This window comes from Toxorhynchites rutilus, chromosome 3 (assembly GCF_029784135.1).
Source record: "Toxorhynchites rutilus septentrionalis strain SRP chromosome 3, ASM2978413v1, whole genome shotgun sequence".
In the NCBI taxonomy this organism is placed as follows: Eukaryota; Metazoa; Arthropoda; class Insecta; order Diptera; family Culicidae; genus Toxorhynchites; species Toxorhynchites rutilus.
The window spans coordinates 323,630,098-323,702,186 of NC_073746.1; the positions used below are offsets into that span (position 1 = coordinate 323,630,098).

Below are 72,089 nucleotides of genomic sequence, written 5' to 3' on the forward strand. Positions count from 1 at the left end.
AGCGGTGCACATCGTAACTTCCAGTGTACAGCTCTGAACAACCTCACTGCAGTCCAGAAGAATAATATGATTCGAACGGCTGGATTGTGCTTCAATTGCCTGCGGAAGGGACATCGTTCCAAGGACTGTCCTTCTGATAAAACTTGTCGTAAATGTCAGCGACGACATCATACTTTGCTACATGAAGTAGAAGTATCTTATGCGCGGCCGAATGTAACACCTAATGTCTCTGTTCCCATCAAAGCAGAAATTGAGCAGCCATTGCGAATTCCTCAGATGTACAATCCAATGACTGCAAAACAAAATAGCTCAGTCTTACAAGATTTTTCGATTTCCACACCATGTTCCTGTTACGTTGGGGAACCAACCAAAACCGTACTACTACTTACTGCGGTGGTGCATGCTCTTGACCAGAACAACCGACCTCATCCATGCTGAGTACTATTGGATAGCGGCTCTCAGGTGAATTTTGTGACAGAGGAAATGGCCAATCGACTTGGAGTACCGAAGAAACGTGCGAATGTTCCAATCACCGGCATCAATGCTCTGCGATCCTTAGCTCGTGAGAAGATCAACATTAGTTTTCGATCCCGTGTATCTAGCTTTCATGCGAACCTCGATTGTTTAGTCACAACACAAGTCACTGGAACTATCCCTACATCGAAACTGGATATTGGCTCGTGGAATATCCCAACTGGTCTGATACTAGCAGATCCCCAGTTCCACACGCCTGCAAAGATCGATATGCTAATAGGAGCAGAAATATTCTTTGACATCTTCAAACCAAGTCAGCTTCTTCTAGAGGATGGCCTTCCTCATTTGCGCGATACCTACCTTGGATGGATCGTATCTGGAGTTATTCACGAACCGTACTCTCCAACAGTAAACCTCCAACACTCCAATATAGCTTCAATTGAAGAAGTTGAAACCATGATGCAACAATTCTGGAAAATTGAAGAAGTGTCAGATGTTCCCAAATTTTCTGCCGACGAATTGGCTTGCGAGGCGCATTTCCTGTCCACGTATAAGCGAGACCCAAACGGACGATTCATTGTAAAACTACCTCTAAAGAAGAATGTTGACAAGATGAATGATTGTCGAGCCCTGGCACTGAAGCGATTCCTGATGTTGGAAAAGAAGTTGGTGCGCAACCCTGAGTTACAGATGCAGTATATTCAGTTCATCCGAGAGTATGAGACTCTTGGTCACTGTCACGAAATTAACGAAGCCAATGACCTGCCTAATCAACGCAATTTTTACATGCCGCATCATGCTGTTCTGCGGCCCTCGAGTTCCAGCACAAAATGTCGTGTAGTCTTCGATGCCAGTGCGAAGCCCACTCCTGATAGTTTATCATTAATCGATGTTCTCCACGTCGGGCCTGTAGTACAAAGCGAATTATTCTCCATTGTACTAAGATTCCGGAAACACCAAATTGCAATATCGGCGGACATAGCAAAAATGTACCGCCAGGTATCAATGGCAGCTGAAGATCAGAACTACCAACGAATATTCTGGAGAGAACATCCGGCACATCCGCTGCGAATACTGGAATTGAAAACCGTAACGTATGGAACAGCTTCCGCCCCTTACCAGGCCACACGATGTTTAGTGCAGCTGGCAGAAGAAGAAGGACGTGATTTCCCCGTTGCCGCGCGCATAGTAAAGGAGGATATATATGTGGATGACATACTCACTGGAGCTGAAAGTGTGACTGATGCTATCAAAGTTTATCGTCAATTAAGGCAGCTTCTTGGTCGAGGCGGTTTTCCCATACATAAGTGGTGTTCGAATTCGAAAGAGCTACTGGAACACATACCGCCGCAAGAGTGTGAGAAACAAATACCAATGGATTATTGTGAAGCAAACCAGGTAATCAAAATTTTGGGATTGCTGTGGGATTCCCACGAAGATGCCCTTTATATCGCCAATCAACCTAAGCAACCAACGATACAACAACAAATAATTACAAAGAGGATTATCTATGCTGAAGTGGCTAAGTTTTACGATCCACTTGGTTTGTTCTCGCCGGTAATAGTTCTGGCAAAATTACTTGTGCAACAAATTTGGAGAACTAAGGCAGGATGGGACGAGTCAGTTGACACCGAACTGACCCAGAAGTGGAATCTATTACTGTGTTCGTTGTCACAACTCAACCGAATAAAGGTTCCGAGATGTGTGACTTTTAACAATGCAATTGCCTTCGAGTTACATGGATTTGCCGACGCCTCAACTGTAGCCTACGGAGCATGTATTTATCTACGAAGCATATTCAACGACGGAACAGCCAAACTTCGAATGTTATGCAGCAAGTCCAAACTTGCTCCCTTACACGACCTTTCCATACCCAGAAAAGAGCTTTGTGCAGCTCTATTACTTACGCGACTTCTCCAGAAGGTGATACCAGCCCTTGGAATAACGTTCCAGGACATAGTTTTATGGAGTGATAGCACGATTGTTTTAGCATGGATAAAGAAACCTCTAAACCTACTTCAATTGTTCGTACGGAATCGTATCGCCGTCATCCAAGAACATACGAGTGAGTACCGATGGCATTATATTCGTTCTCAGCAGAATCCTGCCGACCTTACATCACGTGGTCTGCTATCAGAACTTCTGGAAGAAAACATGCTTTGGTGGGACGGCCCCGAATTCCTCACAAAGTCACAATACAAAACAGAAAATGTTGAAGATGTTCCCAATGATATGTTACCAGAAATGAAATCCGCTATAGCTACAGCAGCCGTGAGTAGTCCTCATTTCGCATTTTTGTATAAATTCAGCAGCTTCCGTAAAATACAAAGAATAATGGGATACATCCTGCGGTTTGTTGCGAACTGCAAAAAGATTGCGTCTAAACGAGAACGATCCCACTTGACGATTCGTGAGCTGTATCAATCGTCAGAAGCTGTCATCCGCATAATACAACTAACTCACTTAGGAGACGAAATTGAACGAGTTATTGCTAATGAGCCCTGCAGAAGAGTCGGTAATCTCCGGCCGATGTACAGTAACGGTTTACTGCGAGTTGGTGGTCGCCTTAGTCATTCCAAATTGCCGTTCAACAATCGACACCAAATAATTTTACCTGACAAAGACCCCATAGTTCGACTGATGATTCAAGAAATGCACATCGAATTGCTTCATATCGGACAGACTGGCCTGATGAACGCAATGCGTCAGCGATATTGGTTGTTGAATGCCCGATCTACTATTCGACAAGTCACTCGATGTTGTGTTAAATGTTTCCGTACGAATCCATCTAAGACGACGCAGCTAATGGGAAGTTTGCCGCCAGCAAGAGTTGTACCATCGCCTCCATTCGCAGTGACTGGAGTAGACTATGCTGGTCCATGTTGGATCAAGCATGGAACTCGCCGTCCGACATTAACGAAGGCCTATATAGCAGTTTATGTGTGCATGGCTACTAAAGCCATTCATTTGGAAGCTGTCTCCGACCTAAGCACCGATGCCTTTTTGGCATCCCTTAAACGTTTTGTGAGTCGAAGAGGATTGGTTCAACAACTACATTCGGACAACGGGACCAATTTTCGCGGTGCCCAGCATGAATTACATGAGTTATATCGTCAATTCCGGAATCAACAAGCAGTTCAACGTATTCAGCAGTACTGCCAGACTAAAGAAATCGAATGGCACTTCATTCCACCAGATGCCCCAGAGTTTGGAGGGTTATGGGAAGCAGCAGTCAAATCCGCTAAAACCCACTTGCAGCGTATTGTTGGACCTGTGAAGCTAACCTACGAAGAATTTGTAACAGTCCTGACTGAGATTGAAGCAGTGTTGAACTCTCGCCCACTTTATAGTATTTCGAACGATCCTGCCGATCCGCTAGTTATTACACCTGCTCATTATTTGATTGGACGTCCTCTCATCGCTCCAGCCGAACCATCGCTTGAAGATATCAAGGCAAACCGCTTGGATCGTTGGCAACATCTTAGGCTAATGCGCGAGCACTTCTGGCGTGCTTGGAACCAGGACTATCTCAACACGCTGCACCCGCGGAAGAAAAATTTACAGGTGATGCCCAACGTTCGTGAAGGTATGATTGTTCTTCTACACAACCGGACCCAGCCCCCTCTCCACTGGAAATTGGGTCGAATCTCCGCAGTGTATCCAGGAAGTGACGGTCTGATCCGAGCAGTTGATGTATCCGTGGATGGTTCGATTTTCCGGAGACCTATCAACAAAATTTCAATTCTGCCTATCGAAGACAACCATTCTATTCGAAGTACATCTCATCCAAGCAGATCGTAAGTCGTACCGATCGGGGGGAGTATGTTCGGTATGCCACCGAAGCGCAACAGAAAAAGGAAGAAAACATGAACATGTATGTTCGCCCAATGACGGGTATAAAAAGCCGCATCGACAGCTAAGAGAGTGTCAGTTTCATTCCAACCATAGAAAATAAAGAAAAACCTATCCGAACAGTGTGTATCTATTTAGACCAAGTGTGTAGATCCACATAAGAACCCCACCCGTGGTAATTCTGTGTGGACACCTACATGCAACCTAAGGTCTATTGAAACCAAATTCCAAAGTTACAGTCCACTGGTCCAACTATCCTGCGTCCGATTCAGGATAGAACAGGTTCTCTCTATCTCACCCATAGAAGATAAACAGTGTAGAAATGAAGAAAAAAAAGTGGTGCGCAGAAGTTAATTTCGCGACAGGAGCTCAACTTTACTTCAATCGGCAGCAGCAGTACACCATCAAATCTAACACGTATGTAAAGTCCACGAATGGACACTATTCAAACCAACCTAGAATCACTACAAAAAATATTGGTCAACCTGAAAAAGGCATCAAATAGAAACTACAGAAAGTTAACGCCAAAAAACAAACTTGATCAAGCGAACACAATTAGAAATAACATTACCAGCGTGTTAAATGTTTTAGAAAATTCGATAACTGCAGAATTATTCAATCGTATCTTCCGGGAGGAAAAAATGGTTGCCGGCGAAATTATAACAACAATTAATGCTAGATTGGAACGACTGAATGACAAACCAGAGTTAACACTCAGAAATTTACCCCGATTGGCAATAATAAGTATCAGGCTAACAAAAACTTCGAAGATGGTTTCGCTGATTGACGTAATTACAACAGTAATGGCACTTCTGCCGACCTATGACGGCACGCCGAGTAAATTAAACAACTTCATTGATGCACTAAACGTCGTTAAGCAAGTAGCAACAACAGCTGAACAATTGCTGTTTCAGGGATTCCTGTTTGCATTTATGAACAATATCAACGAAGGTGAGCACACTGTACAATGAACGCAGGAAAAAGCGGAAGAACGGAAAAAGGTAGTACCAACCATATGTGGAAGCCGGATAAACAATTGTAGTAAATTATGTATGATAAATAATGTGAGACCTACTTAAACCTTGCAAATCGTTGGTTGAAAGTGAAAAAAACATACATAAAAGTTAGACTAATGTAAACGAAAAAACACTAAACACTAAAATTTGGTGGATGACTGCAAACTCTATTTCAATGTCAAAAATTAGGACAGCAATGAGAAAATGAATAGGACCAATTAATTTTTTTTCTTAAGACAACCAAATTTAAAAAAGTGAAACGAAAAAGCCTTTCCAAATCAATTCACATCAACTGTTAGAGGCAGAATCAAATTTTAAATTAATTAGGGTATTTTGAGAATAAATGATATAAAATAGAAATGAAAAAAAATTATTTAAAAAAGTGAATGAGTGAATGTTGTCATGTCATATTTCCTTCTTCGAACAAAATTATCAATAAACAAAGAGAACGATCCTAGCAATATACCACGGTGAACGTAGGGAATCTGGCTAGCGTTGAAAACAGTTTATGTTAATAAACACCAAAGCAACAAATATTACAATGCATGTTTGAATTAGTTTGCATCGCTATCATTTAGCAAGGCTAAATGATTTAGATTGTTATTCGACCCAACAGCGAAAGGCAATTCCACCAATTCTTTAAAAACTGCTTATTTTGTTTGAAAAAAATATTCTTGTCTCCCATACTTTAATAGTATGAACAGGGCAATATGGGGAAATGCACTTATCGAATTTTAAATGTGAGATTCAAATTTTTACAAACACATTTTCGAAGTGGGAGTTTTTATAAAAATGCAACATTAGCATTAAAGTTCATGAGAAACTAAAAATGTGGGTTAAAATAATATTATCAAACATATAAATGAAACTGAATAGCGCTAAAAACGCGAAGAAAATTAATGGAAGAGGCATACACACCCTTCAAATATATGATGAATGAAATAAAAGAGTAAACAAGCGGATATTAATAACGTACTATACGAAGAAATTAAAAAAAAAAGAAAAATAATTTTGATTTAGCTGTAAAAGCTCAACAATGTTGATCGATAAGGTGTTTTGGAAAAGTTTTGGAGCATACGCGACTTTCGAATTTAGAAATACCTTCAGTGAATAATCACTCCCAGAATGCGGTCAATAACTTTGATAAATTAAGGATCCCTGATCCTAGTAAAATGATCCCAAATTACGCAGGAGAGCCGAAAATGCTAGTTTCATGGCTAGAATCGGAACAAAAGATTAAACTTCATATTATGAGGAGTGCCGAGGCTTATTAGCTGATATAAAAGCAAAAATTTTGTTCAATGACGAGACTAAAGTATGCGTGAAGTTCTTATAGATGGCCTTAATGGAAACTTATTGTCATTAGCTCGTATTTACAAACCAGATAGTCTTCTGAAAGCCTATCAAAATGCTCTAGATCAACAGAGCGCTATAGAAAGACGACGCGGCAAATTCCCTCAAAGATAAACCAATTTTGTAGAAAACGATACTATGCGAACATCAAAATCGCATTTTCAAAAGCGTCTTACAAATTCAGTCAGAACAAATTATAAACCAATTTCACGTTCATTCAATGAATCCAATTCATGATGCATGAAGCAAGTCAAAAGTAACCTCGAATATATTTCATCTGGCCTCAAACATAACTCTCATTTTCAGACGGAATCAGAACTCAGTTACATAATACAGAAAGCAGCTTTCTGCCATATGTGAATATAAAAACACGAATCGGAAATCTAAAATTTCTTGTTGACACTGGCTCTGATAAAAATTACATTGCACCAGAGCTTATCCACCCCACAATGAAAATAAATTGCGCACCGCACCTAATTGAAAACGTTTCTGGATCGCATAAAATAGACAAATTCAGTGAGCTCAACATTTTCTTTAACTACAAATCACTACCAAGACAAAAATTCCTATTATTCAGATTTCACAAATTTTTTGATGGTCTAATAGGATATGAATCATTAAGATCATTAGGTGCTATAATCAATATCACATCCAATGAGCTATGGATAGGGAATTCCTATGATGAAGAAAAATCTCGGCTGTGCCGAAATAAATTTCCAAATCAATAAAATCACAATCGGAAAGACAAATGGAACTGAAAACCGTTGTATTGACCAGAATGAACAAATAATTCCAAGCATTTTCATTTCTTCAAATTTGGGTTCCTCTAAAAATTTCAAAATATTAGCTTCTTTAAGAAACGTAAGTAGTAACGCAATTATATTAGAATATGACTTCAACATGAAGTATAGTCTACATGAAACAAATATAGTAACCGATGGTTTATCGGAAATTCTAACAGATGTACAAATCCAACTAGATAGAGGAATAACAGAAAATCATGAAACTTGTTTGAAAAGGCTTCATTTTCCTAGCAAAAAAACCAACGTTCGAAAACATTCATATCTTCGTGTACCCACTCGAAACAAACACGGAATAAATAAAATTATCGAAAGGTTTCGCACAACGTGCAACCGAATTTTCCTTTCTAATAGGCACAAGTTTGGAAATTTGACATCTAAGAAAATGTTTCTAATATCATGTTCACAATTTAATAACACTTTACTCTCTTCCACAGATTTGATATGTCTAGAGGCGTCATATGACATTAAAGATGTTGGAGAAAGTCCTTCATACTTGTCGAACTCACTCAAATATCGATACAAGTTATTGTTCGGGGCTATGGTGAAAAAAAGTTCACCACAATTTATCAATCGAGACAACATGCACAAATGTAAAACAAACAGCATCAAAACATGAATTTTACTATGAAAGTATTTCTTCCCTTTCAAATATTCCACCCTATCCTATTCTTATCCTTTCACCCTTTTAATCGAATTTACACATCTCTACGATTTAAATTAAAAATCCTCAACCACAATCTAGTTGAAAGCATTTGAAGAAACAGAATTGACCAAAATAAGCACTTCGAAAATTATGAACCCACATTCTATATAATAAAAAGCAGACTAAACGGACTAAAGACCCCAAGACTTATGAAAATTTCACCGAAATTTTCTAAATACTTGAATTAAGCTGCGATATTTATTCACATTTTTTTCGGCTTAGCGCAAAAAAAAATAGACGTAGAAAGGGCTATTGTACTCTATAGTATCAAGCATTAAATAAATAATATCACAGATAAAAGTTTCTAAAGATTTCGAGATGTCTGATTGACCTCGATTAGAAAAGAGTCTGAAAAATGAAAACAATGAGCAGGTTGAAATCAATACAAAAATAGAATCGAAGAATAGAATCAATAAGTTCGAACATCACTAGAAACTGTGAAACTACCGATGGAAATTGCTGAGGACATACCTCATGATGTTCACAATTGTTTCGTCACTGTAAACGGATGTGTTTTACCAATAAAGAAGTAACGAAATTAGAACCATGATAAATCATACCATTTAATGGAGGAACCGAGTTTAAGCAACATGGTGTCTGAAACTCTCGTTAAACGACAAAAATTCACACGTATTTCACAAGTATCTCAAACATACTAGAAGTCGTGATACGGCTACTGCAAACAAAAAACCGTCAGATAAATTATAAAACCAAGCAAAACTCAAACCATAATAGAAATGCAATGAATAACACATTGAAACGGGACGTTTCATACTCGAAGAAAGAAGGAGTTAAGGTATTGTTGTTTAAATCCGAAAGCCCAGATTGGGTCTTAAACTTTAATACTGTTTCCCCTCGCGCACTTATTGACGACACGGTCACACCTTTAGTATATATACTTTAGTATATATTGGGTTGGGGAAAAAGAAATGTCGTATATTGTCAATATATAGCTACACTTAAACATATATTGTGTTGTACTTATCGCATTGGGTCATACTATACGGCTATTTAAAGACGACAATCTGTGCTACATGTGGCAGTGTTGTGTTTGTTCTTTTCAGCCTGAAGTTATAGCGCGTCAAAGATGGAGTCCACCAAGCAAGAAATTCGCCATATTTTACGTTTTCAGTACCTGTGAGGTAAAACTGCAACGAAGGCGGCCGAAAAAAATCGTGTAGTTTATGGACCCGATACTGTAACGATTCGCACAGCACAGCGTTGGTTTGATCGATTTCGTTCTGGTGTAGTAGCTGTCGAAGATACACCCCGTACTGGTAGGCCAATCATCGTGGAAACCGATAAAATCGTTGAAATCATCCAAGTAGACCGGCATGTGAGCACTCGCTCGATTGGCCAGGAACTGGGTATAGACCATAAAACCGTTTGGAACCATTTGCAGAAGATTGGATTTCAAAAAAAGCTGGATGTATAAGTGCCATACGAGTTGACGCAAAAATATCTTTTAGATCGAATCAACGCCTGCGATGCACTGCTGAAACGGAACGAACTCGACCCATTTTTGAAGAAGATGGTCTGGTGATGAAAAGTGGATCACGTACGACAACCTAAAGCGAAAAAAGTCGTGATCGAAGCGCGGTGAGCCGGCCCAAACCATCGCCAAGGTTGGATTGACGGCCAGGAAGGTTTTGCTGTGTGTTTGGTGGGATTGAAAGGGAATTATCCACTATGAGCTGCTCAACTATGGCCAGACCCAGAAACGGCCAGAAATGATCAATAGGAATGGTGTTGTTTTCCACCAGGACAACGCTCGGCCTCACACATCTTTGATGACCCGCCAGGAGCTACGGGAGCTCAGATGGGAAGTCCTATTCTACCCACCTTATAGTCCGGACCTGGCTTCAAGTGATTATCATATCTTCCGGTCCATGCAAAACGCTCTTGGTGATACTAAGTTGGCCTCAAACGAGGCTTGCGAAAACTGGCTGTCTGAGTTTTTTGCAAATAAGAAGGGGGGAATAATGAAGTTGCCTTCTAAATGGCAACAAGTTTGCGAAATAAACGGTGCATATTTGACTTGAATTGGATCGTTTTAAGTATGTTAAATAAAGCGTCAAATTTCGATCAGAATTACGACATTTCTTTTTCCCCAACCTTATATATACACACCTTGGAAACTACTACACCCTGCATTAATCAGCTCATCAGAGGAAGACATTCTACCTGTATGTATGAAAAGGTTTATTCAAAAGGACTCATCAAACGAATCAACAACGAAATTATCTTTATCAATGACGCGTTAGTCGAAATTTCTTCAAACTGTAGCAACTCAAATCAATTTCTTAATGGATCATTTTTGGTACAATTCGATAACTGCAACCATCATATCAACGGATAGCTTTACACCAACTTTGAGATAAATTAGAAACTTTTCATCTACAAAACAACTCTTTGAAATGGAAACTTCATATTTTTGGATCGTTTGGAATAACATCGGTAATTATGTTTGTCATTGCCATTGCTGCTTTCAGAAAAACGAACACCAATATTCAGCAAAGTATAACGAGATCTGAAAAAGTCGAAGACGAAATTATTTTGTCAGAAATAAAGTAACCCGAGGAATTATCAGAAGACAGGAAACGAGGAATCGAGACATTCATCAATACACCAACACAATTTCGGTCATTACGTTGAAAAACTTCGAGGACAAAGTAATTCAAATGGGGAAAAGTTACCACCAGACGTAGTGATAAAATTATGTGAGTCAATCAAAACATCGATATTGCTAACGGACGATCGGTCAGCATAAATATCATCCGTTCCCGCGGATGCGCGCTCAGCGGAGATAGCCGTTTATAAACATCAGCCACCCAGCGAGCGAGGTTTCATCATAGCATAAGCTCGAATTTGTATGTATTCAAGTGAACTCGAAATAAAAGAGGAGCATAGCTCTTGAATTATATTTTATTTCCATTTATTAGGAAAGAAATTTGTAACTCATTTTACAAATTTGCTTATAACACAACGGTACACAGTGCAACAGACAAAACCCCGTTTGAGTTACTTTTCGGAACACTTTGCGCGCTTCCCTCAAACCTGACTGGACAAGATGAAATAGACCCAGTCTACAACATTGAATATTATGCAAACATTTTGAAGTTTAAATTACAAACATCTCAAAAGATGGCTAAAGAAAACCTACTTAAGATGAAGGCGATCAAAATTGCAAAATTTAATCAGAATACAGAAGCGAATAGTTTTCTAAAAGCGTAACTGGAAAACAGGAACTAAATTAAACATGGGTCCGAACATAAAAATATTAACTGAAAATGACTGAGCGATGAGCGGGCGACGACAATTAGGCTGAGCATCGCGAAAAGTGTCACGTTGCCTAGAGAATGTAAGGATATGTAAGGAATATACAGTCGACTTCGTACCAACGTTGAGCGCAGACGTGCATCTCTTCAATAGAAACTATCACAGCTCCCTGGTATTTAGCGGGTTGATTATGAATCGTAAATCGAGAGTAGAAGCAAATCAGGCTTCACTCGAGTTAAACGTGTAGAATAGTTACAATCTCACTGTCAGACTTCTGACTTGTCTACACTACACCCAAACTAGCGTTCGCAGAAAAAATTTCATCTTAGGCAGAAATGATGCCATTCCGTGTGCTAGAGAGTCAAATGCGCAAATAATGAGCTATTTGAAAAGCTTAAAAATGGTTTGTATGTATGCGTGCAGACAACTCTTTCTGATTTCTTTTCTCATTTCATTTGGGATTGTGCCAAAAAAGTCCATACGACGTCAATGGGGATCGAACCAAGGCCGGCTGGAATGCAAAGCTATTTCACACGACCACGCTAACCACATGGCTAATGATGCTTCAGCAGTTGTTCAGCAAATACGTAATGATATTGCACCTGATTATATAAAGAAGTTGGAAAGTGTTTTCCAATGGCGGGTTTACATTAGGGAGATATATAGCTATAGATGGATTTATTCACGTGAAAATATGTGTAAACGGGTGAGAACAAATATGATACACTTATTCGAGGTATATATAACTTGAATAAATTCACCATATGTAAACGCTTGTGAATTTCTCACTGGTGAGAAATCACTAAAGTTGGATGCAGTTCTACTTCAGGTGAATAAATTCACCGAAAATATGAATATATTCATTATAGAAGTTCACGCTAGTGTAAACGGTTGAAGCGATTTCTATAAATCTCATCATATTTCATCACATGAATATATCACTAGTCTAAACCCACCCTAAGAGTAAAAAAGGTGCGCATGAAGGAGAACAATATCTAGCTCGGTCTAGGCCGTGTATGTGTCAAGATATGCGGAAAGCTTATTTGTCTTTTGTTTCGCTCGCTCGTATTAATCCTATATTGCTGTACCATGTATATTATACAAATGCTTACCAGTATTTGTGAGTCATGACATTTTCTGTTATGTTATGTCTCATTTAATGTCATGAATCTGGGATGACAAAACATGAGCTAAAAATCAATTTTGGATGTAGCTTATTATAGTTAACCTTATTTTTTCTATAACTGTGCCTACTATAGATTCGATTTCTTGTCCAAAATTGTGCCTTCAAAGTACACAATCAGGGCTAAGCACGGATAAATCTACACTAACTTTCACCTTAAATTGTATAATTACAACTAAATACTTGCACGAAGAATCCTTCACAGCGCGTTCAGATCAGAAACCATCGGTACTGTAATCTTCTACTTGGAAAGGACACCCATCTGGAATAAAGAAAAAAACAATCATTTTGCTATTTCCGACTCAGAGAGATAAATCTTACTTGTGCGGTTACGGTGTCCTTATAGGAGGATAGCGTTCCTGTTTTTACCCTATTCTTTGTCGATATTTACCATCAAGCAACGGCTTCACTTCTATCCAGTACGATGGGTGACCAGGAAACTATCATCACCGGCCGGAAATCATCGTAGGCGACGTCGTCGATGCGAATCTACCTCTGCGAGCAGACGTTCCAAGAATCGAGTTGATTCATACTGACATAAGGTATCCTTTTTCGATGGCACTAACGTCCCCAGAGGAACTTCGCTTCGCCGTCTCAGCGCAGTATTAATTGCGCCATTTTCGTTAGTACTTAAGTTGAGTTTTTTTTTCTATGCGCCTTGAATGTAGTCTGTGGATGACAAGGGGGGAAATCACCTTGACCAACAATCTCCCGGCCAGAACGGAGATTAGCCCGAATCTCCGCTGTGATAACTGACCGCTCGACCACAGGAGCACACAGCAGACGCTCGTTCCGTTCCTACCGATTAACATCGTTGGCAGCAACAACTTGCTTGCTTCTTTGTTTTTAAGAGGCTCCAAACTTTGCAGTTCATTCGTCTCTAACCAGCAACAACTCCATCGGTAGGAACAAATATAGAACCTTACTGCATAGAAGGACAGATACTAACAGGTAACTTATTATGTTGAAACAAAAGCTCATCATCAGCTCTATCTGGAACGAGGGCTATCACAAGGGCTCGACTGGAAGTAAACAAACGGATAAGGGAATAAAGAATAGATTATAGAAGAGTGAGCAAAAAAACAACTTTGCACGTGATATGATTTAATATGCACATTCAGCGCCCGAAATATTCGAAGATGGAAAAAATTCGAGGGGTTATATCCTTATATCCGAGACACAACCGATGTAATCTTTTTTTTTTAAATTTGTTGGTTTATCATTTCGGATATTATTTGCGAATGCGTCGAAATTTCATAAATAACTCTTTAGTAGAAAGTTCCGGCGACACTGAAAAAGTTTAATGGCTTGCGTGGTTTTGTAGAATAAGTTCGAAAAGCAACGATTCTTTCTTGCCTTTGCTAGAACAATACACTAATTGGTCATATGTCGTAAAAAATGCACGCACTGCACTGTGTATTTAACTAGAGGCATCTTTCGTGCATCGTCATTCAACAAGCGTCAAACACGCGTCTAACTGATGGACACAGTTGCAGCGATAAAAATGAAACATCGCGAGAATGACCGTTTATGAAAAATCGTTTCTCGACTCTCGGTCAAAACCGTCAACACAGCTAGAAGCTTGTTGCATCAGAAGAGAGCCGATGCGCACGAGAGGAAATACGAATGGCAATGGCAAAATTCAAATCGTGCATTCGCCGTCAACATGATTTGAATTGACTAGAAAATGAATTACGTTGAGAGCGAGGATGACTAATGAATTATTCTAGTCAATACTTATTTTAACTGACGTGACTAAGGGTAAGGTGACATTGGCTCGGAGTACGCACGAAAATTTTATTGTACGAAGAGAAACAAACAATTTTGTTCGATAGAAGCTGACGAATTCGAACGAAGCAAGGGGGAAGTAATGTAACCACACCAATAACACTCAAAATGGTTGTTTACTTTCACTATTGCATACAATTCATACGACCACTTTTCTGCATCCAGTGTCACCGCCGCCTAATGTGCGCACATGCATACCTCTCCGTACTGATTAACCCTCCTGTACTCGCGTGCAAAATCATAACACGTATACTCGCGCACGGTGTCACAGACCGAAAATTGAACTTCGCTGTAATGTTGCCATTGGGTATTTTTCAGGCTTTATTGGTATTTATTTGAAGGAGAGGGTATGATTGAATGAAAAAACTCCAAAAAATATGTTTTCTTCATCTTTATTATGTTTTAATAGTCATCTAATTCAACCTCCTCAAAACAGAGTAATTTTTGATACTCCAACACAAATAACAAAATTCGAATTTTTCACTGTTATAAATTAAAAGTAAGTAACTGAATATAATTCATGGAGGTATAAAGAGCTATAAAACAACATAAAAACGTATTAATCGATTGTGGTTTCAATGGAGTAAGAATCAGAACATAGCATAACTGCATGCTCGAAACAAACATGTTTTTTACATTTCATGCAGTTGTTGCGTATTTTTCGGGTCTTTTATCAAAGAGAAGAATGTACATAATTACCTATATATAATTATATACTATATAATTACCAGATGATAAACGTTCTGGAATATAAAGTTTGCATATTTCTAATATTGTTTGTCTCTGTATTCTTGGTAAACTAAGAATTAATGCCTTTTTTTTAGATGGGGCATGAAAAATTATATAAAAGAATTTCTAGGAACTTCCTTTTCTTTTTCTTGGTCTGTCAGACCGAGAAATCAATAATTCGTTCATTTCTCAGAAGATATCAACACTACGACTTTGCGATTCTCTCTAGCTTGGTTATTCGTTGCTCGTCATCGTTTAGCGTATAGCATGTGTTGGTACAAAGAGGACGTGTGCCACTTTTTTAACACTTTCGGTCTGACACACCGACGCGAGTATAGGAGTAACTTTTTTGGACAAGTGCCTTTTTTCTTATCCTAGAATATTGTTGAATGAAATATATAAATTAATGTTAGTGGCATGGAATATTTATTGAATATAATGCATAAGATCATCACCGGACTATTCTTATTTGATTTCAGTCCCTTTTGTAACTGGATTGAACGGATCCATATATTAACTATTCGTCGTTAGATTCACACGTTCAAAAAAAAAATATAAATGTTTTACTTTCGTATAGTTATTCGCTAAATATAATGGTCATACATATACACACTTGTGAAAGAACTGTTAACACTGAACTATAAACTAATCGGTAGCTTATGGTAATTTTTAACAGTTACAGTTTCGGGGATATTTTTTTATGATGGACAATAGCGACAAGAAAACAAGAAAAAGAAAAGATAGTTCCTAGAAATCCTTTTACATCATATTTTTAAGCCCCATCCAAAAAAGGCATTAATTCTTAGTTTACCAAGGAAACAGATACAAAGAATATTAGAAATATGCAAACTTTATATTCCAAAACTTTTATCATCTGGTAATTATCTAAAAGGTCGTTATACATTCTTCTCTTCGATAAAAGACCCGAAAAATACGCAACAACTGCATGAAATGTAAAAAACATGTTTGTTTCGAGCATGCAGTTATGCTATGTTCTGATTCTTACTCCAATGGAACCACAATCGATTAATACGTTTTTATGTTGTTTTATAGCTCTTTATACTTCCATGAATTATATTGAGTTGCTTACTTTTAATTAATATCAGTGAAAAATACGAATTTCGTTATTTGTGTTGAAGTAATAAAAATTACTTTATTTTAAGGAGGCTGAGTTAGATGACTATTAAAACATAATAAAGACGAAGGAAACATATTTTTTTAAGTTTTTTCATTCAATCATACCCTCTTCTTCAAATAAATGCCAATAAAGCCTGAAAAATACACAATGTCAACATTACAGAGAAGTTCAATTTTCGGTCTGTGACACCGTGCGCGAGTATACGTGTTATGATTTTGCACGCGAGTACAGGAGGGTTAATGTAAGACGTAGTTCTACGTCAAAAAAACACAGATTTTGAACAATGAATTGATTTTGAAAAACTCAATTTAAATGCAATTACTGCACACAATCACAGTCCTATGTCAAGATCCCGTCCGTGCTCCTAGGCTCAGACCCATCAACTTTCATTCAACTGATTTCAATCCACACTTCTATTTCCCCCTGACACTGATCTCTTACCCGCGTACACTCTCTCTTATTTTTACGTCCATATGCAGTGAAACGAAAACTTGTTTTGTGATACAAAAAAGTAGCTACACCATAAATAGACGGTTTATTGGCGATCTAACGTACAAATCTACATCTAGGCGGCGCTGCGGTGAAAGTGATGATGGTTATAAATTTTGCCATGTGAGCTTATGGAAGGTTTATAGTTCTTTCCATAAATTACAATGTTATAATCATTAAAGATTATTTGATTGCGATGAGTTTTTAAGAAATTTAATTCTGCGCATTTTTATATATAACATCTTATTTTCTTATCTCTTTCAGTAGTGAAAATTGTATAAATATTGACAATGGTCAACAATTGTATAAATATTGACAATGGTCAACAATAACAATTGACAATCAAAGACGGAAATTCGAGAGCACCATCAAAAACAAGTAGAAAAATGCATGGTTCTTGCATGTGAGAACTATCTTGAAACGTCCGGAAGTAAAACATACGTGTTTTGTTTTTCAATTTTAGGATACCTTATCATCATTTTCTTAGTTCAAAAACAGAATCCAGATGTCTCACCGATCGTTTACGTTTTGCGTTAAGGCTGATTTAGACGATGCCAGTCAGCGCTCTAGTTGAAGTATCCAGTGAATAGAGAACAGACACGCTGTTCAAGTTAGAGACCAATTACTTGTTCGATACTGGTACAAGTAACTTGAACAGAGTGTCTGTTCTCTGTTCACTGGATACTTTAACTAGAGCGCTGACTGGCATCGTCTAAATCAGCCTTTAGATCGCCAATTGTCTACCCACCATGAACTCAAACAAACGAACTTAGACAGTTATTAGGTACGCTATAAAGGTCCTCGCGTTAGTATTAGTAAATAGCGTGCAGTTTGGGCACAACATTGCACGCTATTTTATACCTGTAACTTTCGTGTATCTGGCTCGCCTGTAGTATATGTCAAACCACGTTGAACTTAAAAATTGATAGATGCACCCAGGAAATGGGTTACTAAAAAAGCTGCCAAATCATTGGTAATGTAAACATTAGTAGAATGTACATTGTTAGTTCGATAAGCTCGAGAGCCAGTGTTGCTAATGGTCACCATCGTATGACTGTTCACGGAGACGTATGTGCTGTGTCATTAATGAACATCATAAAATGAACAGTCAAACAACCGTCGAACTAAAAATGTCATATGACATTTCGGCTTTTTTTCGTCCTATACATTAGATATCCATCGCCCCGTAATTAAACAACAGTGTTCACGGGGAACGCTCACCGCTGAAAACGTTCATTCAACACATTCGCACTTGATAGGGGAGAGTTCGACGGTTGCTTTGATATAGCAATCCGTCTGAATACCATCCATCGTGTATGGATGTGTGAGTGAGCAGGTGGATGTATATGTGCAGCTGAATGCAGAATAAAGGGAGAAAAAGAATGCACACCACACCACTGCAGTTTTAATGTCAAATGACATTAAAACTACAGTCATATTAGCCGGAATTGAGGGATGGTTATGAGCACGAATGGTAGAATGGAAATAGCATATTTTCATCGCTCTTCTGGGTACGGTCGACAGAAAGAGAAAACATATAAACGTTCAATTGATAGTCGTGTTTGCGGCTGTGCGTTTATTTCTGATGTGACTGTTAGAACCGAGCAATGCATTCTTGGTTACATTCGCAATACATATTGAGCCGTAACTCTTGAGCAAGGGCAGTATGTGATGGTTGAGAGAAATGTCGACCGTTTACAACACTGTCGAGAGCGGAGGCTCTGGTCGGATGGTGCACCAATTCACTGGAGAAAACGCGCCAATGGACGCTTGAACTTGCACAGTTTATAGCGGATACACTTTTGGGAAAAATTTTGCTTGATTACACAAAAAAAATCGATGCGATAAGAATAAAGCATTAAAACACACGAGGTGCTTTATTCACGTTTGACAAACTCTCGACTCTTCACTGTCATTTGGTGGAGGATTTTTGCTTTTACTTTGATATGAACTGTTTCACGAATGGAAAAATACTCTCTTCTTCTCGTTGCTGGGCCGCTATGCTAGATGACAGGAAAATCACAAAAGGTGGAGGAGATGAATTTGTGATGCAATGTTTCTGTTCGCTTCAGGGACTGAATATACATATTTTCCGTAAATATTGCCAACTGTATGTAAAATGAATGTCTGATGCAATATACATCCCTACTAACGATTGGTATATTTCACTACGAGGTATCGGTAACTTTGACGATTGTCATGACTGGAAACCGCAAAAAAAAATGTAAACATAACATTATTAACCCAATTACCGAGCTAATAATTGAGTTGAGCGAAACTACTTTTCGATATTGATTTCTCCACAGAAGAAGGTCGAATTAACCCACATTCAGGACAGGTGAGTGACTTGAAAACCAATTCAATTTATGTTCTTTAATCAACATTGATACATATTGGACAGTCAAACAATGATCCGTGCCCGCCTGATGCAGGAGAATGCGAAGACATTACTTCAATAATGAGGAATCTGGGTACTTCGAGACACAGAAACGAGCTCCGCTGAGTCCTTATTCCACCGCTATGCTGTCGAATTAGGTCAAGGGCAACTTCAGAAACGATTTGCCGACGATTGGTGGTTTGATCAATTGGATGTTTTCGGAATCGTCAAGACGAAGATTTCGATTCCACTGACGCTGCGCTCCAACTCATTGTTGTAACGGGGCATAGAGCTGGTCTCACTTAATGCTGCCTGAGTTTCGTCAGCTTCGTGGTATTTTCCGAATTTGTTTGGCTGATAAGTATTTACATGCTGGTCCTGGGAGAGAATAACGGTGAGAATCGTCTATCGTAGCTGTTTGTAGTGATGATATGCTTGTTACTTATTGATCCAAAAACTTGTTTCAATAGGTTAAAAATTGCTTTGAAAACAAGCTATTGAAATTACACAAATCAGTATTAAAACTGGTCCCCGCTCGGAAATCCACTTAGTCATAACTTTACAGTGGTGGAGCATGTTATCGCTGCTGTGGCGAAGCTAACTTCGTTCATCAAGAAAGCGCGGATGAAAGGTGCACCAAGAGTCTGTTTGTTCAAACAAACGGTATTGGTGCTTCGGATTCGTTGAAGTACCCTCTAAGGCCAAAAGAGAATCCACTGGAGAGAAGAATGGTACCGCTAAGAAAGCATCGAACAAGGACAAGACAATACTCATGTAGACTTATTGAAAGCGACAAATATGTTGTCTATTGAAAATGGTATACAAATTTTATCACACACAGGAGGGAAGAGTTTGAGAATTAGGAACAAGCAATTTATTATGTACAGGACAAACATGTGACAGCGGAGAGTAAAATTTACATCGATTTTGCGTGATTGTTTCTTTCACTAAATATTTGAAAATTTTCTATTGGAAATTCTTGGACTGAATTGGAATGAGCAAATGATTAGAGCCCCGGCAAATGCCGGATTCGCCACTCGCACACTACGCTGCGGCTTTCAAGGCATATAACTCGTAGACATTTTATTCTATCTTTCGAACGAAGTGATAATCATGTTCACTCGACTAAGTAATGAGGCTCAAACCTTATGCCTCCATCGTAGCGCTCTCGTTTTTGAAACCCCTACAAACAATATTCATTCAACCATTTATTGAGAATTGATTCAGATGCAACTTCAAATAAATGTTCGCTGAACCAATGATAGTCCTACGTGGACCTCGCGGTTATACCACAGATATAACCCTCCTTTTAGTTTTTGTGCCTCTCATCTCGCTGTAACACAGGATTCTGCCTTCGATGGATTGGTTTATGGTTTTACAACAAATCAAATTTATTATAATTTAATACTAATTTTCTAATAATGTGTAGCGCACTTAATGCTCTAAATCATCTTTCATGTGCATCACTATAGGAAATAATATAATATTACTTACCAACTGCTGATGTTCTTCAGAAGACCATGAAAAAATAAAACGGCAGCCATTTTTCTCGTTCGAATTCAAAGGCCATTACGTTCCATAACCATGAACCACACATGTTGAAACGGAAGCATATCTGTAACCGAAAAAATAAAACGTTGAATGAGCAATCTAATCTACTAAATTTTATAATTTCTTATAACTTACGCTCTCTGTGCCAGTCGCAACTTCGATGGAAATGATGACTTTTTATTGTGTGAAGCTTACATGCCGAAGGTATCTGCTAGTGATCCCCGATAATCGTTCGATTAATCGATTAATCGAATACTTCCTACAGAAATCGATTATTAATCGAACGAATACTGCACAACCAATAATCGAAGCGAACGAATAATTTACGTCGATTAATCGATCCAAACGTTGAGAGAAAAAAACGTACGGCCGTTGCAGTTTCATCCTGAAAATCAACCAATGACGGCGCTCCCCTTAACTCGTAAATGAAGCTCAATGCCGTCAACGCGAATTGACCTTCCTTTACGAGTTTAGGGGAGCGTAAAAGATAATAATTGTTTTTCAGGCGGAATGAATACGGTTTTGATTCCAGATGGCTTTCTAACAAATTTGAAATATTAGTCTAACTTATTATTGCTTTCAGTATGACGATTAATCGATTAATCGATTATTTGGGGCGATTAATCGTATCGAATAACAAACTGCTGAAAAGTATTCGATTAGTTGATGAACGATTATTTTCAAAAATCGGGGATCACTAGGTATCTGCCGGTATGTTTGTCTGCTATTACGGCGCCAGCACAGCTGAGTCGAGATGGAAAATGAAAGGTGGGAAGATTTTTAAATCTGTGACGTCACAGATTTTGTTTATGTTACTTTTCTCATAATAGTCCACTACATAGGAAAAGTGTTGTTATTAAAAGTAAAAATAAGCAGATGAAATGAACGAGCTATTTTTTTTTTCTTAAATCAGTGCTATCGTTAAAAATCATAAGGAAATTTTAGCAGAAACGTAAATAAACAGAGTCAAAGTCACAGAATCTTTTGTTCCTTTGCCGGAGAAACTTTTGACATTGCATGGGGAAAAAGGTTGCAAGTTTTTTTTTCATGTGAAATACACTTGAAAAATAAATTTAATTGTATTCGTATGACCTAAGGTGGCCGTACACTGTTTGCCCGGAGGTCAAATATTTGTTATTTTTTGACAGATAAGGTTTGATTTGATATTTGCACAAACACTATTTTGTTTGCCACTCTTCAATTTTCAACAGTAGTAAACAATATCAAACACCGAACATGGAAAAAATCAACTGAAATATTCAAGGTAACCTAACCATGAACCGACAGGTTCGAAGAACAGACTGAAAAAATATTTTAGGCATCCAATAATTGAATATTTGCTTGTCGTGTTTTGTGTAGAATATATTTGATCAGTACTCGTAGACCAAATTTTATCTGTCAAAAAGAGTCAAATATTTGGCTTCGGTCAAACAGTGTATGAGCACCCCTAGATTGAGATGAAAAGTTTTCCTCTTGCGTCTTAGTTTTAGACAAATGAAGTGCTCAGTACCAGTAAATGTGAAAAAAGCAATTACAATTGCTGACAAGAGATAAACTTCCATGAAGTTGATCTAAAATCCAAACATAGTAGACATTAGAACATTATTTCTGATGTAAGAAGAAGTCAATGAAAAAATTAAACATTTTAGTTCGTGAAATGTTCTGTTTTTTTATAATGCGAAAAATATTTTTTGCAAATATGTTCTGTTTATCCCCTTTCAACGTTAACGTTTTATTTCAGTCAAATTTTTTGTATTTTTGATGTTTGGCAGTGTTTGCCACTGTTGATAATTGAAGAATGACAAACAAAGTGGCAAGTGGCAAATAAAACTTCAAAAAGGGATGCCAGATCTTTTTTATTCTAATTTTTATTGATTCATTTTCAAATCAGTGGAAATCGGTGTGATATGTATTTTCTATCTAAATTGTTGAGGTGAGTTTGTCGCTCTTTTTATTTTATTAACCCCAACGAAATGATTCAATGAATTTTAGGTCTGAGACACATTAAAGAAAAAAGAGCAAAACGAATCAATCCGTGCACCTGGCATTCATGCCCTAAAGGAAACATTAGTGAACATTCCGTAATGTGGCAGGAAGGTAAGTTTGATATTTTCTATATTAGATTATTATGTAATTTGAGATTCATTTATATTTCAGATCATTACGGTTAGACATTTCTGGATGCTCAAATAGAGCACATATTAATCAGTACACCTGGCATTCATACCCGGTAAACATTTCTACATTTTGCATTATGGCAGGAAGGTAAGTTATATTTTCTATATACGAATATTTTCTCATTTATGGCTAATTTATAGGTTTGTGGAATCCCGCTTAATGGACGACTCGGGCGAAGAATTCGAAATTACAGCGTACCTTGGTTGTCAGGATATTTTTATGGCCAATAAGGGTCGGAGAGGATGGCAGCTTCGAGAAGTACGAAGAAAAGATCCTCCAGGCTATCGAGAATGCTTCGGATAAATCGCTACAGACCTGGATCAACGCATCCCAGGCAATCAATGATGTGCTGGTACAACACTATGTTAGTGGATGCGATCAAGAAGAAGAAGAAAAAAATGTGTGTTTATAAAAAAATGTTACGCGTGTTTATAAAAAATCTTAAGGATAGCTCAGTCATCAGATAATCAGTCATCACAATTATGTATGTGCCTGTTGATAAGTAGTATACTATTTATTTAGTTCTCTCCCTTTTTTCTTCGCAACTATTGCGATAATTTGTTCAATGGTTTGCTCTCCAAATTCTCTTTGGTTGTGCTGGTTGCTACGTATCAACATTTCTCTGGTACAATGCCTGCCACATGAAATCTTAGGTTTGCGCTTAACACTCTTAGGACGAAACGGTCTCAGTATCGGATTCAGCTACCGACCGAGACAGTTGCCGCGTTACTGTTTTTCGATTAGCAGGACTTGCATGAGCATCACCGTCCACATGAAACATAGGTAATAGGCCCTGTCGGAACCGGTGTGGCAATATACCGATTCTGTTCCACCACGGATCACTTGCCATGTTGGAAGGCTTAAATGGCTCTATTTCATTCAAACAGCCACTTTTCTGCTGCTTGCATGGCCAAATGATGAATCGCACGATCACGGTCAATATCTGCTGCTGCAAGCTGCGGTAAAGGAACCGTTTTTGTTCGTCAGATCTATCTCTTCGATTATCATAGGTGCAGCGGTCAGGACAACTTCTATAGCACCATATGACGTCTTCAGTGACAGTAGCCATTTTCATCTACAAATATTGTTTACTTTGAAAAATGACAGCGCACGCATACAAGATAGTATCCGACTCGACAAACAGTGTACTATGTGATAACCGTGTTTGTCATTTATTCCAAATAGCTGTATTTCGCCAAATAGTTTTATGTCAAATTTTTGACAAAAACAAATAGGTGTAATTATGGTTTTAAAATATATATATTTTTTTCCAAAATATATATTTTTATCAAGGCTCATATGGCGTTAGCCTGACGGGGCCGGAGTTCAATATTAAATACAATATAATTGAGGGCCCACATTTTTCATGTGTCAGAAGTCAAACTTATAAAGTCTCATTTCATATTCAGTAGCTTATACAATAAAATATTTTTGTCAAACATGAAATTTGTACTAAATTTTGACCAAATTTTTTCTGTCAAAAAGTGTCAAATATTTGACTTCCGGTTAAACAGTGAACGGCCACCTTAAAACAAAAATAGTTTAACACAAGGTGCGTATAAATATTAATAACAGGTGAAGCATCATCGCCACTTCAATAGGAAGGGGAATACGGTTTGTACATCGGGGGTTGTTTGTTTTGTTATTGTATGAAACGTCACTTTTGCATTTTCAAATGCGCGAATAGTCTGTGTTGAAAAAGTTAAATTGAACCAGGAAAAATAATTTGAGGCGCACTTTTCAAATTCGAGACCAAGTAAGTCTGCTAAGTATTTGATTATTGTTTCATGGTAATTTTTTACAGCTGCCCACAGGTTCCCACAATAACGAGCAGAGGAAAAGAATATGGATTATTTTCTGTGGGAATAACAAATTCTAGTGTTCAGACCAAAAATTGAATCATTTTAGTGCTGAGAGCAATGAGGAGCGAATTGTGAAGATCGGGGGCTAAATAACGTAGACAATTTTTGTAAAATGGCAAGGTAACAAACTCAAATTAGCGACTGATATTAATTAATTTATATTTTAGCATTACCAACCGAGTCCGGACTTATGAACCAGAATAATATTGAGTTCCCTCATACTCTCGAGAATTCATTCTGAGGAGAAAGTTTCCTGAGACTATACATCGGGTATCTGACACGTATTCATTATCTTTCCTGCTTGCGATATACAGAATATATACGAAAAATAGAACTGGAATAAGGGTATAAGCTTTTACAAGAATAGGACTTACTAGCTACACAATTCGGAAAGTTCGCTTTATTAGTTCATAATCTAAATTAAACCGGTTTGATTCCATTTATGGTAAATTCAGATGAAATGTTGATGGCAGTATATTGTCACTGCATGGTATGTGTGCGTGTGTCTAGACTGTTGATGCATGAATCTGGAAACTTTATACCAATTGATTAACATGGCGATTCATTATTGAGATCCAAACTCTTATTCATATATTGTTTGAAGTGAAGGGTATGGCTTATTAGATTTATATGTTTTGTTGTTATTTACGTTCTCTTCTCAGTAGTTTCTATTTCCTAAGGCCATCCGGATCAAACTTCAACAGTAGCTGGAAAATATAATATCAAAATATAATTTTCTGTCAAATATTCTCTATATTCATATAAAAGCATAATCATATAAATAATAAAAGCATGATCCGAATTCATGTTCGTTGGTGGTACATCAAAGTTACAACGCCAAATAAAAACCTGTATCATATTTTGCGACATTTAATCCACCCTTTTGAAATTCATTCAAGCGGCAAATTTTCTCAATAGGAATGTCTGTTTGACCAGATCAAAATGGAGTTCAAGGCGATCCTAGCGCGGATCAACAGATGTTATGCAATGACATTCACCTGCAAAAGAATGACTGTTGAATGGTTCATTGTAAAACAAAAACATATTTTACTAACCAGTATGAGTTTGAATATACTTTTGGATGGCTGAAACTCTTTTGGACACTGCGAACAAGAATAGGGACAATTACCTGCAAATCAATAACTCTGCTGAAACCTATCCATCGTAGTAAAACCTATTTTACCAACCCGTATGAAAGCGATTATGCTTTGGAGCGATGAAAAACTGATAAACTCTTTTGGGCAGAAGAATTGGAACGTTTACCTTCAACCAAACTGATTCTCTGCTGAATTATTCATTTTAAAAAAACATGTTTTACCAACCCGCATGAGTTCGAATGTTTCCTTAAAGCGTTGTAGAACAATTAAACGTATTCGGACACTCATCCGTGTGTAGTCGTATATGGTCCTTCATCACACCTCCGTCCGCGAGGATTTTCTTACGGAGCATCCAAATAACCTTTTATGGCAATCGGAATTATAAATGTGTTGTTTACTTTTTCGTCTATTTTGCAAAAGAGCTTCCCATTTTCTCCTGATTACCGTTTCGGCTTCTTGTTCGATTGAGCCCGTCTCGAAAATATTGTCATTATTCGACAGCTGATGGTCATCATTAACTGTGGCTCCATCTTGATAGCAATTGCTTCAGCGCTGTGCAAAATCAGGAAGCTTCTCTCGGGAATGTTGTTGACGGTTGTGTACTCTTGGCGTTATTTCTCGCACGAAGGATAATTGCTTAACTGGAGAGTGAAACTACTGAATTTCTTCAGAATAGTTTCTTCTCTCGATAGTAAGATGGAACCAGTTCGTGTAATTTCCCGTTCTATGTGTTAGAGTAAAAACTGCACTGATCACTGGAGTATGCATACGAATAACAAGTGCGACTTGCAATAATACGCTTTCCCAATAAACTTACATGTTGTGGCTGATAAACGCCATCTCCCTCTTCCAGTGGAATTTTATTTATCCGAATGAAGGTTTTTCAAATAGCTTTGCCGACAGCTAGGTCTTCCGCTTTTCCTAATAGATTTGAAATAAAGAAAATTACATTGCATGTTTCATTTAATTGAACAGTTCACTCTCACCGCTAAGATTGATATCGAACCAATCACAGTAGATATTTCTGGTTCCATTAATCGAATCACAACGATACTTTGCTACTATTCTCGGTATGGTTTTCAAAATAACGCTTTTCTTTGAAGACCGCAAAACCGATAATTCACAAACTAGAAGCAAGCTTAGGCTCCGAACTCGATTGTAAAGCATCGCGAATCTGTATATCTGATAACATAGTCGGCGGCAGTCTGTTTGTAAACAATACCGACAGCAATTCCAATATGGCTGAAAGGATATATCGTATGATTGCTTCACCTGGTATATTATGTATATACACCTTGGTTTAACACAACCAAAAACCGTGAATCTCCCCACCTTCTATTCTTCAATACGCAGTTGATGCGTGTCAGTAAACGCGGGTAAACAAACCGGCAAATATCCTTGTCATATAAACTTCACGTTACAGCAAATAATTGTTCCTCTAGAGGCGAATGAACTGCAAAGTTTAAAGCCTCTTAAAAACAAAGAAACAAACAAATAATTGTTATTTCTTCCGTAGACTCTTGAGTGGCAGCGACAATGTGTAAGTTCAAAATTTTCATATTGAAATTAGTTGACATATATATTGATATAGTTGATGTATATTGAAAATTATTCGTTTCCTCTCCTGATGCTATAATTTTCTTCGGTTATAGATACGCTCCCATGTCTACGCGCTGTCGATTGGTTTGAACGGGGAGAAAATGGCCTCCATTTGATGTTTTCAAATAGCACCGTAAGCATCGGTATTCGGTGAGTACTATTATGAATTTTATTTTAATTGCTGCAAGATCATAACGGAGCATATTATATACATTTGAAATATTTTTTTCCATGTTTTGCATATTAGCAATTTGAATGAGATTTTCAAACTTCGAAGTTTGGCTCGGTATGTTTTTGTTTCGAATTTTCTTTGAATTTAAAACAGTATTCAATTCAGATTTATGGGCTCATGTTTTATTCGTCATTTGAATTGTTAAATGTTTGTTCGGTTTTCGTTATAGTAATCATGTTTTGTTGCGACTCGTGTAGAAAATGTCATCATATCCGTCATTTATTTTCTCAAACAATTTTTTATCGTCTTCGCGTTTTTACTTTTAGATGCTTATGACGGACCTCAGTCCGTATCATGGTGAACATATGTTACCTTTGTGTGATGAGTATTTGGTTGGCTGGAATAAGTCGATTGAATAACGCCTTCCGGTCTTATGTGCAGGAATGCAGCAGAGCTCTTTATTGTAACTTAAAAGCAAGATGGAACATCCAACGGTAAAGTGCAACCTCATCAAATTGATTTCCGTTTACATGTTTCGTTTACAACTTCGATGATTGTAAACAATGTACAAAGATTGTGACATCTGTAGTCAGCGCGAAAGAATCATGCTGTGTCCCAATTTGTCACTACTTTCGGCGGTTGTAGTAGGCGATGGTTGCATCTTCGCACAAGAAAATGGAGTGGCGAAAATAGCAGAAAACCAAAAAGGGGGAACAACGAGAATATTTCCTCCTAAATTGAGACTAGCCCTCTGATAAGCAGCCATATTTTGGAGGCCAGCATCTCGAGCACCAACCTGCCGAAGATGTAGACACTTTGATGTGCCCTCAACCCCCCCCCCCCCCCCCCATTTAAGGCTGAGGTGTTGGCAACATCCGAGCCCATAGGAAGAGATGAGCGATGTCATCCTGCCGATGATGGCTGATTGGGACGCCGTAACTGCAGAGGTGAGATCAATCTTTCAATCATGAGCGGAAATGAAAATTTCACTATGGATTTTTTTTCATGGCAGGTGTCCTTTACAAGTAGCAGATGTAGTGACGACGACATTCGGTGTGAATGTTTGAGAAAAATGAACTGCGAAGTTTAAAGCCTCTTTCATAGAAAAAGAAAATATGTGACCAGCTGGAATGGACTACTCGTGCAAGTATTTAGCTCTTAGCATTAAAGTTAAGATAGTATTTGGATCCAACCATGTTCAGTTATAGCTATGTATTTTGGAGCAACATTTTATAGGAGAGACTATTTGATAGGAAAAAACAAAAAGTATAGCTAGGGAATTTAGTTTGAAAAGTTACAGATTAGCTCAGTTGAAAACTCAGACAGTATTATTTTTACTCACGGGTAAATTTAGGTCTTAGTCGATTCTCCGCGCACTACCCATTTCGAATCAAATACAGTTCGCAGCAATCAACGCTCACAGGGTGAAAATTCGGTTAAAAAGAAAAATGTCACTTTCTGCAGTTCACAATTCAAGATTCATTCTATTTAATAATGATTTTCGATAATTCACTAAATTCAAAAATATTTTCTTTGATTGCCTAGAATCAAATGTTTTGTATGCAATATTCAGCTTTCTCTGAACCGATTTTTGTCGACAGATAGAATTAAAGCCATCACAGTGGTGAGTAAAAAGAGCAGAAACTTTGAATTAGTGCCCAAATAGTTTCTTGATAGCTGTAGAAGTGTGTACATATAAGAAAGTTGCCCTTTTAAAGAAGAAAAACATCCCAACGTACAAATCCGATGAAGCAAACATTCGTACAAAACTAGTGTAACTATTTATTCCATGAGTACGGGATATCGTTTACAAATTCACTCATTCAGAGCATCATCATTCTGTATTCATATAAAGATCTCGAATTTCGCACTTCACTCCAGCCATAAGAGCAGCTTTGGTTCAGATTCGTTGAAGATATTTGGCATTTTTAACCTTCTTCCCAGAGTGTCCGCTTCATTAGAGTCCAAAACCTTTCGATTAGGCGTAAGTCTGAACAATATGAACCTTATTGGCTTCCTATCACTTCATGAATGAAATCGGGAAGGGGACTCGCAGTTTCGTAGAATCAAAGCATCAATCGGCAAATGGAAGGATAGAGCCAACACGTATGTACAGTGATTTTTTTTCCACGTCTTCGTATCCGGTTATCGCAGCCGTTTTTGGTATTGACGCCGTTTATTATGCATTTGTTATTGATGTCTATCAGTTGGTCATCATTTATTGTATTTTTCTTTAGGATTGATATGACAGCTCTCGTATCCACGAATAAGGTGCATGGTTTCTTATGGCGGGTTTACATTAGGGAGATTATAGCTATAGATGGATTTATTCACGCAAAAACAGGAAGTGGGTTATATCTATGGTATAATCGCAAGGGTGACGTAGGACTATCGTTGATTTAGAGATCATTATGTGAAGTTGAATCTAAATCCATTCTGAATGAATGAATGAATGAATATTTGGGAGACTTCGAAAACGAGAGCGTTACGTTGGAGGCACAAGGTTTTATGCATCCAATATAGGATACGAAAAACCTTGTTCTGAAGAATAATCTTCAGAAGCTAACATGCTAACTGTACTTGATTGACAAATCACAAACCCAAATGTATTTGATCACAGTGTTACATGGAAAGAAAACATTCAAATAAACTCTTTAACATGAATATATTTTGAAAATTCCCAAAGGAACTGGCAGATTATTTTCAGTAACGATTAGATATTTCCACATTTTCCTCGATACTGGAAGCCCACCAGTGGTTAATGCCAACTCGATAACCACCTGTTAATAGCACTTGATTGAAACATATTTGGTCACAGTGTTACATGGATAGAAAACATTCAATTAAACTCTTTCACATGAATATATTTTGAAAATTCCCAAAGGAACTGGCAGATTATTTTCCAGCAATGATTAGATCTTTCCGGAACTTTCTCGATGCTGAATGGCATCCTAACGGAAAGAGTTCTGCGCGTGTATGTGTCGATCCTTCGCCGTCCACCTCCTCCAGCACGTTAGGCAACGATGTTGTCTTGTCGATGTCCTCACGAAAAATGAATGTGTCTCACCACCAGAATATCGCTTAAGTATGCTTTTTGTGTGTGATTGAATCGAGAGAAGGTGTGGTTTACGATGGCAATTTGGAAGGCAAACTAGAGGGGAATGAACTCTCTGAGCTCGGAACTTTCGGCGACTGAGCAATAATCGATTGCGGGCGCATACAATATTGGATACCGAAATATCCTACTGATGGGGAAGAATAATCTTCTGAAGCTATCCTGTTAATTGCGATTGATTGAAAAACCACAAAACTAAATGTATTTGATCACAGTGTTACATGGAAAGAAAACATTCAAATAAACTCTTTAACATGAATATATTTTGAAAATTCCCAAAGGAACTGGCAGATTATTTTCAGAAACGATTAGATATTTCCACATTTTCCTCGATACTGGAAGCCCATCAGTGGTTAATGCTAACTCGATAACCACCTGTTAATAGCACTTGATAGAAACATATTTGGTCACAGTGTTACATGGATAGAAAACATTCAATTAAACTCTTTCACATGAATATATTTTGAAAATTCCCAGAGGAACTGGCAGATTATTTTCAGTAACGATTAGTTATTTCCACATTTTCCTCGATACTGGAAGCCCACCAGTGGTTAATGCCAACTCGATAACCACCTGTTAATAGCCGCGCGTGTATGTGTGTGTAGCGATGTCTTCCCAGGGAACCGTTTGTGGCATCACTCCCCTCCTGATAGATTCCCTTCTGGCCTAGGGTGCACAAACAGGCTCTTGGTGACACCGTTCATCCGCGCTTTCATGATAAATAAAGAGCTTCACCGCAACAGCGACAACATGCTCCAATCGCTGTTCAATTAGAACTGAGTGGATTTCCGAGCGCCGCTCGCTTATATACCGATTGGTGATTTCAATAGCCTGTTTTGAAAGCAATTTTAAGACTATTGAAACAAGTTTTTGGATCAAAAAGTAACAAGTATATAACGCGTAGACATTTTATCCTTCGAATGAAGTGTTTATCATACCATTTCGTTCAGTTGTTTAGGAGCTATTAACGCTCAAAATCTCGGTCTCCGGCGTAACGCTTTCGTTTTCAAAACTTTGATTTTACACCCCGGTATAGAAATGAAAGACGTAGTCCTACGTCAAAATAGATGTAAACGGGTGAGAATATATATGATACATTTCTTCGAGGTATATATAACCACTTTGAATGGAATAAATTCAGGCATATGTAAACGCTGGTGAATTTCTCACTGGTGAGAAATCACTAAAGTAGGATGCAGTTCTACTTGAGGTGAATAAATTCACCGAAAATATGAATATATTCATTATATAAGTTCGCGCTAGTGTAAACGGTTGATGCGATTTCTATAAATCTCATCATATTTCTTCACATGAATATATCCCTAGTCTAAACCCACCCTTACACATGCCTAATTTGAGGGTTATAAACATTGAACAAGTTATGTTATAGGTGAAGATATTCAATTTACGTTTGCCTCCATGTTTAACTCCGCTTCGGCGTGGAGAATCGCCGGTGGGGCATTTAAGTTTTCCACCAATCTGAGATAACGCTGTTGATAGTGGTTAGAGTTTCTGCCATTACCTCTGTATTGGTTGTTGGTATAAAAATTTGTCCGCGGGTAGGAACGGTTTCGAAAATTACAGGTCGGACTCGATTATATATAGTCGACCTTTTTTTTCAACAATTACTTTCAAATCCTATACATAATCAAATCTCAAGAAAACAATTTTTTCATTAATGTATGAATGTCAAACATTAATAGAAAAATAGCTTTTTTGTGATTCGATTATGTATTGGATTCAAAAATTAACGTTGAAAGTGAAATGGCGATTATATATAATCGAGTCCGACCTGCATTATTATTATTGTGGTATGTTCCCCGTTCACGGTACGAGTTGTTTTGTTGTCTGCCAAGATTATTGAATGTAGGTTGGTAAAATTGATGATTATAATTTGGCGTTGCGTGCGGTGTTAATTCCTTATATTTGTTGACCTTCTCGATCGCGTCCGCGACTGTTTTGAAGGTTCCCGCTCGAAAAATTGTTTTTATTTCGCGGTTTTCAATGCCGTCAATGAGGGCATCAACGCCCGCTTAGCAAGCAAGTTTTTCTGCGCGCTGAGGCGAAGTTTCTTCCGTTATGTGGAGGTCGATGAGTTGCTCTGTGAGTTCCTCGACAACTTTGCATAATTCGTCAATGGGCTTATGTTTAATGGATGGTTTTAGCGTCACCTACCAGTATGCTATTTACAATACACCTTGTAGTACTTTGGGGAACCAAATCTCCCTCTGTTCTGGTTTTGTCTACCTCGCTGGAACCTATTATTTGGTTGAAAATTTTGCGGTTGGCGGTTATTTTGCCATCCATAGTTTTCCCTATTTGAATAATTTAGTGAATTGTTGTATCCACGGTTAAAATTTTGTCTTCCACGTCCCCGACCACATTGAGGGTGGTTTCTTCTGGCCATAAAGTCGTAGTGTTTAGCACTATTTTATTCTGGTCGCATTCCAGTACTGTTTGTGTAACTTCACCTATTTTATTGAATTTTGATGCTACAAGTACAGTTGTGACTGCGGTGTTGTTGATACCTTTTATTAAAGTTTCAAACCCCGTTTTTGTTGCCATTTTATTTGCTTTGTCAGCTGGTATAGATTCCTCAACATATGTTAACGCAAGTTGCAGAGTTAATTTCTCTACCTGCTCACAGAATTCATCCAAGGAGCCCTTCTTTTTTATGGTTCCTAATTTAGTAATTATGTTATCTGAGTTGAACTTAGAAGCACAGAGTTCTTTTAATTTATTTAATGTGTCTTCTAGGCTTGTTGCCCCGGCAATGGCTTGACGTGCAATTCCTGTCAGTCTTGCTTTTATAAACTTAAAGAGAGTGTCTTTAGCGCTCGTTATTTGTGCAGGGGTAGCATCGGCAAATTCTCCATCGACGGTGTCGGAAAACAATGCGACAGCGTCTAGGAATGCGTTTAGGTTGTCGGACGTACCATCGTAGACTGCTACGAGGGATGTCCCCAATTTGATGTCAACTTTTGGAATTTTGGTTTTTATTGAAAGTCTTTTGCATAAAATAATGAGTCGTGTTTTAGTGTAATCACTGGTCTTTTCTTAATTGTGGTGTTAAACGATGCAGATAATCGTTTACACTAAATAATTGTTTTGCCTAAGGTTTTTAATCTTAATCTTGCTTTTAAAGTTTCTAAAACAGGTGTTTCGTCTAATATTTTGTTAGACTTTTCACAAATTTGTTTCAGATTTTGGTACAACTCCACTTCTGAATTCCAATCAGTTATTTTTAATCTGTGTTCGAAAGTTAACAGAATTTGTTTGTACTCTTTTATTTGTTCTGTTAATATTTGTTTCGTCGAGAGTGTGTTTTCAAGAGATCTAGGTCTTGTTCTATGCTTCTTGATTGAGTCATGTATTTTATTAATGGAAAATGCTAATTCCTCCAAACTTTTTTTCGTCATTAGAGCTTCACACTTTTTAATTATGATATTTTAAAAGACATTATTGGCTTTCATATTTTATTTTACAAAAAAAATAATTGTTCGTTATTTAAGTGATTTAACATGTACATACAAAAAAATGTTTTTGATGTATTCGCTAGACATTTACGTCATTATTTTTGTTATTTTAAAAAAATCAGCTCAAATATTTGTGTTCTAGTTGTTTGAAACCGTTACCGACATATATTCAAAAATTTCAATTTGTTATTACATAGTTAAACAAAAATGAATATAAAATATATAAACCATAAAATTACAAGGATTATATAAGATTTGATTATAATTTCTAAAAATAGGCACTCCATAGTCTAGAAATCTGCACGTATTGCATTAATCGCTCCTATATTCTTGCTTTTTTTTGTTGTATCTGCGTTGATTACCTTCTCTGTTAGGTTATTCTCCATTCTCCTCTTCACTTTTGGTCATTTGTTATGCATCTTCCTATGTAAACTGGTTAGGCTAGGGTGGATTTGGTCTCCCCTCCTTGACACAAAAAGTTTTTTTTTGTTATTGCACTTTGGTTATTGCATGTAAAGCGATGCAGTCGCTATTTGTTTTTGCGTTTAATTTGTTCTTCTGGCACTACACTTTGTCAGGTTCAGCGATGGACTTCATTCGCTCCATTGTTTTCTTTTCCACTTTCTTGTGCCACACCTTATACATCACTATTATCAATTGAACGATGCCTAGTCCACGTATTATGTTCAATTTTAATTGGTGTTCCTCATGATAGTCACTATGCACCTCTTGCGTGCTGATGATGGTGAGATCTTTGTCTCCCGTCACTGTAGCACTGGGTTTTGATTTTGTTAACCCCATTTTACTGCACTTTGCACTTTTTATTTTCTTTATTTTCTTCGAGCCCGAAGATTACAGGCTAATCATGCGGTCGCCATTTACAATACACCTTCTCTGCTACAATACAACTTATTAATTACACCAAACCACAGCTTATTAAATACACCATTTATTTGATTATCCGGTGCTGCAACTAGAAAAGACAAGTTGCGTCGGATTCAGACTCAGAATTATTCTGTGTGGATTTATTGACTCGTTTCTTTTTATATCGCTTACAATTGTCTGCATATATGAACTCTACATAACCTTTGCTTAATTTGTGCTTACCGAAAATATGAAAGAAAGAAATAGCGAATTCGTTTTTGTTCAGTTTCAACCCCAGTGCCGCACTAACTGCTGTCAAAACGTTTTTTTATTCACTCAGTTTCGCATTCAGTGTCGCACTAGTTCGCCCCGAAAACTGTTAGTTTCGCACTGAGATGTTTCACGGGTTGGCACTCGGGTTCACCAATACAACTATACTGAACTGTCAAGTTCCGAATATTATTTTGGAAAATCTAAAAATAAAGACTATGAAAATGGAAAACCTGCTGCTTTTGCTTTTGTATTATTGGAAGCGTAATCCAATTCGGATTCTGATTTTGAAGAGTATATTCGAGCAGACGGCATTAAGCTACGTGTGCTTTCATTGGGAGGCGAAAATAATGATGGATATTCAGGTGGAATAAACCTGCTTTCAAAATCAAAATTATGAATGAAAATTTACTTTAACGTATCGAATATTTATTTCATGTGATGAAATAAGAGTTTTTTTTTCGATATCACAGAAACATATTGAACGAAAACTGTGGCTAATGATGATTTTATATTATAATAGTAATTATTTGTGGAAAAACCAGGAAATGCATCGACAAATGGTTAAGTAAGTGTCAGAACTACATGTTTTAAGTAATAAAACAATATGAAGTGAAAACATTCATTCAAACTTTTATATTTTTACACTGCACTTGGCCCTGCTGATCTGATAGAGAATAATTTACCTCCCAAGCATTAATATCGCCATTAGACGTCGACACTGTACATTTATCGTCGCGAATATAAACAAATCAGACTATATAACGCACACCAACAAAACTGCGCATTCGTGAAACTGAAAACGTTTTTTTTATTACAGAGTCAGTTTGGCACTGACTCAGTTTTAAAAACGAATTCGCTAAAAGAAAGAAAGAAAGAGACAGATATTGGAAACGATTGGAGTGACAAAAATCAGTAAATGCATTACTAGCAATTTGGCGGGTCGAACGCCTTTGTGTTCGCCACGTGTAATTTGACACCTCATTTGCAGTCGCGCTTATGCCTGGACCTCACATAGCGGGTAGGCTGGAAGCAGGAATGCAGAAGGGTGTAAACAAAGGTTCTAGTTAAATAGCAAACAGCGGTGTGTTTCATCACAGGCTGTTGACTTGTGTAACAAATCGCGTCGACTGGTTTTAGTGCTGTGATATCTTATAGCGAATCACGACTACGTTTGTTGCTCGGTTAAACTGGAATCCCTTTATTGTTCCTGGAAGTTTTTTACAAGAGTCCCGATTGAGACGCCTGAAGCACCGATTTATGTAAATGCTATGTACACGATCACCAATCGGGATCGATGTGCATGCGAAAGAGACAAAGATAGGAACCTCGAAAAAACCATGAATGTACACATGGTAACAGCGAGGTTCAGTAAAGATGAAATGCGACACTTTCGTTCGTCGCTGTAAACGCTGACAATTTTTGTGCAGGCAATTGAACTGAAGGTTCAATGCCCACTGGTGTGCTTTGCTGTAGATGTAAAATTTAGAAGCATAAAAAATGACATGTGGAATGCACATGTCACACCATCCCCCTACGGGCCAAAATTGAAAGGTAGCTTATTCGGATTTGCTTCAAGTGCCTCTTACAATTTTAATTGATTTCATCTAATGTTTTGTATTCGATTTGATGTTTGTATAATAGTAATTACTTAATTATTATTTTATTTTTCTGTATCATGCACCCCTTCCCCCTTATAATCTAAGGAATCGAAATTCCCTAGATGCTTGCTATGAAGGCAAGACTTTTCGCTCGTCCTCTCTCGAGCGCTTCGTGATTAATCTAGGGAACTTATTTCCCTAGATGTCGGCAATTGAGGCCTAAGAATCACGGGAGTCAAATCTTTGCTAAGCCAGGGAACCTATTCCCTTGACTTGTTTTTTGTCTCTTACGGGCTAAGCCCCTTCCAAAGTTCCCGTAATCACGAATACGTTTCAGAATCAGACGGCTCCAGATTGGTCCGTCCGAGTGAAACTCGTAACTACTTTCGGATGGGAAAATTGGGAATGTTTTTATACCTTTAATTTTGAGCTCCTTCCTTGTTAGGAGCTCTGGCCTTGGATGCGTGGCGCCTAGTTGCCAACGCTGGTGGGTGGTTTCGGATTTTGATTCACGAGAGCACAGTTTACTTGTACTTTTTTACAATTTGGAATTGAACCTTAAACGAATATTGATCTTTAAAATTTGGAATATGAAATCGAACTGACTTACTTCTTCCTCACTTAAACTATATATACATGTTTTTTAAGGAAGAGAACAATCTCCCTTTCCTATTCTCACAGATAACCAACCACGTGGTTATCTGCCTCCGAATTTCTCAGCGTGGGATTTTTCCCAACTGTTTCCTATTCAGATAACCGAAACATATCGGTTATCTGTATTTACCGCATGGAACCTTTTCCACTTGTTTGCGGTCCTATGCTTCTCCCGTCATTCGCGCTTATCTTTGGTGCGCCGAAGAGGACGGGACCTAAACAAATTAGTGCGCTTTGCGCATGTTTACGCCTGTCGTAAAACATATGCCTGATTTTTTTTTCCCTAAGTTGTTCTAGCTTATTGGCGTGTACGCCCTTGTTCATAATTAGGATGTCAACAAACATCCTGATAATAGTTTACCCGCCTATTTCGTGCGGTCCTAATCTAATCTACCAGCGTGAGAATTTCTGTTTCTCTTCCTCCACTACGCCACCGCGTAGAGTCCCAAACATATGCCCTAATTTGCGTGCGTCATAAATTTACGCCGCTTATCGCTTAAACGCATGCGTTTAGCGTCCTATTTGGTCTTCGGCCCTTCGCTCTCATGCGATAAGGCGCGAGACCATGCGGTTAGCAATTAGACTTTGCCTTCCGTACGGAAACCTAAACAAACATCATCTTGCACGCTCTTTTGGTTTCTTCGTCCTCATGCGATAAGGAACGAACTTGGCTAATTGCCGTCATTAAATATTTATTTTTGTCTGGCTCCCTATCTGGGCTGCACTTGATCAAACTAGCACCCCTTGGGTGGCCCGGTGCTCTCGCTTGGGTCTTATCTAAACTCATAAGGCTAGGATGTAAAAACATCTGGCACGATAATCTTGTTGAAAGCTGAAGATGGAAAGAGAAACAGTCCCTTTTCGCTGGTATTGATTTTATTTGCGCCTGTTGCGCTTATCTCATACAGACCCAGGCTGAGTCAAAACATATGCTCGCCTGAATCTGTTTACAAATAAATTTGTTCTTTTAATTACGCCAAATGCGCTACTAAATAAAATTTACATTGCGCCTGGAAGCGCTCCTATCATTCAATTTTACTGGGTCCGTAACATTCCGGCCCTGATAAATCAACTAGATTTATAAATTCTGGAACGGACCCTATGCTATCTTGTTACTTATGTGTATTCGTTACATTGTTTCGGAGTTTCATTTATTTTACATTGATCCTTATAACCTAACAGAGTTTTAAATCACTTTATTTATTTCTTCGGCATGTTGCCCAACTCCAATGGATGTCTCTTCTATGCTTGGGTTGATGGTTCATCTTGGTATATTGGCTCTAGCGCGAGCTTTCATCTATTGGCTGCTTCTTTCGGATATGACGCAGCTTGTCCTTCTCAATGCTTGGTCCTTGATTCATACATCTTAGCTCTGGCGCGAGCTTACATCAGTTGGCTGCTATTCTTTCGGATATTGGTGCTCTGGTAGCGAGCACTGACGTCTTCTTCCTGATTAGTTGACTGGATCATTTCCTTTGACTATGTCCAGCACTGCTACTTTGACTGCTGGTCGTTTGAGGATCCCCTTAGTGGTTTGTATCTTCACTTGGCGAACTTGACCATCTTTCGCCACAAACGTTTCGATGATTCTTCCTTTGAGCCATTTTCCTGGTGGTGCGTCGTCGTCCGTGATTAAGACGATGTCGTTGACTTTGATCGGTTCTACTTTCTGCGTATTCTTATTACGCTTTAACAGAGTTGGTAGGTACTCTTTCTTCCATCGGTTCCAAAACAACTTGGAATAATGTTGAACGCGTCTCCATTGCGCTGTGTCGTATTGACTGGTCGTTGGTGCATACGGTGGTGTATATTCTCCTGCTCTTCCTATTAACGCGTGGAATGGCGTCAACACTTCATCGTCGATGCAGGAGACTGGTATGTGTGTCAACGGTCGAGAGTTGACTAAAAATTCCGCTTGGATGAATGCAGCTTGCAACGTTGCTGCTGATGGTTTGCTCCTACCCCAAACTTTCAGGATCTCTGATAGTGCCACTTTGACGTTTCTTATTAATCTCTCCCAAGCGCCTCCAAAATGTGGTGCTGAAGGTGGGTTGAATCTCCACTGGATTTCCATTTTTGCTGCTTCACTTTTGCCCATCTTCTCGTTGATTTCATTGACTAGCGACTTTAACTCTCGCTCTGCTCCAACGAAGTTCGTTCCGTTGTCGCTGTAGATACTGGTGACCTTTCCTCTTCGGCTCTGGAAGTTCCTTAACACGACCATGAACGCATCAGTACTGAGATTTTCTGCCATCTCAATATGTACTGCTCTTGTTGAGAGACAGGTGAATATGACGCCCCATCTCTTCTCGAGCGATCTCTTTACCGCTACTTCGAAAGGTCCGAAGTAATCTACTCCGCAGTTTGTGAATGGAGGTATATGCGCTTCTGTGCGGAAATGTGGTAAATCTGCCATCATCGGCTCTACCGGAGTTGCACGTCGTATTTTGCACCTATTGCAATTCTTCTTGACGTTTGCTAATACTGTTCTTATATGCAGTATCCAATACTTCTGCCGTAATGCTGCTATGATGGTGTTCTCGCCGTGGTGGAAATATCTTTCGTGTGTTGCTTTCACGATCAAATACGTATGCAAAGTCCTCCCTACACTGGGGGGCCCGTGATATATCTTGTTAGAATGCTACGTCTCTTCCCGTTGTTGGTTAAACTTCAACTCTTTTATTGAATTCAATCTTTACATTTGTACCCTACGCTTGGGCGGTGGCTACGTGACCCTTTTTGCGGTACTCAGCATAATCGCCGTCGCCCGGTCATCGCTCGGGTGGCGTGACTACGATTATGCTGAGTATAGTGTTTATGTTAACTTATCGCGCTGCGCGCTTCCATTTAAGGGACGTATCCACCACACGCCCTATTTAATAATATTTAAAAATTATGCTATAGTTTTGATTTTTAAATCTAATATAAAGTTATTATAATTGGTTGTATAATTTTGTATGGAAAATGCTTTACAATTGATTTTGGATTTTTATTTATGTGATCATCGCATAGCATACGCATAGTCAGCACATGCAGTTCGTCACCCATCGAACGATATAAAATGTTTATAGAGTAATGCTTACCCAGCATAAACATTCCACCGCACATGAGCACTTGAACGTAACATGACACTGACCCAACGTCGGCTAGTGCAGTTTTGATCATTTACAATTATTTTCTCTTTCGTTTTTGTTTTGTTTCATGTTTGGGTTTGCTCTGGTGTATCCACCACACGCTCTATGTACGTTTTCACTCTGCTTTTGTGAATATAGTCTTCCTTCTTGTTTATAAGGACTTTGAGATTCGGGTCTAAGTCTTCTAATACTTTATACGGCCCGTTGAACCTTGGTTCTAATTTCTTTGCTGTCTCATTTTTAATCCAAACTAAATCTCCTTTATTGTACAATTTTGATTGTTTGGTTTTATTAGTCTCTGATGTTCTTTTTATTTTGTCTTGTATCAATCGATCTTTTACTTCCTTGTGACAGATTTGTAATTTTGCTTTCATTTGTTTGCAATAATCATCGTAGTTATAATAAGTCTTGGATCATTTTCTGTTAAATTTGAAGGCATCTTTGACAATCTTCCAAATACTAAGTAGAAAGGAGTGTAATTTGTTGTTGTATGAACTGTATTATTGTACGCGAATTCGTAATATGGTACCCATTGGGACCATGAAAAAAATTTATTATCACATCGTATTCTCAAGAAGTTTCCCAAAATTTTTATGAGTATTTTCTAAAGATCCTATTGTTTGATAATATGCGGTACTATTGAGTTTTTTGATGTTCAAAATTTTTGCTACTGAGGTAAAAAGTTCTGACATAAATTCTGTTCCTCTGTCAGTTGCAATTCTTTCGGGAACGCCATATTTTAGTATGACGCTTTTTACAAATGCTTTGGCTACAGTTTCAGTTGCTTTATTCTTTATCGGAGTTGCGGTAATAAATTTCGTGAGTTCACATTGTGTCGTCAAAATATATTCGTATCCGTCGGAAGGAATCAATGGTCCTACAAGGTCTAAGTAGATTTTTTCAAATGCGGCTCCGGCTGTTGTGGTTACCGTCATTTGTGGTTTCGAGAAGTTAGTAGATTTATATTTCTGGCATGTTTCGCAAGATTTTATAAATTTCTCTACATCTTGTTTCATGCCTTTCCAATAGTATTTTTGCTTGATTGTGTTCATTGTTCTTTTAGCACCTGCATGTCCTGCAGTAGGTAATAAATGATAGTCATTAAGAATCAATTTTTTAGTCATGTCATCTTCTATAAATGTGACTTTATTTGAAATTGGAATTATTTCTGGTATACCTTTCATTAAATCATTTTCTACTATATCTTTATAGAATTGGTGCGCACCTTTTTCATTTATTTTTATATATAGTTCGTCGACGTTGTTTCTTTTACATATCAAACCAATCGTACTCATTGTCTGTCGTAACAAGACTAATGTTTTTGTTGGTTTGACTATTATCTCTTCTTTTTCTGGTATCCATATTGCATTTTCTTCGTGATTATCATTTTTTATTTTAATTTACCATTTTCTTACCTGAAGTGCGATGGCCAGTCGCCGCTTCATTGTGTTCGAGAAATTCAGGTTTCTTTTCATTGCGTGTTTGCATTCGTGTTGTTACGAATGTCTCATGAGTTAGTTTTTTGTGTATATCTTTAAGATCGGATGTAGAAATACGTGATAACGCGTCCGCTATAACGTTTTCCGTACCTCGCTTATAGATTACATCAAAATCGTATTCTTCTAGTGCTAACCTAAACTTTGTTAGACGACTGGATGGATCTGTCATCGAGAAAAGGTACACTAACGGTCGGTGATCTGTGTACACATCGAATTTTCTTCCATATAGGTATGGTTTGAAATGGCGTATACCCCAAACTATGGCTAAAAGCTCCGTTTCAATGGTTGGGTAATTTTTCTCTGCTTTATTAAGAGTTTTACTAGCATAAGCAACTGGTTTACCATTCTTATTAGAAAGAACAGCACCGATTGCGTAGCCAGATGCGTCTGTATGTAGAGTAAATTTGTTACTTTCTGTGAAATCAGGAAAGTCGAGTATTGGTGGATTCGAAAAATTTTCCCGAAGCGTTCTGAATGCACGTTCACATTCATTACTCCATTGGAAAGACATATTTTTTCTTGTTAAATAATTTAATGGTGAGCATAAACTAGCAAAATTTTGTATGTGTTTTCGATAGTAGTTAGCGAAAGCTACAAATCGTTTTACTTCGTCGGCATTTTTCGGTGTTGGCCAATTTTTGACCGCTTCTATTTTTGCTGGATCAGGTTTTACACCCTCCGCAGAAATCAAATGGCCTAAATAGAGCAATTCTGTTTGGAAAAAATTGCACTTTTTTGGGTTTAGCTTTAGGTTTACACTTCGAAGTTTTTCGAAAACAGACATTAAGTTTTTATTATGTCCTTCTATAGTTTTTCCGAAAACAATAATGTCATCGAGATAGACTAAACATTTCGTCATATCCAATCCTGACATAGCTATTGTCATAAGTCGTGAGAATGTTGATGGGCTCATTTTCAAACCCATGGGCAGTCTCGTCATTTGATACTGCCCTGATGGTGTTGAAAATGCAGTCACGGGTCTATCCTCGGGTCTTAACTGACACTGATAGTATCCCTGTGATAGGTCTAAATGCGAGAAATATTTCGCCCCAGCAAGAGCGTCTATAATCTCATCAATATTTGGTAGAGGGAATTTATCATCCTCCACCGCTGTGTTCACTTTTCGGTAATCTATGACTAGTTTCCATTTTTTCATATCCCCAGAACTTTTCTTTGGTACTAGTAAAATGGGACTGTTCCATGCAGAAGTCGTTTTTTCTATTATTTGTTCCTTTAACATTTTGTTTATTTGTGCCTCTACTTCTGATTTTTGCGTATTGGGCAATCTATAAGGTTTGCTATAGATTGGCTGAACTTCTGTTTTCACTTTAATAACAGGACTGTAGATATTGGTCACTGTCAATTCGTCCGATTCCAAACAAAAAATGTCGGCATACTTTGAACATATTTGAATTATATGCCGCTTTTCTGTCTGTGATAAATGACATAAGTCCAACTCTGTTAGAAGTTGTATTACTCTGTCTTTCGCATCTTTTGCATGCTTCGTTTCCACTACCAGATAATCACTCGCAGGTTTGATAATTGGTTGTAGATTTGAAATATTCACTGGTTTGTTTTTTACATTTACTATACGAATGGGTATCCTTCCGTTTGAAGGTTGAACGATTGAGTTCGCAATATATACATGTGGTTGTATCTCTTGGTTCATTACAACACATGTTTCTTCAAAATTTGTATTAATAAATTTTATCACCTCTGTCCTAGCAGGTATTGTGTAATTCATCTCATCATTAGTATGCAATGTCATTTTCATGTTTGTAAAATCAATCTTAGCTCCGAATTCCTTCAGGAAATTTGTACCAATTAAACCATTTACTGTATCTGGTAAACTCTCCATTACATTAAATCTAATGGGGTATTCTGTAGAATTGAATCCCATGAAAGTGTCAACATATCCCAGCGTACTTGTAATTCCATTCACACCACTAATTTCTAATGTATGTGTATTATCTATATTTACAGTTTCAGGAAGACATCGTTTGTCAAGAATACAACAAGATGCTCCACTGTCAATTATAAGTTCTATATTTTGACCAAATAGTTTAAATTTGGCTCTGAGAGCTTTTTTCGTATTAAAATTAACGAAAAAGATCAATCAGATTAGCCTCTTCCCGTTGTTGTCCTTGTTGTTGTAGTTGATGATGTGGTCGTTGCCCCTCGGCAATGTTTGCCGTGTGAACGTTGTTTCGACCACGACGGTTATTACCTCTAAAAGTCTGGTTGGTTGGGCAGTTATCATAATTGTGGTTATAATGATTATTATAGTGATTACCTCTGCCGCGGTAACTACTGTTTCCCCTGGAGAAACCACGCCCTCTGGGGTTTCCCCGGCCTCTCCAGTTGTTTCGTCCGTAACCTCTATGTTGCATTCTTCCAGTGCTGCACCATAGGGCCATCATGCCTTCTAGACTATTTTCAGCGTTTGGAGTACTTTGGCACTCCAGCGCATCCGATATCGCCTTATTCAACGATGATGGATTTCTAGCCTTTAAGAAAAATTTTGTAGCAGGATCTTTCAGTCCTTCAATAAAAGCCTGTACTGCTACTGGTTCGACAATGTTTAGTGCTGCAGCCTCATTAGGAAATGTTCCCATAGAGACATGTGCAGCTGCTAATTTTGCTGATAAATTTTCAATTTCCGCTCCATAATCGGATATTTGTTTGGAGTTTTGCTTTTTGCTTAGCATCTCCTTTTCCACTGCCTTTGGTGTTACTTTAATTGAAAATTTTCTTTTGAGCGCATCAAAAGCTTGATCTATTGTTTGGGCACTCTCGATTGCCCCGTGGGCTGCACCCACTAATCTTGTCTTCAAGAACTTTAAAATGCATGCAGGTGGAACATCCTCCGAATATTCCACGAGCAGTTCCACTGTTTCAATGAATAATGACAATTTGGATGGCTCGCCATCGTATTTATCTATTAGCTTCATAGCTAAAGTTAGATCTAATACTGCTGTCATCTTACCGTTTCGTTCTTCGTCACTGTCAAAATTTGTGGATTCTTCGTCACTGTCAAATATTGTGGATTCTTCCTCTTGTACGGTTTCTGCTTCTTCTTGTTCGATTTCTTCTTCTTCTTCCTGTTCAATTCCTTTTTCTTCTTCTTGTTCGTTTCCTTCTTCTCTTACGTCTTCTGACGCTAGTGTTTTCTCCAATTCTTCTGGAGTTTCACTTAATATCTTACAACACTGCCTTGCTAGTCCTTTCAGATGCAAGTAGCGTTGTTTATACTGCAATCGTAGCTGTGACTCTTTAGTGGTCAGTACGATTCTTTTCAGTTCTGTAAGATAATTTTGGATTGTTTGAATTTTCCTGGTTTTTGTAGTTTTTGATAATTTTCTATTCTTCTTTAAATTGCTTAATAATTTCGCTAGGTTATCCCCTGCGATGAAAAATGTATCCATTCCAATGGACACATAATTTATTTATTAAATATGTTTCTAAATTCACTACTTTTCAGTACTTTCAGTACTTAAAGATCTAATTGATCATAATGTTCCATTGCCAGTTGCAGCTCGTTGTAGTCCCACAGGAGCTCCTCGCGTATGCTCCTAGTGTTTTGTTGGATGGCTGCAACACATGCGACTTTGAATACAGCTTCGATTATTTTCCGTTTGGCTTCTTTTTCTTCCACAGTTACACTTTTCCTCTTTTCTGCCATTCGCTCCCAATATTTACGTTCGCGAATAAAATGGTCGTTGCACTGTTTTATTCTTTCTTCGTGAATGTTTCTAGCTTGAGCCATTTTAAATTCGGCTTTTATGTATAGTTCACTCTTATATCACCAGTTTCTTCTCATACATTGCTTAAAGTTGCCATACTGGCACTTCGCACAACCCGTTCAGCAACGCGTTCCGTTTGCTGACGGTGTATTTTTGCAACCGCCTTCCATGCGAAATAACCGAAAAACAACACTGCCATTGCACACAAAGCAACTGTTTGTGCAGTATAATTTTTCTCAATTGTGGTGTTGGCCCCGTAGCACTATTCACTTTTCTACATAAAAACGGGAATTTTGGCAGGATCGCCATGCAAAGTCCTCCCTACACTGGGGGGCCCGTGATATATCTTGTTAGAATGCTACGTCTCTTCCCGTTGTTGGTTAAACTTCAACTCTTTTATTGAATTCAATATTTACATTTGTACCCTACGCTTGGGCGGTGGCTACGTGACCCTTTTTGAGGTACTCAGCATAATCGCCGTCGCCCGGTCATCGCTCGGGTGGCGTGACTACGATTATGCTGAGTATAGTGTTTATGTTAACTTATCGCGCTGCGCGCTTCCATTTAAGGGACGTATCCACCACAACGTATATGGATGCTTTTGTGGGAGCAATATTGGTGTTCTTGTAGTCCATGGTACTGACATGGCTTTCTTCAAACGTCCACCACTTCTCATTACCCCTGCCTCGTCTAGGAAGGGTGCGTAACTAACCAATGGTCCTGACGCTATTGTTCCGCCATTGAATAAAGTTTCCATCTCTATTGGAAATGCTTCCCATTGCATCTTTCTATAGAGCACGTTCTCAGCTCTTTGGTAGTCTTTGTACTCAATGTCTGGAATATATCCACGACGTAATCTTTCCTTTGTCCTGTTTAATACACAAAGGTTCTTCACCAACTTCCACTAATCTGAGTACTCCTTGTACTTATCGATGAAACTAAGTTTGCATAGTTCTTCGTGAACTAACACTGTTTCTCTCAACTCTTCGTCTGTTTCCTTCTCTTCAGTGGAAGGCCATGACGGTTCTGAGAGCTTTAGGAAATCAGGTCCTTCAAACCATTGTGATTTTCCTAGCTTTTCCTTTGTGCCTTCATCGGCTGAATTTTCATCTGTTGGCACCCATCGCCATTCATTTTTCCTGTTGTCTTCCAGGATTTCACCTACTCGATGCATTACAAATGTGCTTCTTCGTTTTGGACTCTTGATCCATGACAATACGGTCTGTGAATCACTCCAAAACGTTTTGCTGACGATGTTCAACCTCGTTTCGTCTATTATCGACTTTGTCAATCGGCTTCCTAACACGGCCGCTTGTAGCTCTAGGCGTGGTATGCTCAATGGTTTTACTGGTGCTACTCTCGACTTTGCTGATAGAAGTCTTACATGTGGTGTGTTTCCAGATACATTTCTTATGTACACACATGCACAAAATGCTTGCTCTGAAGCATCTACAAAGGTGTGTAGTTCCACTTCACCAGTTCTTTCTTCAAGAATGTATCTCGGTATCGTTACGCTCTCGGCAGACTCAATCACCTCTAACCAGTGTTGCCAATCTGACTGCAAATTCTCGGGAATTTCGTCATCCCAATCTATATTTTCTATGTACAGTTTTTGCATGAGAATTCTTCCATGCACCGTTATGTTCGAGATGAGTCCCAGTGGATCGTAGACACTCATCACGAAAGCTAGTACCTCTCTCTTTGTGGGTAAACGTAGCATTTGTGTGACATCACTTCCTAGCTTGTCTAATTTGATTTGATAGCCGAGTGTGTCAGACGTGGTGTTCCAATATACACCAAGTACCTTTTCGGTCATTGAATCCTTTTCTTCGAACATTTTGACAGTCAATGCTTGTACACGTTCCGAGGGTAGACTTTGAAGAAGTTCTCTACTATTCGATGTGAAATTCCTGATGTGGAAGCCTGCATGATCGTGAATCTTCATAACTTGTTGCACTATTTTTGTTGCTTTATCGAGCTCATCAAAACTATCCAAATAATCGTCGACGTAATGTTGCTTTACTATTGCTTCAGCTGCCACTGGATAATTCGTCCTGAATTTTTCTGCGTTGTGGTTTTTAACCGCTTGTGCACATGACGGTGAACAGGTTGATCCGAATGTCATCACCTGCATAACGTATATATCAGGTTTCTTGCTGCTATCACAATCTCTCCACAAGAATCTCTGAGCGTGTTGATCTTCAGCTCGGATTCGTATTTGATGGAACATCTCTTTGATGTCTCCACATGTAGCAATTGCTCCTTCTCGGAATCTTACTAAAACGCCGAACAATGACGTAGTAGCATCCGGCCCTGATAACAGTTCCGTGTTGAATGATACACCTTGTATCTTTGCCGCCGCATCAAAAACCAACCTTGGCTTAGGTGGCAACTGGTTTTTATTGTGCACAATAAAGTGTGGAAGATAATACACTCTTGATATCGGCTTCATAATTTCTTCCTCTGACAGTTTGCGGATGTAGCCTTTCTTCTTGTAATCCGCAAATGTTTCTATTGCCCATTTTTTCAACTGGTGTTTTCATCTGCAATAGGGTCTTTCTTTAACATTCTCTCACTCGTTGTCAGCCTCTTTGCTGTATTGTTGTAGCTGTTTGGAAATTTCGTTTCCTCATCTTTCCATAGCAGTCCAACTTCGTATCTACCATCCTTGTATTTCATAGTACTTTTTAATATTTGTTCAGCCTGTACTGTTCAAAAAGTTTACTGTTAGCTTGAGAATCTTGTAGAGGCTTTCTTTTGACTTATAAGGTATCCTACAGTGGACCAGAAAGGTAGCACCAAACGGTATCCACTAGTAGGACCTCAAACTCGCGAGTTAAGCTTGTAGAAGGTCTCAAAAGCAATTGTCTCTCGTTTATTGATGTCGGATATTTATATGGATTTACACAGTTTGTTCAGCTTAATTCTATCCTACTCTTATTCTATAATAATCATGTAAGTGAATGAGACAGCGGGAGAATCACACTTTGGTTTTGTAAAAATGCATTGTCAAATATTCAGTTGGCAATGGCCCTCAACCGATAGTGCAATTTGAAACCCTTCGTTTCATTGCCACTCGGTCGGGACCACGCGGCTGGAAGTAAGGGGAAAGAGATAATTTAACATAGGTCGAGGACTGCACTTGTTGCTGACGCATATGGACGTAATTTAATTTGCTTATGCAATATTTGTTTATATTTTACAGGGCGGATGGCATTTTGGATAATTTATTGATGTGTTGTATTACAGGGGTTTTTAGCCCATGACACCTTCCCTCTTTGGAAGAATGGTGTAATGGAGTGAAATGAAATGAAATCATTCTAAAAAGGATTCTCCAGTTGCCTCTATAAATTGTGTGTTTAAAAGTAATAGTGTAAATTTCTACTTTTATAAACTTGCTTTCATCTTTTGTTGTTGTAAATTGAGTGTTTTGAATATTTTTTCTAATTAAACTTAATTACCGAATTTCTTACATCTAGCACAGGGCCTACCTCTTTATTATTATTATTTTTTTTTCTCTTTTTTTTTTCGAGGTTAGGCTCGGTTCTACTTATTCTAATCACTGTTTAATTATACGATTTTTATGTACAATTTGTTCATCATTTGATATTTGGTTTTTGATAGTCACGTTAGGATGCTTAATTTTAACAATCTCAAAAGGCCCTGTATACACCGAATCAAGTTTTCTACGATTTTCTCTTTTTAACCAAACTTTGTCTCCTAATTGTATGTTAATTCGGTTTGCCTGTTCTGACTGTTTTGTTATTCTTTGAAGCTTTGATTTATCTAATAGAAATTTGGCCTTTTGAGCAGCTAATTGTAATTTAAATTTTAGTTCTTTATGATATGAGTCATGGTTATAAACTGGATCTACGATTGTTGTATTTTTTAGGTCTGTGGGGTAATTTGCTTGATTTCCGAAAACTAGTTCAAATGGTGAAAAAGTATGTTCTGTATGTGGCGTAGTGTTGTAGAAAAAGGTAAAAAATGGTAGCCATGAATCCCAGTCATCCTGTTGTTCGTTAATGAATTGTCTAAGATATTCATTCAAACAACGATGGCTTCGTTCCAAGGCTCCTATAGTTTCTGGGTGATATGCTGTTGAGAATTTTTGGTCTATTGAAAGCATTGTACATATTTCTTTGAATACTTCATTTTTATACTCGGTGCCCATATCAGTTTTTATTGCTTTTGGGCAACCATGTTTTAAGATAAGGTTTTCGACTACTGCTTTAGCTAAGGTTTTTGCTTGCTTATCTATTATTGGTAATGTTATAATATATTTCGTTAGATCGCATTGTATTGTTAATGCGTAACGATTTCCTCTATTTGATCTTGTTAATGGACCTACTGTATCCATTGAGACAAGGTCAAATGCTTTAATTGGTGTTGAAGTTTTCTCGAATACTTCTTTTGTTTTAATTGTGTGTTTGTTTAATTTACATCGAACACAATTTTTAACGTAAGTGGTGATTGTGTCTTTCATATTTTTCCAAAAGTAATTTCTTCTTAGTTTTTGTAATAGTTTGTTAATACCGACGTGGCCTCCTAAAAGGGTATCGTGGTTTTCTTTTATTAATCGTTGTATTTCGTTTTCATCCTTCAGCACTTTAGCTGGGACGTATAAAATTATCGTGACGTCACTTAAATTATCATTGCATATTTTTTTAAACGTTTCTATTCCATTCAATGTAGTATTATTTGCTTCATTCAATGTTCCATTCCCGGGAAGGATGTTAAATATTGGATCCTTTACACTGATTGCAATTTTCTTTAAGTTCATTGTTTTGGCCATATCGTTTATAAGTTGTATGCATTCTATAAAATTTATCATACCTTTGTAATAGAATAGTTGCGCTCGAGCAAGAATTCTTTTCAGGTTTTTATTTTTGATGTAAATATTAATTTCAGTGTTATTTAGTTCAAATGTTACTTTAGGTATATCAAAAGCATCAATATTGTTAATAGAATCATAGGCTCTGAGGTGATCAGTCTTATTATCTATTTGTTCATTAACTTGAGCTTGTGGTTTATCTTTGGTTATAGATCTGGTTTGTACTGGCAAGATCGACATTGTTTTAAGATCTTCAAGATTGATTTCGACACGCGAAAGAGCGTCAGGCCCGACATTTTGTTTCCCTTTTACGTGTTCGATATCGAAATTAAATTCCTCTAAATCAAGTCTCATTCGTGTCAGCTTAGATGATGGATTTTTCATACTAAATAAATGTACTAATGGATTGTGGTCAGTCTTTACTGTAAATTTCCGTTCGTAAAGATATGGTCTGAAGTATGTAATTGCCCAATGTATCGCTGTAAGTTCTTGTTCTATTGTTGATTTGTTACTTTCGCCTTTTGTAAATTTACGGCTGGCATAGGCTATTGGTAATCTAATTCCATTATGTTCTTGCTCAAGTACAGCGCCACATGCAATTTTAGAAGCATCTGTACTTAGGATAAAAGGTTTTGAAAAATCTGGGAATTGTAGTATTTTAGGGCTCAAAAGTTCCTGTTTCAATATCTCAAATGAATTTTGGCATTCTTCAGTCCAATTAAAAATTGCTTTCTTTTTCAACAAGGCATTTAGTGGAGCTGCTTTGTCTGAAAAATGTGCGATGAATCTTCTGTAATAATTACAAAATGCGACAAATCTTCTGACGTCGTCAGCATTTTGTGGTTGTGGGTATTTTTGAATGGCTGAAAATTTTGTTTTATCAGGTTGTATACCTTCAGCTGAAATATGGTGTCCTAAATATGTAACGTCTGCACAAAAGAATTTGCATTTAGCTGGGTTTAATTTGAGGTTATATTGTCTTAATTTTTGAAAAACTTTTTCTAGATTTTTTAAATGATGATTTATGGAACATCCGATGACTATGATATCGTCGATGTATAGGAATGCGCATTCTGGCGGTAGTCCACTGAGAGCTATCGTCATCATACGCTGGAAACTATTGGGTGAGATATTAAGTCCGAAAGGTAGTCTATTGAATTCATAATGGCCTGAATTTGTCGAAAAAGCTGTATATTGTTTTGATTTTTCCTCTAGCTCAACTTGGTGAAAACCTGCCATCAGATCAAGCGTAGAGAAATACTTAGCTCTACCCAATTGATCAAGTATATCATCAATTCGGGGTAGGGGAAATTTATCTGAAATTACTTTCTTATTCAATTGCCTAAAATCTACGACAAGACGCCATTTTTTGTCATTATTAGTAGATTTCTTGGGTACTAGCAATACTGGGGAATTATATGGTGAGTTAGATGGTTGAATAATTTGTTCGTCGAGCATTGTTTGTACATGTATGTCTATTTCTGTTCTGTGAACTTCTGGTATTCTATAATTTTTTATGTAAACTGGTGTCGAGTCATTCAAGTTAATTTTTTGTTTATAGAAATTGTTGCAAGTTAAAGTGTCATTTTGAAGGGCAAACAAATCGTTGTATTTCTTGCATAATTCGTTAAGTTTATCTTTCGCAAAAGTAGGGGAATTTGTCAAGTCTAATTCAGCTAAACATTTTTCGTTTCTGTTGTTTTGAGTAACTTGATTAAATTGTAGAATATCGTAATTAAATAAAGGTTGGACAAAATTTGTAAAGTTTTCTTTAATTTTTACTGTATTGTCTGTTGTGTTGATAATTCTTATGAGTGGATTTTGTGGATTTATTATGGAATTTGCGCAAAATACACCTGATTGTAATTCTGTAGATAGTAAAACATAATCTTGGTTTGGGACGTTTAATTTTATCATCCTATAAACTTCACATCGTGGGGGTATAATTATGTCTTCGTTTAATTTATCTTGAATTGGGATTTGTATATGTTGTGAGCTTATTGAGTTAGTTAGAGTCCATGTGTCATAGTCAATTATACATCTAAATTTTGCTAAATAGTCTCGTCCTAAAATTCCGTCTGTAGGTATGGGTAAGCATTCGGGGATAATTTGAAATTTGTGGTTTATGATAAAGTTGTCAGTTAATTGCAGTGGTATATCAATGGTACCAATAGTTTTTACTGGTTGCTGTTGTATACCTGTTATTAAACATGTTTGATTTTTGTCTATTATTGCATTATAGTTTAATTTTGTAGGCTTAATTACTGAAATCTCGGCTCCTGAATCTACTAGAAAGGTACATTCAGAATTCGCGACTTCTGTTTTCTAAACCACAAAATTTGAAAAAGTTGTGTTTATGTTGAAAGTTCCATTTGTTGTCGATGGTTTTGCAAATTGGTTACCATTAGTTGTTGTCGTGGCTGTTGTGGCTGTTGCATAATGTGATGCTGGCCAGACATAGTTTGTTGGTCTTGAATAATATGCTGACCCCCAACTGGTATCTGTTGGGGGGCCAGTTGGTTTTCCGGGGTCATATAATAAACATTTGGATTAAAGTTTCGACCAGCAGGAGGTCTGAAATTTGTATTAAAATTTTGGTTTCTTGGCGATCTTGAATTAATTTGTTGATTGGTAAATGAATTTTGCCGCCAGTTGTTTTGTTGTGTTTGGTTATTTCTGTTTTGTTGGCGCAGATTTGGATTGTTAAATTGTGGATTTCGATATCCACGATTTTGATTTTGGTGATTTTGGTTGCCATATTTATTATTTTGATACGTATATCTATTTTGAGACTGATTTCCCGGTCTTCTGTTATTGTTTCGTTTATTGTAAGCGAATACTTTTGCTGAATCACTTAGTAATTTTTCAGATTCTATCTCTGAAGCCTTTTCTATTGCTTTGGTTAGAGAGTTGAATTCTCTGTATTTAAGTAGTTGTTTTATTTCGTTGTTTCTAGCGCCAGTTGATAATGCTTTTAATCCAGCATTCGTGGCAAGTTTTGTAGCCGTTTCTAGTGGAACGTTTTCGTTTAAATACGCACGTTCCAAATTGAGAGTTAGTTTTTCAATTTCCTCTGAGAATCTAACGAAACTGTCGCTCTGCTTAGTTGCATTTAGTTTCGCGATTAACGTGTTCGGCTCGACTGAAATTTGGCATTTTTCTTTCAGTTTTGTTATGATGGTGTCGATACTGTTTGGAGTTTCTGTTATTGCAGCTCGTGCTTTTCCTTCCATACGTGAAAGGATTGTTTGTATTGCTGCTGCATTATTATCGTTGTTGATCAGTGGCTTACACGCCTGCAACGACGATATTACGTTATTAAGTTTATCTGGTTTTCCATCGTAAGGAATATGATATGTTCGGAAATGAAATATTCTTTGACTCCAAGCTGGATCGTCTAAATCAAACAGTTCTAAATTACTAAGGAATACCATTGGTATTCTGTCCAGTACTTGTAAATCACTGTACTTTTCCCTAATAGCAGCTTGACCTCCACCAGCAATATTTTTTATATATTCACTTTCACTACTTGAAAATTTTATGTCATTAGCTAAACCAATTCGTGCTCGTAAAAGACCCATTGTAGCAAATAAATCCTGTTTACTCAAAGAGTTCATTTGGCCAACTACTAAACAAAAATTTAAAAAAGGATCCATTATAAAATTTTTACCACTTCCTGGTGCCCCATTTATATATAATGTATTACACTTTAGATTTTTTCTGTCTATTATATCATAAACTGTTTGCAAAAAATTTCTAACATCTTCAAATTGAATTTCAATTGCTTTTTCAAGAAATTTAACTGATTTTCCTAACGAATAATATATATCAGAGCATTTACTAGTAGCAATAAATAAAGGCCATCTATTTAACATCTCGTAATAAAGAACAAATTCAGCAACAGTATAATCTACAAATTTTTCTTTTACCGAACGAATTGCATCTTCAAAAATTTTATTCTTTGATTTATAGTGAATGAGCACAGGATTATTCTTCCATTTTCGGACTTTTGAACAATTTTGTAATGGAGTGCAATTATATTTTAAAATCTCCTTCATCAAGATATTTTTCAATTGAATTTCTTTCAATTGCTCTTTTGTGCATAAACTCAATATAGATTTGTTCAATTTTTCCTCTTCAGAGCTTCCGTCTCCAGTTGCTCCCAGAACTGAGTCGATTTCACTGCGTTTATTAACAGATTGTTTGCGTCTGCTTCTAGCGGGGTTACCATCGTTGGAAGTTTTCCTCTTTCTTTGGAAACTACCAACTTGTTGTTCGCTTTGTACTGGGCCAACATTTCTTTCGTTGAGGTCACAATTGTGCCCCGACAACTTGCTTGTCTCCAACGATCCATCTTGTTGCAACTCATATAAGTATTTGCGTTGTCGTATATCTTGAATTCTATTATCCGACTCCTCGAAGATGGTGTGACCATCCCTTTGTACGAGTAAGATATTTTGCCAGTGTTCGGACGAGAGTTCCGACAATGGAAGAAAAGGTCCTCTTCGTCGGAGTCGCTTTGTTCCGCGTAAGAACGTACATCGGCACTGCGAACTGGTGAAGGTGCAGGAGTGGTAGATATGTCCATGGCCTGTCGCTTCGACGGTACATCCGTCTCCAATTCGCCACTGTTGTCCGTTGCAACACTGACAACCGATTCCATTGACGCACGTCGCTTTCTCGACGTGGAAGGCAATGATAAAAGACTTGCGTCCACTTCGCTCGTCTCGGGCTTTTTTAGCAATTGTAAAAAGTCCCGAAAGACTGACATCGACAATGACATCTCTAAAGCCAGTAGTAAATAGGTTCAGTTGCATTTCCAGATCCGCTTGGCCCTCGTTCGCATCCACTAATTCCAAAACGTTCTGACAACTTATGTTCAATTGTATCAGAAACTGTTTCAACTTCACAGCTTTCGGTTTCTTTACTCCTTGAATCCATTGCTCTAACTTTTTCACAAAGTTATTTTCGATAATCGCTAAAGCAAACGCACGAATGTCTAACACTTTTGCAATAGCTAGCGGAGCAAGTAATTTGAACAAGTCAAACATCCTTATAATTTCACAAAGTATTTCACTGTTTGAAACAAGCACTTAAAACCCTCACTTCTGTCTCACAAGAAGAATAGACACTGACTGGTAGCTTGTCCATAATTCCGGAGGAATTATATCAGCCAGCAGCACGGCAGCACCGCATGACGTGATTACCTTTATTATTTCTACTACGCTAGCCATTTTAGATTCGTATAATAATTTTGTACGATTACAAAATATCACTGCGTTTACTAGCGATTTAAACTTAATTCTCCTCTCTGGGGAGTAGGTTAGTTTTTGGGTAATAATTACATAAATTTCGTCGTATAATGACCTTGCTAATTTCGTATAGTATGTGAGCTGTGTTAATGATAATTGCTCTTCAATTTTAGCTAATTTTACAATCACTTCGTTGTAGGTTATTTTTAGTAGGCTTTGTTTTGATAATAATGTAGTTTGTAGGAATTTCCTATTAGGATTTTTCTTTAAGTGCGATTGCAAATTTTTTAGCACTAATATTTTGTCCTCTAGTTCTAGTATTTGTGCTTCCATTAAAACATATCTCTTAAATTTATGTAGTTATAAACATTTGTCTTTCATTTCTTTTACCTTGTTGCTTGATGCGTTTAGAGTTGTCACATTGGTGTGTTGATATCCTTCCTTACCGGTTGTGACCTGCTTATCGGTGCGATCAAGCAGTGGGTTATTCGTGGTGTCTGCTGGGCCTCCCTCGGTGCGAGAGGCTTTTCGTATAAGCCATTGGCTTAGCCACTTCGATGACTTCACAGTATCTTCGTTTCTCACATAAAACGATGTTTTTTCACACTTGTAATGCTGCAACTGACCTCGCAGCTTTGAGGGCCTCGGCGCGCGTGCACTTTTTGTACTGTTCATATATTTTCAAACCAGCCGATACCAATAGTATGGCCAGTATTATCCATAGGAGAAATTCGCTATTTTCATGGAACAGCGTGGGCTGTTCCAAACTGTTTAAAATGGTTACCTGGGCGTCGCCAGTATTGTCTTGTTTCTTTTTTGAACTTATTAGCCCCATTGCTCACTTTTGATTTATCTCACTGTCTCACTGTATAGGTCGCTGCACCGTTTAGTACCACTTGCTAATAATTGTGGCACCAAAATAGTTCACTTTTCCGTCGTCGACGAAGAGACTATTGTATTCAAAATGCACTTAACATATGAACGCGATGATTTGACCACCGACGTGTTCTGACATTGCTCGTCGTTGTAACATTACGCCTCTACTCGTAGTTAATATTAGTTGTCCATGTTCAATGGGCATTAACTTTTTTGCGTGTGCTCGAATGTTTTTTGCTTTGGTGGGTATGGGATGTTTCAGTACATTTACCATGTTGAATTTCTCGGTAATTTTTACTGCACACGAATTTTTGAACTTTTTTATCACTTCCACATATTGTTTTTCCTCTAGCGCTTTCAACAGGCTAGAAATGCTTTTTATATTTGTGTCTATAAGGATTGGTAAATTCACTTCACTCGCGGGTTTTAGTCTTCTTAATGTTTCATTTATTTTAGTAATCGTCATTATCGCACTTCACTTCATTTATTTATTTTTTTTTTCACTTTAGGCCGGCTTCGCATCTCGGACGGTCGCCATGTACATATTTCTTTTCACATATTGATGGTACATCCAATATAGGAGTAAACATGTTAAGAACAAGACCCCTGTCATTATTCGTGTTAATATTTCTGACCAATATTGGGGGCAGAATACAATTTCTCTATCCATTGATATGGATATTGCATGGATGAGGGAAACACACCCATTACTAAACCGGGTAATGTGATCCAGGAGGTTGATCAGGTAAGCACAGGCAGCGGCAACTCCTACTGCGGCAACCAATAGTACTTCGGCCTTACCCATTATGAATGATACTCAATAAAAGACTTTAAACTGTTCTCCGAAGAGACACGAGCGTCCTCCTCCGTGGCAGACCATCGACTCCCTTTATTTTCCACTCTTATCCTAATCCTTCGCTGAGGACGTACATCTCTCAAAACTAAAATTATGTTATTTGCTACCTCCTGCATATATGGAATTTTCCATTAGTATGGAAAATTCCAACTATCCTATTGGAAGATCCTTGGTTGGATTTTCCCTCTAGTGGGAATCTTAACCATTAGAATTTTTATTAAAATATTTCTTATGGGACGCGTGAAAAGGGTCACTACACCATATCGTTTACATTCCCGTCGCAGTATTATATGGATAGAAAATATTAAAATAAACTCGATCGCTTGAGTGTAATTTTCAATTCCAAGGGGAACTGGCAGATTATTTTTCAGCAACGATAATGTCTTTCCAAATTCTCCACGATACTCGATGCCTACCAGTGATTAATGCTAACGTGAAAACTACCTGTTGATTGCACTTGATTGAAAAATCACAAAACCAAATTGTTAAATCTAGGGAAAATATTTCCCTAGATGCTTGCAAGACTTTTTCAACAATGGGACAAGTCCCCTTTGTAACAAGTGAATCCCAGCTAGGGTAGTTACAAAACTTCAACTTCGTCCGGCTCCAGTGCGGTCCGGTGAAGAGAAGCAAGTAATCTACGTTCGGAAATGGGATTGCTTGAATACTTACCTGAAATCACAGAATGTGATTCCTCGTTGAAAATTTCCCGGCCTGTGCTGATCGTCTGGTGGTGAATGGTCCTCCTTCTGGCGGTTTCGGATTAAAAATGACAAGTCGTATTGTCAATTTTTAGAGAGTGCGTGAGTGAGCGAGTGAGTAAGTGCTTTATTCAGTCAAAACTTAAGACTAAACCTAACAGCTACATAGCATCTACGTTAATTCATCATCTAGATTTACACCTAGATGTCGCTGTTCTACCGGCGGCTATAAAATCTCTATCTAATAGATGACACTGCTTACCGAGTGTCGCATATTGTTTAAACTATGGCGTTCATAGCTCTCTTGCTATAATTTTCTGCCGCATCATTTCGGCCCTCGTAAATCTATACACATTGATTTACCAAAATATTGCTAAGTCGGCAGAAAGTTTACTCTCATTAACGTTTATCGCCATTGTCCTTATAATCTAAGGAATCGAAATTCCCTAGATGCTTGCTATGAAGGCAAGACTTTTCGCTCGTCCTCTCTCGAGCGCTTCGTGATTAATCTAGGGAACTTATTTCCCTAGATGTCGGCAATTGAGGCCTAAGAATCACGGGAGTCAAATCTTTCCTAAGCCAGGGAACCTATTTCCCTGGACTTGTTTTTGTCTCTTACGGGCTAAGCCCCTTCCAAAGTTCCCGTAATCACGAATACGTTTCAGAATCAGACGGCTCCAGATTGGTCCGTCCGAGTGAAACTCGTAACTACTTTCGGATGGGAAAATTGGGAATGTTTTTTATACCTTTAATTTTGAGCTCCTTCCTTGTTAGGAGCTCTGGCCTTGGATGCGTGGCGCCTAGTTGCCAACGCTGGTGAATGGTTTCGGATTTAAGGTATCACCAATCTGCCCTTTTTTGAGTTCCTTCCCTGTTAGGAACTCTGATCACGATTACCGCCGGGCGCTCGTCTCGTTGGTTGGAATGATCTCACGTGTTTAAGGTTTTACTAACTTTATTTTAACAACTTATAAAGACTTTACAAAACAAACTTTATAATTGAGTTTTAACTTGAAATCGAACTTTTCGATTTGAACTTAAATTTTGAACTTGATTTGGCTTCTTAACATGAATTTGAACTTTTCGTGTGAATTTGTGAACTGAACCTTGTCTGAACTGAACTGAACTGAACCTTTAAGGTTTGGAATATGAAATCGAACTGACTTACTTCTTCCTCACTTAAACTATATATACATGTTTTTTAAGGAGAGAACAATCTCCCTTTCCTATTCTCACAGATAACCAACCACGTGGTTATCTGCCTCCGAATTTCTCAGCGTGGGATTTTTCCCAGCTGTTTCCTATTCAGATAACCGAAACATATCGGTTATCTGTATTTACCGCATGGAACCTTTTCCACTTGTTTGCGGTCCTATGCTTCTCCCGTCATTCGCGCTTATCTTTGGTGCGCCGAAGAGGACGGGACCTAAACAAATTAGTGCGCTTTGCGCATGTTTACGCCTGTCGTAAAACATATGCCTGATTTTTTTCCCTAAGTTGTTCTAGCTTATTGGCGTGTACGCCCTTGTTCATAATTAGGATGTCAACAAACATCCTGATAATAGTTTACCCGCCTATTTCGTGCGGTCCTAATCTAATCTACTAGCGTGAGAATTTCTGTTTCTCTTCCTCCACTACGCCACCGCGTAGAGTCCCAAACATATGCCCTAATTTGCGTGCGTCATAAATTTACGCCGTTTATCGCTTAAACGCATGCGTTTAGCGTCCTATTTGGTCTTCGGCCCTTCGCTCTCATGCGATAAGGCGCGAGACCATGCGGTTAGCAAATAGACTTTGCCTTCCGTACGGAAACCTAAACAAACATCATCTTGCACGCTCTTTTGGTTTCTTCGTCCTCATGCGATAAGGAACGAACTTGGCTAATTGCCGTCATTAAATATTTATTTTTGTCTGGCTCCCTATCTGGGCTGCACTTGATCAAACTAGCACCCCTTGGGTGGCCCGGTGCTCTCGCTTGGGTCTTATCTAAACTCATAAGGCTGGGATGTAAAAACATCTGGCACGGTAATCTTGTTGGAAGCTAAAGATGGAAAGAGAAACAGTCCCTTTTCGCTGGTATTGATTTTATTTGCGCCTGTTGCGCTTATCTCATACAGACCCAGGCTGAGTCAAAACATATGCTCGCCTGAATCTGTTTACAAATAAATTTGTTCTTTTAATTACGCCAAATGCGCTACTAAATAAAATTTACATTGCGCCTGGAAGCGCTCCTATCATTCAATTTTACTGGGTCCGTAACACCCCTAATGGAAAAGGAGGCGGTTTATCTGCCTATTTGATTAGTCTTGAAATGTGAACTTCCTGCTGCTTATTATATGCATCTGATATCGTTACGTTTGGTGTGTTTAATTTTGAAATTACGAAAGGTCCATTGTAAACGGGATCTAATTTGTGTCTATTTTCGTTTTTTAAAAACACTCTATCGCCGATTTTTATATCAGTTATATTTATGTTATTGGTTGTTGTTTGTTGTATATTGGTTGTGTTTGTTCTTTTGAATTTTTCTTTGACTAGAGTTTGCCTGACATTGTTGTGAGTGACTTTTAGTCTAAATTTGAGTTCTTTCTGGTAAGAGTCTAAGTTATATAAAGGATCTACGTTGTTGTTACAAAAATCAAAGGTATTACATGTTTTTCCAAAAATTAATTCGAATGGCGTGAAGTCGTGTTGTATGTTAGGTGTTGTATTGTAACAGAAACAGTAAAATGGTAGCCAGTCGTCCCAATCGTTTTTTCGTTCATTTGTATATTCATTCAAGCATTTGTGGTTACGTTTGTGGTCTAAAGCGCCAATCGTTTGTGGATGGTACGCTGTCGAACAAGTGTGGTTTAGTTGTAGTAAACTGCAGATTTCATCAAAAACTCCTTTGTATTCTGTTCCTTGATCTGTTTTGATACATCTCATTGGGCCGTATGTAAGGATGCATTTTTCTACGACTGCTTTTGCTAATGTAACAGCAGATTTGTCCGGAATGGGGACTGCAATCACATACTTGGAAAGATCGCATTGCAATGTTACTGCATAGCGGTTTCATTTTTCAGTGAGAGGAAACGGTCCGATGGTGTCAATTGACACAACATCGAAGGTTTTATTGGGTGTAGTAGTAACGATAACTGGCGTTTTTGCTGATATCGCATGTTTGTTTATTTTACAAAGTTCACATACCTTGATATAGTCTGAAACAGTTTGTTTCATGTTTGGCCAAGACTATACGTGACTTTAGTTTTTTATATAATCTATTTATACCCGGATGACCTCCCGTCGGAGAGTCATGATGGTGTTGCAAAATGTTTTTAATCTCTGCCGCTGTTTTTATTTCCACGGGTTTCTGGTAAATTATTATGGTAGCGTTCCTAAGAACAGCATTACCGAAATTTTTGAATGAATTTAAATCAATGTGTTTGAATAAAATGTCATTTGTTTTTATTGCTAGCTTTCTTGGAAATTTTCCTTCCATAGTTGTATTATCGGCAGGCCTGCCATCGATTATTTTAAAGAATTTTTCTAATTCAAATTTAAAATTTTCCGGATTTTCTATTGCGAGTGCTAACGTTGGGGTTAGTCTCTTACGGAATTTTTTGTCGTATATTATCATATTTATTTTATTATTACTATATGAAAATGTTAATTTTGGTAAGTCGAATGCCTCTAAACCACTGACAGCTTCGTACACGTGAAGTTGATCAGGCTTCTGTGTCTGGCTGGCAGTTGGTGTAGAAGGATTTTTCTTTGCCATAGATCTAGTTACTATATACATTTGTCTCAGTGTTTCAGATGTCACTTGTATTCTCGACAAAGCATCTGACAACACGTTTGACTTGCCTTTGATATATTCCACTTCGAAATTGTATTCTTCTAAATCCCATCTCATACGGGTTAATTTAGAGGAAGGATTTTTTAATGAAAATAAGTAAATCAATGGTCGGTGGTCCGTACGTATAATGAATTTACGACCGTATATGTATGGTCGAAAATAATTGATCGCCCAGTGTATCGCAGTTAGCTCTTGCTCTATTGTTGATTTATTCGATTCACCTTTCGTAAATGCTTTGCTGGCAAATGCGACTGGTAGTTCGACACCAAGATGAAGCTGAGCTAGGACTGCTCCACAGGCTACTTTTGATACGTCCGTGATTATGATGAAATCTTTTTGGTAGTCAGGGAATTGTAAAATTTGCGGGGATAGTAATTTGTTTTTCAAATGTTCGAATGGTTTTTGACATTCACTATCCCAATTGAATACTGTTTCCTTGCGGAGTAGTTTATTCAATGGGCTAGTTATGTCAGCAAAATTTCGAATAAAGCGACGATAATAATTGCAAAAAGCAACAAATCGTCTAACTTTATCAGCATTTTTCGGCACTGGATAATTTGCTATTGCCGAGTACTTATTTTTGTCAGGTTGTATGCCATCTTCCGAGATGTGATGACCCACATAGGTCACTTCATTCTTGAAGAAATGGCATTTTGATGGGTTCAATTTTAAATTGAATTTTCGTAACTGTAAAAACACTTTGCGTAAGTTTTCGATGTGGTGGGTTATGGAACATCCTACAACGATGATGTTGTCTATGTAAAGAAATGCGCAATGTGGCGGTAAGCCACTTAACGCGATTGACGTCATTCGTTGGAATGAATTTGGGCTAATGTTTAATCCGAAAGGGAGTCTATTGAATTCAAAATGACCCTTTTCGGTGGAGAAGGCTGTATATCGCTTTGATGTTTCATCTAATGGAATTTGATGAAATCCTGACATAAGGTCGAGTGTTGTAAAATACTTCGCTCGACCTAAATGGTCTAAGATTTCATCTATGCGGGGAAGTGGAAATTTGTCAGGGATAATTTGTTTATTTAATTGCCTAAAATCAACTACTAAACGCCATTTCTTTTCGTCTGTTGAGGATTTCTTGGGCACTAGTAGGATAGGTGAGTTGAATGGAGATGTCGAGTGGTTAACGATACCTTCATTTAGCATTTTACTGACTTGTGCATCTATTTCTGGTTTTTGAGATTCGGGTGTTCTATAATTTTTTATATATACAGGTTTTTGATTATCTAGTTGTATATTTTGCTCATAAAAATTATTATGAGTTAAAACATCGTTTTGTAAAGAGAAGATGTCGTTAAATTCTAGAGAAAGATTAAAACCGACCTTTAACGTGAGGTTCTAAGCCTTGTGTATTTATTTCCTCTTTTAACTTTTGTTTTCGTTCGGGGTTATCTGAGTTTCCGTTGATTGGATAACAACCATACGTATTTAGTGAAGCATGGTTTGGTTTGAATGTTTTAGATAATTTAAAATCATTGTCAGTGGTATTTATAAATTTGACAAAAACATTATCTTTGCTCACAATTGAGTTTGCACAGAAAATTCCTGGTGCAACTTCTTTTGAAAAGACGACACTGTCTTCTGTTACGTTTGTATTTATAAGTTTTTTGATGGTTTCACACCGTGCTGGTATTACAATTTGTCCTTCGCAATTATTTATTATAGGAATTTCGAGTGTTTCAAAGTCAATGTTTATTTTGAGTAACCAAGACTCGTAATCGTTTTTACATTTGTAATTAACTAGAAAATCTCTACCAATAATTCCATCGGTAGGGATAGGGAAATTTTCCTCTACTATGTGAAATTTATGTGGAATTTTTAAACCATTTAGTAGTATGTCAGTACTTGTAGTTCCTATGGTACTAATATTACCATGGCCTATTCCAGTAATACTGCAATTTTCAGAGGGATAATAAATTTGCGAGCTTTTTATTTTATTTGATTTCATGACCGATATGTCAGATCCGCAATCTACTTTTCATTGTTTCTGTTTCATTGATTTGGCGTATCTGTCATTTCGAGCATGAGTTTGATATAATTAGTGGCAGACACATTTATGGTATATGTTGCCTGAGAGGTACCCCTAAAGGGTGGATATTTCCATTGTTTGATACTGGTGGTTGCTGTACATATTGTTGTGTTGACGGTACTTGATGCATGGGCATTTGTTGATGCCGCGAATCCACTTCTTGAGAGTTCTGTTGTGTGTGTGCATAATAAGTGGAATGGTTCATGCCTCTTCCACGGCCTCTTCCGTTTCCACGGTAAGCTTGGAAATTTCCATGTTGATTTTGGGAATTTCCATGATAGTTTTGGAAATTTCCATGATGGTTTTGGAAATTTCGGTAGTTAGGTCTACCGTTGAAATTTCCTCTTCCGCGGCCTTTTCCATTTCCACGGTAAGCTTGAAAATTTCCATGTTGGTTTTGGAAATTACCTCTTCTAGCGAACAACACTTGGGTGTTTTGATTATTGCTCGTTGGTTCGTTTTCAATCGCCTTTGCGACTGCTGCATCCAACGAGTTAAATTGCCCCGCTTTTAGAATCATTTTTGATTCTGTGCTACGTATACCGGCAGTGAGAGCTTTTACGCCAGCTCTTGTAGCTAAACTTGCCGCCGCTTCAACGGGGATGTTTTCTGCAAGGTAGCATCTCTTCAACTCGAGAGTGAGTGTCTCGATTTGTTGAGCGAATTGCCCAATGCTGCCAGTTTGCTTCGTAGCATCTAATTTCGCCACTATTGTTTCTGGGTGCGGTCGTTTTTCACATTTTTCTTTTAATTTATTTATTATAACATCTACAGTGGCGGGATTGTCTCCCACCGCCACTCGAGCTTTGCCTTCAAGGCGTGAAAGCACAACTTGGATTGCCGCAACTTTGTTCGTATCTGAAACAAGTGTTTTTAACGCAGCTAGTGCGGAAAGTACCGCCGGTAGTTTGTCGACTGACCCATTGTATTGTGGGATCAGGGTCGATGCTATTTTTATAATTTCCGTGTTTGTGGTCATATTGTTTTTATATAATTTTATGAACCACAACACAACTTTCCCTAATGTTTTGAACGAAATTAAATGATTTTGGTCGAGTCTAGCATCTATAAAAGTCTTTATTTCGCCGAATAATATTCGTGCTGCCTTTACGAGAAAAATTTGTCTACTTTCCTCAAACAGTTCAATTATATTTAATATCTCGTCATAAACTTGTCTGCTGTTATTTAACTTTTTTAATAATGTTAATCTCCTATATCGTCTGTTTGGGCTTTTCTTTCAATTTACTAAGGTTTTCTTTAGGCTTGCTAGCAGTGCATCTACTAGGTCCATAAATTTAAAATTTTTGTCTAGCGACTTAACACTATTTTATTATTATTATTCGTTTGTTTTAACTTACATCGTTGTCGTATTGGTTGCCGCTTCACTGTTTTTCCTTCGCAGGGCGCTTAAGTATGAGCTGCGGTGATCGTCGTTAGGGACGATCCAGGTTGCGGGTTGCGGTTGCATGAAACAAAATGAGGGTTGTCTCTTTGGTGGGGCCGCTCCAAGTTGTTGGTAGCCCTTTGTTGGAGCCGCTCCTTGTTGCCGGTAGCTCTTTGAACGGTGGATGTGCTCTCCTTCTGTCACCGTTTTTTTCGATTTTATTTTCTCGTATAACACTGTTTGCATTATTTTATTTGCGATGCAGGGCGCATTAATGTTTGTTTAGTCTTCTTCACGTCACTTTACTTTAGTCTTTTTGTTTGGACTGTGATAACACTTGTTGGTATAGTGTTGAATATCGGTATCACACATTACGCACTTTGTAGGTTGGCAATGGACTTGGCAACTTTCAGCGCCTGATTGCGAGTATGTTTCTTATACATTTCGTATAGGGTGATTGCTAGATTCAACCCCACGATGCACAGAATCACTATCAATTTAAAGTCATGGTCTTGGTATAATTCTTCATGCTCATCTAACCGGTTGAGGATGTTGACCTGAGGGTCACCCGTATTTTGTGCATGTTTCGAGCTTGTTTTGCCCATTTTTCCACTTTTCACTTGACCGAAGAACTTAGATTTCACTATGGGGTTAGAGCTGAACGATTACTATTCGAAATCACTTGAGATACTTTTCACGATTATTTGCAGGTAAGACCCTGTTCGCGGGTCGCCATGTAACAAATCGCGTCGATTACGGTTTTAGTGCTGTGATATCTTATAGCGAATCACGACTACGTCCGTTGCTCGGTTAAACTGGAATCCCTTTATTGTTCCTGGAAGTTTTTTACAAGAGTCCCGATTGAGACGCCTGAAGCACCGATTTATGTAAATGCTATGTACACGATCACCAATCGGGATCGATGTGCATGCGAAAGAGACAAAGATAGGAACCTCGAAAAAACCATGAATGTACACATGGTAACAGCGAGGTTCAGTAAAGATGAAATGCGACACTTTCGTTCGTCGCTGTAAACGCTGACAATTTTTGTGCAGGCAATTGAACTGAAGGTTCAATGCCCACTGGTGTGCTTTGCTGTAGATGTAAAATTTAGAAGCATGAAAATGACATGTGGAATGCACATGTCACACTCTGCGGGGGAGTGATATAATTTAGAGAAAATGAAATTTATACGTCTGACTCGACGCTTCCAACTAGTTGCCTTGCTATTAAGAAGGCCTATGCTACTGGAAGGGAGAAAAGAGATTCGCTCTGACTTAGCGCACTGGTTACTTACAGCAAGTTCTCTTGGCCTGATCCTACTTCTCGCTAGTTTCCTCACAGTTTTGAAGGACTACAGTGAATCAAAAAATTGCACGTACAGTTGCTGTTCTAATAAAAAAAAAAGACGGGTGGGTAATGTCGGGGACATAACCGGAGTGACGTAGGACTATACAAAGGGGACAGCTTTTGCTAAATATATATTTTAAAAATATTGTTTTATTTTCTTCACCTACGTGAATACCTACCTATCTACCTGAAAAATGGATTAGTTTACTGTTTACTCTTTATGAACATGTTGGGGGTTCTGAAAAGAACCTTTGGTGTTGTGTTTTTGCCTTTTTTTTACAAACTTGATTCTTGATTATTTTTTTTCTGAAGGCTTTGTACTTATTAAATGTTAAACGCCGGGCATCTTTTGGCGTATGCACATATCGTACAATCAAAATGATGGTTGTGATAGGGAATGCATAGGTGGTCATCAGCTCATTCACTATCATATATTTCACTATTGAGCACATTACCGTACCTTAAACTGTGGTTTCGGAGACGAATGAATTGTAGAATTTGTAGTCCCCGCAAACAAAGTAAATAAAAATGAAAAAGAACTGAGGTTTTGGAGACGAACTCTACGATCTGTCGAGAAATAAACGAGCTATAAGCGTTCTGAAAAACCAACAGTAAATACAGGGACGGATGACCTTCGGATTGAAGTCCTTCAAAATAAGAACAGAGCAGCAGGAAATACATAGCTCATCATGTTGCTCCTTAGTTATTTTTCTATACAATGCAGATGTAACGTCAGTCAATTTTCAACATCAGTTATCAACCAAAGAAAGCAGTTCTTGCTACCGAGAAAATTCCTTAATGTCATCCTGCATACAATTTGTGGTAATTTGAAGCCACTTTCAATTCGGAAACCATGCATGGGTTTGTGAAAACTGAATGATCAATTTAAAAGACCCCAACCACCAATAAGTTCAAGAACAAGCATAAACAAAATAAATCAGTTTATATTATATGTCATATTATGTCACTTTAGAATGCATTGGTATTGTGAATAACTTTTAAGAACTCTTCTTTGAAAGGTTTAATGGCCCTGAAAAGCGCCGTGTTTTACGGTGGCTGGTTTTGCCACCAAAGCAGTCTGTATAAACAAACTTTTTTCTTCTTCTACCTGCTGCCGTTTTGCGATTGCGTTTGCCACTCGCTGAAACTAGTTGTTGCCACCGAACCGAATGTGCTCTGTTCTGTAGGCGGGTTTTCTTATTGTCGTGAGCAGCTTTGTAAGCCATCTCGAGCACTCCGGCGGCCGAAATTCTATAACCGCTATTAGGTATACTAGTGCTCCGGCACCAATCCGTTGATGCGATGTGATGTGAAACGATGCCATACAACTACACTGATTTACGGTTTGAAAGAGAATGATATATTTTTCAGCGGATCCGCGCGTTTTAATCGTTCATCGGCTAATCGAATCTCGTCCATCGTTAATCGTTAATCGTTCATCGGCTAATCGAATCTCCTGAGTAGCTGCCATCATTTCTGGGGTTGGAACAATTGTTCTCACAGGAGTGGGTTATGGAGCGACCGGTGACTCTACCGGAAGAGTTAAGATCTTGGGTTTATTCCTGTCAACCCTAAGAGCCTCATGCATCTCGTTGTTCTCAAACTTGACCGTAATATAATTCTCATCAAAACTGACGTATGTAATTCTGTTTGCCGGATCTCGATTAACATCTGCAAAGATAATGTTCAGTTGTTTCATCAACCAATCATTTGAACCCTTAGCCTCCTCCTTTATGTTTCTGGCGACTCTTTGTGTCATGGTTTTCTTGTTAATCAGAACAGGATTTATATTGAGTTCATCAATTTCACGTTGAGTCTCGATGTCATCTGAAATTGTAGTTTCTGTTGCTCCCGAGCCGGTAGACCCTGCATCCGATAAGTCTCGTTCAAGAATTGCTCCGGAAGCCTCTTCAGAGGTTTTAATTTCATCCCTTGATGTCTTAAAAACCGGAGCCCTAGATAAGATTTCAAGCTTACTAGATTTAGTCTTCAAAATCACGAGTGCCGATCGGGCAGCCGTCGGGTGCGGACGTATTTTAGCTTCGCTCCGCGTTCGAATCTTTTTTTCCTTATACGTTTAAAGGAGGTGTAATAATTTCATGAGAAATAGTGCTGTTACTGGTTTAGTGGATGCATATGAACAATTTCAATAAGTGAAGTTATTCGGTGAAGCAGTTTTTCTTCGCATGTTTAGTGCGGTTTATTTATTTTTACGGCACAATATACTCGCGATGATCTTTCGCTCGTTTTCGTGTCGCGACATGTTGAAATTATTTCTTCGTTGAGCGTGTGTGGGTCAAAATAAAATGAAAGGCTCTCCGCTTGAGATGCCAAAGTGTTTGATTTAATGAAGAAAATTCAAACAATATGTTTTCGTGAACAGAATTGAAATAGAATTCAGAATGAAACTATTTTGCTGATTATTGGTGTTTTGTCCTGCATGTGTGATTTTCAGGAGCGCAATAGCTCAGCTGTGTGTTTTACGTAGAAGCGTTGCAGACATGGGTTTCGTTTAACCGTTGTTTTTACGTGAAAGTAGTTTTATGAGCTATAATTATTTCTGTTGACTTTATGGTGTAATGTGTAGCAGAAACGCATTTCGTAGGAGATATATGTGTGTGTGTATCGAAAAACAAGAGAGCTCCCTCATCACTGTCATACGCGCATGTGCGAATCACAGAGTTCCCCGGTGCGAATAAAGTAAATACGTACAGCCTCTCGTCACATTTCGAGGAGGGTTGGGATTTGGAAGAATATGTGGAAACAAGAAGCGACAGTTTGTTTCGAAGAATCCGTGTGTACATAGCGACTGTTCGGTGTTGCTGTGTGGGTATGCCATGCAAACATGATAAAACCCACACAGATAAAAACAATCTACGAGAAACTCTGGACAGAGCGTGAGAGAACCTATAAGTGTTGCCAAGTGGAAAGCGTAAATAATCGTAGCGAATGTATCACAATCAAAGGAATCATCGAATCAGCATAGGATGGGACGAGCGTGCAGTGGCGTCAGATAAGTTTTGTTTTAATTTTTTTTCAGATGCGTATTATAAACATTCTTCAATTGTTCAATTATTCTGTATTCTGTATTCTATAATTATTTAATGACTGATACTCTAAATCTTTTATCCTTTAATTATTCAATTATTTAATTCTTCAATTCTTCAGTTCTTTAATTCTTTAGTTCTTTTTTTTAATTCTCTAATTGATAAGATGGTTTGTATCTATGGGAGAAGAGATAACTAAAGCACAAGCATTTTCGCTCCCACAGATTTACTCCTTTATCAATAAAAATCATAATAACATTTAACAAATCTTTTAACTCAGCTAATAAGGTGACAACAACGGAAGGCTGGAGCAATTTTCATAATAGTAATAGTAATAGTAATAGTAATAGTAATAGTAATAGTAATAGTAATAGTAATAGTAATAGTAATAGTAATAGTAATAGTAATAGTAATAGTAATAGTAATAGTAATAGTAATAGTAATAGTAATAGTAATAGTAATAGTAATAGTAATAGTAATAGTAATAGTAATAGTAATAGTAATAGTAATAGTAATAGTAATAGTAATAGTAATAGTAATAGTAATAGTAATAGTAATAGTAATAGTAATAGTAATCACAAGCTGTGCCACTAACACTGACTGAGTGTATCCTATGGCTAACCTTCCCTACTAACATATTTCCAAAATTCCCGAGATATTTATGAGAGGTCGTAGAGTTCTCTGCATCTCTCTTAAGTAAATATCGAACTAACATTCCTTTCCTTTCCTCAGCAGTTGCAAGGACGTGGCCAGGACAATTCTTAACTGTTGGAGAAAGCAAGCCTTCATCTAAGAAATACTACCAATCGTCAGTAACGGATGGAGGTGAGCTATTGAAGTAACAGTTCTGAATTTGTACCACCTACGATATTGTGCAACTTGCTCAATGCTAATGCTAATGCTAATGCTAATCGTTCATCGGCTAATCGAATAGTTTTCAGCAGTTTCAGCAGTATTCGATACGATTAATCGGCCCAAATAATCGATTAATCGATTAATCGCCACACTGAGAAAAAAAAATTGGTTAGATTAATATTTCTCATTTGCTAGAAAGCTATATGGAATCAAAAAAGTGTTCATTCCGCCTGAAAATCAATTATTATCTTTTGCTCATCCCTAAATTCGTAAACGAAGCTCAAGTCACGTTGACGGCATTGAGCTTTGTTTACGAACTTAGGGGAGCCTCAAAGATAATGATTTGTTTTCAGGATAAAACTGCAGCGGCCGTACGTTTTTTTCTCTCTGAGTTTGGATCGATTAATCGACGGTAATTATTCGTTCGCTTCGATTATTGGTTGTGCAGTATTCGTTCGATTAATAATCGATTTCTGTAGGAAGTATTCGATTGATCGATTAATCGAACGATTATCGGGGATCACTAGCCACAGCTTTCACAGTTGGAAAATTTCTTCCCATCCAGCTTGTGACATGTTGTACAGTAAATTATATTTAATGCGACGTGCCGAGGCACCACTCAGTGTCACATTGGAGGCGATTTGAACCTGTAATTGAACATTTGCGATGACAGTGGTACAGTGTCGACTTTTAATGTGGGGTCATAATTTGGACCCCGAACTATATGTTAACAAAAATGTCCAAATAAATATGTCGCATTACAGGTCCGTCCAATTAGCTAAATGTCGACTGTACTTTCAATCTAGAAGCAAGTTAAGAATTGGTGAAAATTAAATAATCGGGAAAGTCCCCAACCATCAATAAGCTCAGAACAACTGCCAAATTCTCATACTCATCATATCCTGGCAAACAAATTATTAAAAAAATTAATTTGTGTTTTATTATTATTTTGGATATTGTTTTAGAAAGCATTGAACTGTATTTCGTAAACTCTTTTTTGGAAGGTTTAATGGCCCTGAGCAGCGCCGTGTTTTAAGGAATGGTTCGTAAAACGTA

The 72,089-nt window shown here is 37.8% G+C and overlaps 2 protein-coding genes and 2 long non-coding RNA genes across 5 annotated transcripts; 2 read left to right on the plus strand and 2 right to left on the minus strand.

Annotated features, from left to right (window-relative positions):
• Positions 1-483: 483 nt before the first annotated feature.
• On the plus strand, positions 484-4,275 carry LOC129774523 (uncharacterized). Its single transcript, XM_055778273.1, has one exon. The coding sequence runs from the start codon at positions 484-486 to the stop codon at positions 4,273-4,275; it is 3,792 nt and encodes a 1,263-aa protein (XP_055634248.1).
• Positions 4,276-11,968: 7,693 nt separating this feature from the next.
• Positions 11,969-36,301, minus strand: LOC129775184 (uncharacterized). Of its 2 annotated transcripts, none has more exons than XR_008742873.1 (4): positions 34,597-36,301; positions 20,679-20,799; positions 12,985-13,685; positions 11,969-12,925 (listed from the first exon to the last, which is right to left on the minus strand). It is a non-coding gene; the product is annotated as an uncharacterized LOC129775184 (long non-coding RNA). The 2 variants fall into 2 exon arrangements; XR_008742872.1 differs by lacking the exon at positions 34,597-36,301 and adding an exon at positions 20,871-20,936.
• LOC129775183 (uncharacterized) lies at positions 27,315-29,981 on the plus strand. Its single transcript, XR_008742871.1, has 4 exons — positions 27,315-27,412; positions 27,525-27,621; positions 27,970-28,590; positions 28,656-29,981. It is a non-coding gene; the product is annotated as an uncharacterized LOC129775183 (long non-coding RNA).
• A 10,602-nt stretch (positions 36,302-46,903) lies between the features above and the next one.
• LOC129774524 (uncharacterized) lies at positions 46,904-48,229 on the minus strand. The gene has a single exon (XM_055778274.1). The coding sequence runs from the start codon at positions 48,227-48,229 to the stop codon at positions 46,904-46,906; it is 1,326 nt and encodes a 441-aa protein (XP_055634249.1).
• Between the last annotated feature and the right edge of the window lie 23,860 nt (positions 48,230-72,089).

Coding starts and splice junctions, on each gene's coding strand:
- LOC129774523 (XM_055778273.1), top strand. CDS start 484: ATGGCCAATCGACTTGGAGTACCGAAGAAACGTGCGAATGTTCCAATC.
- LOC129774524 (XM_055778274.1), bottom strand. CDS start 48,229: ATGTTCCATCAAATACGAATCCGAGCTGAAGATCAACACGCTCAGAGA.